This window comes from Phoca vitulina, unplaced genomic scaffold (assembly GCF_004348235.1).
Source record: "Phoca vitulina isolate PV1807 unplaced genomic scaffold, GSC_HSeal_1.0 scaffold7, whole genome shotgun sequence".
Lineage (NCBI taxonomy): Eukaryota > Metazoa > Chordata > Mammalia > Carnivora > Phocidae > Phoca > Phoca vitulina.
In genome coordinates, this window is record NW_022589710.1 from 25,010,180 (window position 1) to 25,072,144 (window position 61,965).

The 61,965-nt window shown below is 40.4% G+C and overlaps 1 pseudogene; it reads right to left on the reverse strand.

Annotated features, from left to right (window-relative positions):
- Nucleotides 1-40,177: 40,177 nt before the first annotated feature.
- LOC116632683 lies at nucleotides 40,178-57,780 on the reverse strand (annotated as a pseudogene).
- Between the last annotated feature and the right edge of the window lie 4,185 nt (nucleotides 57,781-61,965).

A 61,965-nucleotide genomic window follows, 5' to 3' on the forward strand; every position in this document is an offset into this window, starting at 1 on the left:
GCCCATGCCCGGAAGCATGAGGATTCAGAGCCCTGTAATTTTATCACTCCTGGGGTGACTGCAGCTGTTCTCATTTGTGTAAAGTGCTTTATTATCCTCTAAAACTTACTCAACTATGCACCCAAATGATGTTTTTTTAAAGAACATTTTATTTAGTTATTTGAGAGAGTGGGCACGCACAAGTTGGGGAGGGGGGAGTGGTTGAGGAAGAAGGAGAAGCTGACTCCCTGCTGAGCAGGGAGCTCTACACACCCCAATCCTAGGACCCATCCTTTTCTTTTTCACACAATAGTAAATAAATATGTGCATTATGAGACCTGCAAAAGGAAATATAATTATTGACATAATGGAAAGCACAATAGAACTCACAATTAACAAACATTGGGAAAATACTATGTGAAACGCTATGACAACAAAATTTAAAGCCTAAAGGAAATGAATACATTTTCAGTCAAAAATATTTTAACTTAATTAATCCTTCAAATCTAGCATCGATATAGCATTAGATTTCTTTACTGGTATCCAACTAAATATTCTCAGAATTGGATACCTTTATATTTTTATGGAAAATGCACTTTTGGCTCTTTGTCAGTAGGTCAAGGTTGATTTTTTCCTCATACAGAGCACTGAATAGTCAAGGATATTAAATCGAGCTCTTAAATTAATGGATTCCATGTAAGTTATACAGTCTTAATTTTGTACTTGTAAATAGCACTACATAGGTTCTCTACCTATAATACTCCAAGAAGTAAGATAGCACAGGTGTTTAAAAGGAACATTTTTAGGGGCGCCTGGGTGGCTCAGTTGGTTAAGCGACTGCCTTCGGCTCAGGTCATGATCCTGGAGTCCCGGGATCGAGTCCCGCATCGGGCTCCCTGCTCAGCAGGGAGTCTGCTTCTCCCTCTGACCCTCCCCCCTCTCATGTGCTCTCTCTCTCCTCTCATCCTCTCTCTCAGATAAATAAATAAAATCTTTAAAAAAAAAAAAAAAAAAAAGGAACATTTTTAAACAATCAGTTAATTTACTGTGTAAAATTGCTGTAAAGGATAATGTACACAGATTTTTGTTCAAATATTCTATTGTAAACTTGTTAAGACTGTTATGTTTCTATTGCTTTTGTATGGAATGACATTGCAAAAGTTTCTTCAAAAAAGGATGTTCAAATGCTCTCAAAGTAGAAAGCTTCAGTAGACCAACTTCCAGAAAACAAATTTGAAAGGTAATTTCAAATTAATCATTGAAAAAGATAGGATGGTTGCATGGATGAGTTCTAGATAACTTTTAAAAAAACAAGTAATTTTAGGGGCGCCTGTGTGGCACAGTCGGTTAAGCATCTGCCTTCTGTTCAGGTCATAATTCTGGAGTCCCTGGATGGAGCCCCGTGGCCCTGTGTTAGGATCCCTGCATGGGAAAGTCTGCTTCTCCCTCTCCCTCTGCTTCTCCTGCCCCCGGCTCAGGTTCTCTCTCACTCGCTCACTCTGTCTCTCAAATAAATAAAATCTTAAAAAAAAAAAAAACAAGTAATTTTAATGTTATTGAAATAATTTAAATTAAAGAAAAATATAGAATGTTCCCCAGTCTGCTTTATAAAGCCATCATAACTTTAATAATTTTTTTTAAAGTAGTCCCCACACCCAGCATGGAGCCCAATGTGGGGCTTGAACTCATGACCCTGAGATGAAGACTTGAGCTGAGATCAAGAGCTGAAGGCTTAACCTACTGAGCCTCCCAGGTAACTCAATAAAATCTGATAATATAGTTAACAGAAAATGCAATAAATAAAAAAACTATAGGCCAAAATCACCTAAGTAATAGATGCAAAAGTGCTAAATAGGATATTAGCAAACAGATTTCAGCATTGTATCAAAAGATTAATAAACTATGACCAAGTAGGCATTTTCTTAGGAATCTAATGTCGGTAAAACTATCAACACCATTTATTACATGAAAAATCAAAAGGGCACAATTCTGTCTTTGGGCCATATGGGAATAATCCTCCTTCCATAAAAACCAGGATTAACTGTAGGAAACAGCTATTGTCAGACACTGGATAATATGCAGTGTAGCCCTGTCATTCCTGAGAGAAGGCAAAAAAGTGAGTCCTACCTTCAGCCAGGCTTTCTACCAGATGGTAATTTCTAGACTGCGGTACAGGGAAGAGGAACCCAAACAAAGCCCACCAATCTCTTTGAGTTGAGGACACAGACTGGATTTGGGGAAGGTCAAGGAAGCTAGAATTTGCAAAGAGGAAAGAGTGAGACAGAGAAAGAGTTCCAGCATAGGGATTTGCTTGGGTCTCTGATTGAATATAATGTGGGCACGTATAGGGTGAACCTCCACCACCAGGTTGGGCAATAATAACTTCCAAAGAAAGAGCGATTACTGGAATTGTAATACAAACAATTTTCAGAGTACACACAGGACCAGAAGTCATTCATATTCCCGTCAGTCAGGATGAAGAGAACTCATTGGATATACAAAAATCAGTTGTATCTATAAATACTAGCAGTGCACAATTAGCAATTGATATTAAAAACTGTACCATTTACAACATCATCTAAAAACGTGAAATTGAATTAACAAAATATGTGCAAGATCTATACATTGAGAGCTATAAAACATTCCAGAGAGAAATTAAAGGCAACTTTAACAAATGGTGAGATAAGCCATGTTCATAGATTAGTAGACTCAATATTGTGTAAGACAGCAATTTCCCTCAAATTGATCTATAGATTCAATGCAGTTCCAATTAAAATTTTCAGAAGACTTTTTTGGGGGGAGGTGTAGAAATTGACAAGCTGATTTTAAAATCTACTTGAAGATGCAAAGAAGCAAGAATAGCCAAAAGTATTTTGAGAAATATCCTACTTGAAAAATTTATATTGTTTTAAGACTTACTATAGAACTACAGTAATCAACATGTTGTGTCTGTGGCTTAAGAACAGACATAAATCAAGGAAACAAAGAATCTAGAAACAGACTCGTGTACCTATGGCTAATTAATTGTAGGTAAAGCTTCTATAGAAGCTGTATGGAAACATGTATTAAAGTCAAAATAACCATTTAAAAAAGTTGAAAAGTTCAACTCACCAATTCCATTATCAGGAAGCTATGTTATAAAAAGGATCAATATGTAAGAGTATGTGTAGAAAGACTGTAATGGGAAAAACTTAGTACACTTGACCCCTTGTTGCTTCTGTCTCCCCTGCTGCTGTGACCTATAGGTTAGAAACTTCTGTTTAGCCTTGTACATATGCATGTTAATCATCGAAGGAATTTTGCTTACAGCTAAGATTTGCAAAAACTGCTCTTTACCCGAAACCTATCTCCCCAAGGAGATAAGGAAGAATGTACAAAAATAACAATGCTATGTTTAAGATTTACAGTAAGGACATGACCAGATTCCTGTTTGCAAAGATCAACTGGCCAAGGACAAAGAAGTTACATGACTTTCCCTGGACCCTTGCAGGCACCTGAATGCCTATAGATGTCAGTTACTTTTGACTCCAACCGCCTGTCACTTCCTCCTCTTCCTAACACAAAAAGCTTGCATTTCATGCTGAGTTAAGGCGGTACTTTAGAACAATAGTCTGCAATCTCCTTGGTTTGCCAGATTTCCAAATAAAGTTGCTTTCGTACCCCTACATCTTGCCTCCTGACTTACTGGCCTGTCGTGCAGTGAATGGAACCAGCTTGGACTCAGTTACAAGATCTTCATATTGTCCCCAAAGTAGGAAAAAAAACCTTCACTGATACAATTATATTGTATCCATACCATGGAATATGAAGACATTAAAAAAGAATTGAACTGGTTAGCATTTACTTGATTTACAGGGATTTCCGTTAAGTATTGCTGCTTCAGAAAAGGGAGATACACGGGCGTGTACACAAGATGATTTTGTTTTTGGTAGGTTGACAATGACCCCTGCTCAAAATACCTATGTAAAGATGTTTGCATATGATTATATAAACATGTAGAAACTCATTAAAGCATGTCCATCAATTGTAAACCATGCTTACCAGGGGAGGTCAGGGATGGATTGTAGGTGGAGATGCAGGGAAAGTACGGAAGTCATTAAAAATGTACCAATTCTATTTTCCTAGCACACAGGATATCCCACTTATATAAACAAAGTTTATGAGTGTCTTATGTATTTTATATGCACACATGTACATTTTTAAAGAAAAATTACCTAGATATATAGATACTGACATATATGGTTATCCCAATATCCTTTAAAATGAAAAAGAGCAAATTGTAGGCTAATGTGCACTTAGGATTCTCTTTTGTTAAAGACCAACCAACCAACCTTCCCACACACCACTAGGTATAAATGTATTCACTTGAATATATATGTATGAACAAGGAGAAAGGGTCAGAATACCATATCATCAGCACTGCTTCTGAGTTGGGGCTGGGGAAGAAGCAAAGAGAGAAATGATTGGCTTAGACTTTAAACCTCTATGTACTAGATTATTTCATTTTTATAACAAGCATATGTTACAAATGTGTTATAATTTGAAAAACATCTACTAGATAATTTTTAGAAGAATTATGAACGAATTTCTGAAGGAGTGTGAGCACTTCTCCTGGGATTCCCTTTCTCTGATCTAATCTTCATTGTCACATACCAGAATTCGGAAAGCACCCCTTACGTTCCTGATCTTGTATTTTGGAATTCTACTTTCGATATGCTATTATGGTGTTAACCCGACTTTACACCACTTACTCTGTCTCTGTCAGAAATCACACCTGCTTTCCCCTTAAACCTCCCAATACAGTTCCAATGCCATTGTTTTCTATAATGTTCTCTGGAGCTGTCTTCCTGGTGAATTTCCCTACATTCTGTAAGTTTTCAAATATTTTTTCCCCTGACTTTATGAAGAAGATAGCTTGCTAGAAAAATAAAGTTGCTGGCAGAATCCTTTTTCTTTACGTGTTCAATGAACAGTACCCTAGGCTCGAGAAGATGTTTAAGTCTCAGAGGCAGAGGTCATTCATATCATAATTTCTTTTTTTCAAAGAAGAAATCAAAAGAAATTTTATTTTATTTAAAAAAAATTTTTATTAGTGTCAGGGGTAGAATTTAGTGATTCATCAGTTGCATATAACACCCAGTGCTCATTACATCAAGTGCCCTCCTTAATGCCCATCACCCAATTACCCCATCCCCCCACCCATCTCCCCTCCAGCAACCCTCAGTTTGTTTCCTAAAGTTCAATGTCTCTTATGGTTTGCCTCCCTCTCAATTTTCATCTTATTTTATTTTCCCTTCCCTTCCCCTATGATCCTCTGCCTTGTTCCTTAAATTCCACATATCAGTGAGATCATATGATACTTGTCTTTCTCTAACTGACTTGTATTGCTTAGCATAACACCCTCTAGTTCCATCCATGTCATTGCAAATGGCAAGATTTCATTCTTGATGGCTGAGTAATATTCCTTTGTATATATATATACACCACATCTTCTTTATCCATTCATCTGTCAGTGGACATCTTGGCTCTTTCCATAGTTTGGGTATTGTGGACATTGCTGCTATAAACATCGGGGTGCATGTGCCCTTTCGGATCACTGTGTTTGTATCCTTTGGATAAATACCGAGTAGTGCAATTGCTGGGTTGTAGGGTAGCTCCACTTTTAACTTTTTGAGGAACCTCCATACTGTTTTCCAGAGTGGCTATACCAGTTTGCATTCCCACCACAATTTCTTTTAAATTTAGCTGTTCCTACTTTTGGTCATGCTAGAAGACACTGACTATAAGAATTCTTCTCTTCATGGTTTTGAAATTTGAAGATGGAAAGACTGAGTACATTAGTTAGGGGGGGGGGTGGCTAAGCATAAAGAGTGAGAAGTGTACTAGAGGCCAAATTAGCCAATATGGTTATACAGAAGCTAAAGTTTCGAGGAACTTGTCTGGTGTGGTAGATATTGCCAATGCATAGCAATACGTAGGTATCTCATCCTTCCCGTGCACGTGGGAGAATATGCATCCCAACCCTTTGTTGTTGGGAAAACTTTGTGACCAGTTCTGGCCTAAGAAATGTGTATAGAAGTGATGTGTGTTACTTCCAGATGGAGTCAGTGAAAAGCTCCTGCACAATGTTATGGAAAATGTGTTGAGATTTTGCTGAACCATAAGATCAAAGCTGCCCAGATTACTGAATCACCACATGGGAAAACAGTTATCAGAATTGTTTCACTGCCTGGAGAACAATGGGGGAGAAATTAACTTTTGTCACATTAAGTCAGAGATGTGAGAGTGGTATGTTATTGTAACATAGCATGGCCTAACCTGACTGATACAGTATAGTAAAGGGAGATGAGTGGAAGACACAGGCAGAGACCAGTCATGGTCATGGGTATGGCCCTTGAAAGAGACAAAGCAGCTACACTGCTTATTTCATTACAGTTCCCATTAGACCTGGCATTACTTTGGTTTCTTTATTACTCTGTGTGCTCACAAACCTAATAGTATCTTTTTAATATATTTAACTTTTCTTGGGTAGCTAAAGGGTGCCTTTTTCCCTGGCATTCAAAAGACCAAAATCAAATTATTCAGTTAGTCACATTTTAATTACTTACATATTCAGATCTTCACTGTGGCAGATGCTGCTGGTGCTCTTAGCATGTACCTCTTTGTGCTGAAGGCTGCTTTGTGCGACAATCTGTGAGTTTTTGAAGGCTTTTTCTAGCTGAGGGAGCATGCTCAGCCAGGACACAGGGCAAACCAGAGATGCTGGAGAGTCAATGCCCCTGGAAACAGCCCCAACAAATGATGGTGGGTAGGCGAAGGTTTTGGCATTTAAATACCTACATTCCTAACATCTCTTGGTTGGGATCATTTTGAGGCATGTTCCACCTTGTCTCCCAGAGTCCCCAGGGGGATCAGCTCAAGATGTCCAACATGGCTTGATAACTTCTTGTCTTTCATTATTCACTTCCTTAATTGTGTTCCTTGAGATCATCCCCCAAATAAAGTACTTACACTTAAATTCATGTCTCTGGGTATGTTTCTCAGAGGAATCCAAACCAAGATAACTATTTTGTATGCATAAGTAGGCCAGGAAGGGGAGCTTCATCTCATGAAATTGTCATTTATTCCTCCATCTTTAGTGATGCTCTGCTCATTCTGCCTTTTATACCACCTAATTTCAGCTCCAGAATTTTCACTTGGTTCTTTTTTTTTTTTTTCACTTGGTTCTTTTTAGTTTCTACCTCTTTGTTTATATTTTCATTTTGTTCATGCGTCATTTTTTTTTGTTTTGTTTCATTTAGTTATCTGTGTTTTAAGCACATTGAACTTCTTTAAGACACTTATTTTGGTAGCGCTTGGGTGGCGCGGTTGGTTAAGCATCCAACTCTTGATCTCAGTTCAGGTTTTGATCTCAGGGTCTCTGTTCAAGCCCCACATTGGGCTTCACACTGGGCATGGAGCCTAGTTATAAAAAAAAAAAAAAGGCACCTATTTTGAATTCTTTGTCAAGTAATTCACAGATCCATTTCTTTATGGTCAATTTCTGGAGCTTTCTGTTGTTGTTGTTCCTCTGATTGGGCCATGTTTCCCTGAAAACAGCCACCTCTTCAAGTCTTTATGGTAAGTTCCATACAGAGGAAGACCTTCCCCAGTCAGACTAGCCAGAGATTCTGGGGACCTCTGAAACTTCTTTAGGGGATGTGTCTTTTCTGTTGTGCACATAATTTCCCAATTAGAAAGGTTTGCTGGCTTATTTTTTAGGAGCATATATTCTCTTGCTCCTTCTGGTGTCTGTTTGTGGTACTGCAGGTTCTCTGGGCCTACAACAAGCCCCACAACTCTCTTGTTCTCTGGCCCCCTCAAAGTTTGCTGGTTCCATCATCACTCCAAATCAGGCAAGACAGAATCCAGTCCCTTGGGCAGCTGGAATGTTTCATGCACAGTCCACTCTTCTCTCTATTCTAAGGGAGAAGCCGTGAGTTAGGCTTTTTCTCCCCTAGGCTGTGTCAGCTGAGGGGAGGGGCAACTGCAGACAGAATGCTGGAGGGGAGAAGGGTGGGGGATGGGGTACCTGGGTGACGGACATTAAGGAGGACAGGTGATGTAATGAGCACTACGTGTTACATAAAACAGATGAATCATTGAATTCTACCTCTGAAACTAATAATACACTATATGTTAATTAATTGAATTTAAATTAAAAAAAAAAGAATTCAATGGCTTTCCTAGACTCTTAACTATAGAGAACAAACTGATGGTTACTGGAGGGGAGGTCGGTGGAGGGATGGGTTAAACAGGTGATGGATATTAAGGAGGGCACTTGCTGTGATGAGCACCGGGTGTTGTATGTAAGTGATGAATCACTAAATTCTACACCTGAAACTAATATTGCACTGTATGTTAACTAGCTGGATTTTAAACAAAAACCTGGGAAAAAGCCTTATATCTACTGAAACAACATGTTACTTGAAAGAAGGTTTAGACACAGTGTAGTTTCAATGAGTAAAGCATACAGCCATTCCCATATGATTCTACACATACGTTTACGAAGACTTGTATCTTTTTTTAAAAATTTTTTATTAACATATACTGTACTATTTGTTTCAGGGGTACAGGTCTGTGATTCATCAGTCTTACACAATTCACAGTGCTCACCATAGCACATACCCTCCCCAATGTCCATCGCCCAGCCACGCCATCCCTCCCACCCCCCTCCACTCCAGCAATCCTCAGTTTGTTTCCTGAGATTAAGAGTGTATCTTATTGAAAGAAGAAGTTAGCTAGAGGATGCATTACATGCAGTGTAGTTGCAATGAGTTCACCACACATTCTCATATGCTTCCACACATATATTTAGAAACACTTATATCCTAATGAGAGAAGATATTAGTTGAAGTATGCTTTGTACACGTGTAGTTTCAGTGAATTAAGCATACAGCTATTCCCGTTGATTCTACACATACGTTTACAAATATATGTATCTTTTTTTCAGATTTTATTTATTTATTTGAGAGACAGGGTGCCAAAGTGGGGGGGGGGAGCGCAGAGGGAGAAGCAGACTCCCCGCTGAGCAGGGAGCCTGATTCTGGGCTCAATCCCTGGACCCTGAGATCATGACCTGAGCTGAAGGCAGCCGCTTAACTGACTGAGCCACCCAGGCACCCCCAAATACTGTAACCTAATGAAATAAGATGTTAGTTGAAGGATGCATTACATACAGTGTAGTTTCAATGGGTTAATCATAAGACATTCCAATATGCATCTATACTTCTGTTTAGAAACCCTTATATCTTAATGAGAGAATACGTTAGTTGCGGGATGCATAATACACAGTGTACTTTCAGTGAGTTAAGCCTACAGCTATTCCTTTATGCTTCTACACATAACTTTACAAACACTGGTAGCATAATGAAAGAAGATGGTAATTGAAAGACGCATTATACAGAAAGAAGCATTGTTTCAGTGAATTAAGCATGTGGTTATCTGCTCCGCTCCCCGCCCCCTCCCCGAAGGAATGCAATGGCTTTTCGTACCCATTTTAACGCAGCTGTTCTTGGCTTTGCACTCGCCTGGGGTATCATGACTTAACCAGCTTCTGGAGTTCTCATAAAGGCATTTTGGTCCATATATTGCTGTTAAGTCAGTGTCTTTGTGTAGGAACTACGGCTGGAGCTTCCAATTCTGTTATCTTTCTGACATTATTCTTATCTTCTATTTTTTTTTAAAGATTTTATTTATTTATTTGACAGAGACACAGCGAGAGAGGGAACACAAGCAGGGGGAGTGGGAGAGGGAGAAGCAGGCTTCTGGCATAGCAGGGAGCCCGACATGGGACTCGACCCCAGGACCCTGGGATCATGACCTGAGCCGAAGGCAGACACTTAACGACTGAGCCACCCAGGCGCCCTGTCACAAAAGTCTTAAAATATAAATGTTTGACCAAAGAGAACCAATTAAATAAATTGTATACTAAAAAAGAAAAGAAAAGAAAAGAAAATGCTAGAGAAAGTAACGCCGTACCTTTCGCATACCAGGTTTCTAAAAACACAACATTCTTTACATTCTCAGATCAAGGTGCACCTAACTATATCTTTCATTAATTAATTCCTTTTTTATTTTTATGACTATATAAGTGGCTTTAAGAATATGTGGCTTAACTTCAGTAGGTCCAAGAACACCATGAAAATGTGACTTTACATGGATTGGGAAAACAAACCATTTATTGGCTTTGTAGCTTTTTGCTGGCCCAGCAAAACAACTACACTGAGAGAAATGGAGACGATGCTCAGAATGAGAGTGGGATGAATCAGGGATTCTCTCCCCTGTGCCTGTGGGAATACCAGTGGGTTCATCTGTTTTCAATGACAGGATCAACCAATTTAGTTCAACAAAAATGAAAGCAGACTAGTTGAACCAGACTTTTTCCACGGGTGCAGCTCAAGTTAGAAATAAGTCGCTTAAGGGCTTGTTGCCTTTATTCAATATAGATAAAACTCCTATACTGATAATTCCATATAATTTTATGAAAATTCAATCCAATAAAATGTGTGCCAAAAGCTATGCTAGATGCCAGGAATACAAAAGTGAATAAAAAACTTAATTCTACTTTTAGATTCAGAATAAGATTTGCAAGTGACAAAGATGATATAGTGAAAATTTGCCTTGTATGTATCACTTGACTTTTGAGAATAGTTTAGTTATGCCATCAAAAGTGGCTACTCTTAGGCCCATGGCTGGATAGGCCTTTGAGTAGCGGAGCTTGGCTCAACCTCAAAAATTAAAATCTCCCGGGCGCCTGGATGGCTCAGTCAGTTAATCGTCTGTCTTTAGCTCAAGTCATGATCCCGGGGTCCTGGATTCGAGTTCCACGTTGGCTCCCTGCTTAGCAAGAAGTTTGCTTCTTCCTTTCCCTCTGCCCCTCCCCCTATTCATGCTCTCTCTCTCTCTCTCAAATAAATAAATATAATCTTAAAAAAAAATTTAAATCTCCAACCACCACCATACCCTAGATGGCCAGTCCAACCTCTGGCCCAAGAGAAAGGAAAAGTTCCTTTCTCATCCTCATTGTAAGACCCACCCGTATTCCTGTTCAAAGATCACTGGCAATGGGATGTCCTTTTCTGACCCCAGAGTTTGACAGGGGAAACATCCATTCCCTTTAGGAGTAAATCTGTATCAATCACAGCTTCTGGCCCCAGGTCTAGACAGTCCAAATAGTTGATAGTACCTTTCCTAAAGTCTGGCCTATTCAGTTTTTTAAAAGTACTAGAATAAATAATACTTTTCAAAGACAGTAGAGTCTAGGGCTAAACTTAGGTAAACATTTTCTTCTATAAGGGCACAAATAGAGTCAACACATTATTAAAACGAAGACTAAACATCTCAATTGGAAGTATGTGCATTCCAGTTAATGTTGACAAGGCAGAGTTTTCTGTCAAACAGTAGGTACATATTTGCTTCATTTGGAGATCTTAAGACAGACAGAAAGAAAGAAGTTCCATTGATGTTACCACTGCTAAAGACAAAAGAAGCTTCCCCCCTTTTTAAAAAAGATATATTTATTTATTTTAGAGAGAGAGAGAACACGCACACACATGATAGTGGGGAGGGGCTGAGGGAGACAGAAAGAGTCTTAAGCAGACTCTGTGCTGAGCCCGACACAGGGCTTGATCTCAAGACCCTGAGATCACGAACTGAGCTGAAAACCAAGAGTAGGACGCTTAACCTACCGCACCACCCAGGTGCCCCAAGAAGCTTTCCCTTTTAAGTGACAGTTGCCTCATTCAAGTTCTCACCATCACCTGTGGCAGGGGATGGTGAAGCCTCCCATCCTGAGTATCTGCAGCTTGTCAATGACTGCATTTTCTGAGGGTGGATACCCGAGTCACATTTTGGTATCTTCTTTGTCTCTTAATATGTTAATGAGTATCTACCACATGCTTATGGGGAGCATTGCATTATATTTGCTGCTTTTAATGTCATTTTTAACCTCTGCTTTTATTCCTTTGGTTACTGTCCTAGGGAATTCTGTGATTGAGCTAGTCATAATTGCATGCTCGAGTGGGTTCTTTCCCATGTACAATATAATAGATCTGCCTGTGAAAGCATGAGAAGATTTTACCAGGTCCTGCAAGAGATGTCGCAGATGTTCATGGAAGCTGTCACATCCAGCAATATCAATCCAAATTCCTCCATGAATCAGTAAAAAAAAATTCAGAGGATTGCAACATTATCAGCTTCTGTCTTCTCTCATCAGTATAGCCTAAAAGAATTTTAAAAATAAAACATACTGACTGGTCGATAAAATCGATTGACAAATCACAATGTGATGAAAGGAGAGACTGCCAGTAAAGTCAGGTTAGACACAAAATCAGTGATGTGGGTACCTGCTGAATCAAAGACTATGGGTGTGCACTTGCAAACCAAATTTACCCACGAATAGCAAAGCTAGCCTACAGAGTGAGGTCGCCTGAACCGGCAGAAAAGCTTCTTGGGGATGGAAGGATGCAATACAAAGGAAATGAAGTGTGGCCCTGTCTTCCACCTCTAATGATTTACCATGAGCTGTGAACACAGAGAGGCTAAGCTGAATAAATCTACTGATTTATCATTACTTAAGAAAAGCAGAAAACAATTTAGTTTTCTGTTGGGTCCAGCAATTCAGTGAGCAAAAATACATATGCAATGAAGTTTCCATTATACCATGTATAATAACCACAAGGCAGTCTTCTTTTCTCCTCTGCTGGACAATGGGGAGGTGTCACCCTACCAGATGCTAAGAGAACACGTCCCTGTGGCCATTCTGTGCTGATGGAGATGCTGAGAAACAGTTTTCTGCAAGTCTTGCGTACATAACCATTCACAACAGAGAATTTCACTTCAATTCAAAGGAAGTTATCATGCTCTTATTCTTTTTGAAGACGAAATCAACTATAAAAGAAATCTAAAAAAATCACAGGGCACATGGTTCACTGAGTTGGTTAAGTGTCTGACGCTTGATTTCAGCTCAGGCCATGATCTCAGGGTCGTGAGATCAAGCCCACATTGGGCTCTACACTGAGCGTGGAGCCTGCTTAAGATTCTCTCTCTCCCTCTCCCTCCGTCCCTCCCTCCCCCCACCACGTACGTACTCTCTCTAAAAATAAATAAGTAAATAAATAAATATTTAAAAAGAAGTCCCAAAAAATCAAACTTTTGTCTATTTTTGTTTTGTTAAGGCTACTTCTCCAAAGATTTTAATGTGTATTTTTTTGGGTCAGTTCTAGATTTGGGGAGGTTTTGATTGACAATCTAATGATATACTCTCAACAGCTGTGCTGCAGGAACTCCCCAGAAAGAGTTAATACTACCTTTCCTAAAGTCTGGCCTATTCAGTTTTTTAAAAGTGGGACCCAAGTCCCCCCTCCTCTCAGCCTCTCTGCTCAGGATTTCTTGAATCTGTTGTACAGTGTGATCAGCTGTATTGCACAGGGAAATAGGTAAGAGATAGATAATTGAGAAGAGGAGGGTGTAGTGGGCTTTGGGCACCAGAGAGTGGAGGGGAGGGCCCAGCAAGAGGAACAAGGGGGACAGAATAGAAAATACAGCTGCAGGGCAGGTAACATTATGGACGTAAGATAAATGAATGGAGAAATTTCCTGCCACAGTTGGGGTAGAGAGACAAAGATGGGACAGCTCACTGCTGCTGGCAAGGAATGGCAGGGGATAGAGTGTGCACACTGAGAACAAAACTCAGAAGGAAGGCTGTATCAGTTTTATATTTTGGTGTTCTGTACCTGGCTGGTTCAATCTCAGCCTTACTTCCATTAATTGATAAAAGCTTGGGGAAAGCATTAAAATATGCAGTTGATGCTATTGTACTTGCTTCTAAAATCCTAGAACCCAGAGGTCCAAAGAGGCTCTATTCCTGCTTGCTGGTGTGATGCAAGGCAACACGACACATTTGTACTGACTATGGAGAATGCCTTGTGGGTAAATATTTTGCGTGATCTGTTTTATATACCTTTTTGTGAAACTGTAGGTTAGGGGATATAGTATTAGATTTAGCGAGGTCTTCCCTTCCCTTATCAGAAGTTTTGATTGCTAAAGAAGCCATATATACTAAAAATAATTTAAATGTCAAAATTCAGAATGGTTTTTTGAAATTTAATGTGTCTGGGGGCACCTGGGTGGCTCAGTCGGTTGATCATCCAACTCTTGATTTTGGCTCAGGTCATGATCTCAGGGTCCTGGGATCATCCCCACATTGGGCTCTGTGCTCACTGGAAAGTCTGCTTCTCCCTCTCCTTCTGCCCCTCCCCCCCACTCATGTTCTCTCTCTCTCTCTCTCTCTCTCAAATAAATAAATAACTCTTTAAAAAAAAAGGAAATTTAATGTGTCTGACCTGAAACAATAATTATCACATAACTGTTCTACAAGTCAAGACATTTACCTGAGAACCTACATTTAAGAGGCTTTCTCAGAAAATTGATTAGAAGCAAGCTGCTTCCTTATTAGTATTAATCATTTAATAAACTATTTGTCTAACCATAATCACTGATAGTTCTATAAGTTTAAATTTATTTCATTTGTTGGTGTAGACTCTTTTCACCACCTTTATTGCAGGACGGACTTTACTTACATTTTTCCACAATTCTTATCTACATTTTGAAGATCAAGTCCACCTATAGCTTGCAATGCCATCTGCATGGGAATTAAGGGCCCCTTAGGAGTGAGAAGCCACCAGGGCAGTGTGATCCAGGAATAAATATTTTGTGAGTATTTGCAGTAAAGACAAGTGATAGTATGAAAGTACTGATCTCATCCATCTGTATCCAGTTAAAATTCCAGTATAAAAGTAGTAATAGTAGTAACAATAATACTTGATGAAGTGCTAAGTGCCAGGTACCATGAAGGTACTATGCTAACCAGTAATGTATAATGTCTCATTTAATCCTTACAAGCACCCCATGAGGTAGGGATTGTCATCTCCATTTACAGTTGAGAAAACTGAAGTTCAGAAAGTTATCTGCCTGAGATTTCACAGTTACTAAATGGAAGAGTTGAGATTGTAACGTAAGTTGGACTGATTTCAAATCTACTTGTATTGGTCTGCTTGGGCTGCCATAACAAAATACACAGACTGAGTGGCTTAAACAACAAGAATTTATTTCCTCACAGTTCTAGAGGCTGGAAGTTCAAGATCAAAGTGTCAGTTAGGGTTGGCTTCCTCATTCCCTCCATCTTCAAGTGGTCTTCCCTCTGTGCCTGTCTGTGTCCTAATCTCCTCTTCTTATAAGGACATGAGTCATATTGGTTAAGGCCCGCTCCAATGACTTCATTTAATTACTTCTTTAGAGACCCTATCTCCCAAAACAGCCACATTCTGAGTTACTGGAGGCTAAGACTCCAACACATGAATTTGGTGGGGACACAATTCAGCCCCTAAGTCTTTAAGCCATGAAGTCTGTGTATTGTCTATAAGAGGAAATATTAAGCCACTAGACATTTCCACTCTGGTATGAATTAGCTTTTCCCCAACTAATTTCCTCGGGGAAAATTTGACGATGAAATTGATGGAGAAAGTTGAGGCACTGGGTCCTTCAGGAAATAAAGAAAACCCACCAAAAATGGGAATAAGAAAGGGGACCCGGGGATGTGGGAAAGTTGGCATCTCCCAATTTGTTTTTAGGGGGAGGGCCAGACTTAAATAGAAGTAAATTAAACACAAGCCTCACTTTCTATTTTTACTTCTATATTTCATCTTTTTAGCTTCTTCACATTTTTGTTCTGAAGGTATTATTGTTATTCATCCAAGCCAGCAGGCTCCTCAGCTATTGGAAAAGCACCTTAATAATCTCATTGTCACTTCTAAAATGGTATCAAAAAAAGTATTAATCTGCTGGACTCTCTATATTGAAATTAACAAGTCAGGAAATGACAGATATTGGCGAGGAGGCGGAGAAAGGGGAACCAGGCGGAGAAAGGGGAACCCTCCTACACTGTTGGTGGGAATGTAAGCTGGTGCAGCCACTCTGGAAAACAGTATGGAGGCTCCTCAAAAAGTTGAAAAAAGAGCTACCCTATGACCCAGCAATTGCACTACTGGGTATTTACCCCAAAGATACAAATGTAGTGATCTGAAGGGGCATGTGCACCCCAATGTTTATAGCAGCAATGTCCACAATAGCCAAACTATGGAAAGAGCCTAGATGTCCATCAACAGATGAATGAATAAAGAAGATGTGGTATATATATACAGTGGAATATTATGCAGCCATCAAAATGAAATCTTGCCATTTGCAGTGACGTAGATGGAACTAGAGGGTATTATGCTAAACAAAATAAGTCAATCAGAGAAAGACAAGTATCATATGATCTCACTGATATGAGGAATTTGAGAAACAAGACAGAGGATCATAGGGGAAGGGAGGGGAAAAGATGAAACCAGAGAGGGAGACAAACCATAAGAGACTCTTAATCTCAGGAAACAAACTAAGGGTTGCTGGAGTGGAGGGGGGTGGGAGGGATGGGATGGCTGGGTGGTGGACACTGGGGAGGGTAGGTACTATGGTGAGTGCTGTGAATTGTGTAAGACTGATGGATCACAGACCTGTACCCCTGAAACAAATAATACATTATATGTTAATAAAAAAATTTAAAAAATAAGTTATTGAAAATTATAGTCCTCTGTTGATATTGATTGGAATCCAGAAATTATTAGGAGGTGTTTAGAATATTTAATGAGAATTCAAAGGGAGCCAATCATGAGGGATGATTTTTTTCCAATTTCCGTCAGAGCTATTACATCTAAAGGAATATACCAGAGAGTAAATCAGAGCACTGCTCACAACCTGCCTTCTGATAGTCCTGATTTTATAACCTCTTGGGAGCCAGACCAAATGGGAGGAGGCAGGGCCTTCCTCTCTACTCTCAATTATCAAGAACAGGTTCTCCCATTACTATTCTTTCTCCCACATTAATGGGTTTGTTCATGGATAATATATTGCTGAATATACCACTTGTCCAGAAGCAAAATTAACTACCAATCTCCTTTTGGACATCACGCTCAATATTAATAATCCTTTCTGACAGCCCGTTAAGAGTTTCCTGAATCAGGAAGGGCTAATAGGCTTCCATTTGCACACCAACACTGAATGATTGATTGTTAGTGAGAGGGTGGTGTTACATGAAGGTTGTGAAGCCATTTTTTTTTTTTTTAGAGAAAGAATGGTATAATCAATTAGTGAGGTCTCCCAGGCGAGAGGGACCAGTGGCACAAGGATAAATTATCTTCTATCATTAATAAATTCAGAGCTACACTTTATTGAGAGCTTACCTTGTGGCAGGCCCTGGGCACAGCCCAGTACATTCATCATCTTAGTGAATTTTCACAACTCTGCAGGAGAGGTGCTTTAAATGCCCTTTGCTAGGATAAAGAAATTCAGGCCTAGTGGGATTCAAGAATTAGCCCAAGATCACCCAGCTGCTAAGAGCTGGCACAGGAATTTGTACCCTGGCAGTCATGACTTAGACTCCCTGAAACAGTGCCCCAAGTGTGTGGATGAGGATTTGAGCTGAGGCTACAGCACAAACAGAGCTACAGTGCCCTCATCACCATGAGACTACAGGGCACCGCCAACGGGCAGGGAGCGCCACTGCCTTGGATGTACCCTCAGGAGGGCCTTTCTGGCATGGAGATGGGGGCTGGGGCTGGGAGTGAGGTCTGTGGGCAGGAGGACCTGTCTCCCCGTGGTTAAGTCCACACATGTTTATTAAGCACCTGCAGTGTGCCAAGCAACTGGGAATGTGGCAGAGTTGCCTGCCCTCCAGGAGCTTATGCCCAAGTTAGGGAGACAGGTAACAAACACATAAGCAAATAAGATATCTTCAGGCCCAGATAAATGTTGTGGAGATGCTTTAACAGGCTTACTGGGTGGGATGGAGCAGGGGACTACTTTAGCCAGGGATGAAGGTCTCTTGAGAAAGAACCTGAAAGATGGAAAAGAGACAGCTGTGGGGGAATCTGGGGACATGCACCACAGACAGAAGGAGCAACAAAATGCGAAGACCCTGACATATAAAGAAGTTGTTGGGTTTGAAGGGAAAAGGCTCAGTTATTTGCCATTACCCTGTTCGAGACTAAAGACATGGCCATACCACAGGATTGTCTGGGGTTCCCCTGCACAAAACCACTTCGTGGGGAAGACAGAGGCAAGTGATGTGTCCTCTCTTTTCTCTCTTCGCTCCTCTACCCTCTGAATTCTGTCTCAGTTCATATAAATCAGTGAGGTCACACATGCCCAAGCCTTCAGCTTTGAGAAGGATTGAATTCATTTGCTTGGAGAAGAGTGTGAATTACAGCATGTCTTATAGCAAGTGTGTATTGATAATATAATGGTCACACATTATAGTAGAGAGAATACCTTAATTAACACAATTTAGAGAGTTTATCTTTGTAAAGTGGAGAATAGGTTAGAAAATTCAAGGAAAGGGAGGTCATTTTCACTAGTCCTGCTATATAGAACACATATTTCCCACTAAATGGACTCTCTTTCTTCTAACTACATGATCCTTTGGAACAGCTGTAGAGGGACAGACACCTCAAATGAAGGGATTTAGTGGAATGATGAGGCTTTTTTTTTTTTTGAGTTTTTTTCCCACATTGATTTGATTTACATTATCATTTTAAAGTAAAAGAACATATATGTATTTCATAATTATTATAAATAGGACTCCTATTGGCTAAAAGCCTGAAATAGCCTTTGCAAAATGGGTTACCCAAGCTTCCTCTAAGACAAAACCTTTGGCAGTGCTGTCCCACATGCTCATGCTTACTTAAGAACATTTATCAGGCTCTAACTATGTACCTAACCATATATCCAAATTCTATGGGAGATAAAATGGCGGGCAGAGAAGTCATTGTTTCCACCCTTGAAAAAACTTGCATTTAGTTGGGGTTAGATAAGTATTTGAAAGAGCTAAGGGTCAAATATAGAGCAATTCAAAAAAAATGATAGTATCTAGAATTGTCTAGTACATTAGTTTGTAGATCATCTTCATGTACCTTTCTTTGTTTCAGCCTCACATCCATCTTTTGAGATAATTACTAATATTATTCCCATTTCACAGATGAGAAAAGTGAAGCTAAGAGAGGTCAAATACTCAAGACTCAGGTATGGGGCAGAGGCAGGAACTGCAGTAGTTAAGACCTCTGGGGTCAGAGAGATTGAGCTGTTCATTTTGGCTTCAACTCTCATTAGTTTTGTGAACTTGGGCAAGTTCCTTATCCTCCTAAGGCTCAGTCTCCCCATTTGTAAGGATAACAATAGTATTCAGTTCCTACAGGTATTGTATTAAGTGAGAAATGTACTGAAGGTGTTTAGCACAGGGCTGGGACCACAGTATGCACTCCATGAATGAAGCCCTTGCTATGAGGAAGTGGCAGAGCGAAGGCTGAATCCCAGCATCTCTAGCCTCTCAGCGCTAGGTCCTGCATGAGGTGTGGACTCCAGTGTCTTGCTGCTTAGGTTCAAAACATGGCCCTGCTACTTAGTTACAGGGGTGACCATGGGCAAGATACCTAACTGCTCCGTGTCTCTGTTTCCTCATTTGTGACATGGGGTAAACACAGGGGCTGCCTCACAGGCTGATGTGAAGATAAAGTGATTAGTTACATATACATACTTTGAACAGTACTTGGCACAGGGTAAGCTCCCTAGAAGAATTCACCATAAAGGCTGAAAGATGGAGGTGGGGAGAGTTTAGCTAGGAAACAGCACTTGTCACTTACATCCTGATGGGACAAACACCAGCACATCCTGCTGATCACCCACGTCGCGCAGCTGGGGGAGGCGTTGAGGCATGGTGGCTAGATTTGCAAACCTACCTCCACTGTCTCTCTTGCACCTGTCAAAACTACAGGGGATGCTGAGCAACACATGAAATACCTAATTTGCAATAAAGTAATTTTTTTCCCCAAATACATCTGTCCACACCTGAAGGTGGCAAAACACACTTGAGAATTTGCAATCGCGCATAGAGGGTATGAACTTGTCAGCTTGTTCTGTCAACAGGCTTGATGTCTGAGCATTGTTGTCCTCGCAGAGCTGCTGTTATCTGCCAGGCTTGATTGCTTCCCTCTCAAGTGGGAATTGGAAGGTTCTCTAATGGAGAAGAAAGCTTTACCAAGCCCCAGACTACCATAACAGTGCTTACATTGTTCCTGAGAGTAGGTTATCTTTCATTAGAAGATGAAAGAGTGAATGTATTTTAAATTTAATTCCTTATAGCTGAGAGCATGAACATACCTGTCTCACTGGTCAGTTTTCCTTGGAAGGCTGTTTTGTGTGACTTTGAGTTGGGAGGGATTGGCTAAAGTGTTTTCTGGCTGATATGATTTCTCTTTTATATCTACGTATTTTATCTAAAAATTGTCATTTTTATTTATACATACTAAAGTTGGGAAGACTAATCTTATTTGTGTTTTACATTTATTTTTTATTTAGAATAAGTTGGAAAGGGTGGAAACCAAAGCCAATTTATTAAAGTGCTTTTTGATCAGTAAAAAAAAAAAAAAAAAAAAAAAAGAAAAGCCATAGCTCTTGACTTTGTAAAGTGGGAGGTTCGGTCTCCGCACTCGCAGCTGCGTTTGACTACATGGCCCTGAGGCCCTTCCCCTTTGTGTCATTCCCCCACCTTCACTTTTCATTCCTTCTCCCCTTCCAAGGCTGTCTAATGGGGGGGGCAGGAGTCAGGTCAGCTTTGTTTGCCACTCAGTATTTGTCAGATTAAGTTACTGTTTGTCGCACATTTATCGGGTGCTTACATACAGGACTTTGTTTAGTCCTTAACAACCCTCTGAGAATTTGAATATGGGCCTGCTTGATGATGGTATTTAAATCCTGCTGCGGGCAAAGAGCTTGCCTGTCTTGCCTGGAAGTTATGGAAGCTTCCGGTTGTGTAATAAGGGACTGTTGTTTAATTGTGTTACTTACATTCTGGTCACCTAAAAGGGGTCAAAGGTAAGCGAGTTGTAGATTAAATTAAAAAGAGGAGAAAACAATCCTAGATCCAGAAATTATATCAGATGAATCTCGGTGGTTTCTCCTAAATATCATTCAAATAGGTTATATTAAAATCTGGGTAGTAAGAGGAGACAAATCACTGGCTTGGGGCCAGACCCATGTGGGATCAAATGCTAACTCCATACGTGACCTTGGGCACGTTATCTCATCCATTAGAGAACCTTAATTTCCTCAACTACAAATCAGAGATGATAATAGCTACATTACAAAGTGGTGAGAAGGATTAAATAAGCTAACATATGTAACACCTGGCTCAGGTTACCATAACCTAGTTTATATTTCCCTTTCTTTGAATTACACCTCTCTCTCTCTCTTTTTAAAAGATTTTTATTTTTAAGTAATCTCTACACCCCACGTGGGGCTCAAACCCACAACCCCAAGATCAAGCATCACACGCTCCACTGACTGAGCAAGCCAGGTGCCCCTGAAGCATACTTCTCTTTAATGGACATAGAAGGGGACCTTTTCCAACAACCTGAAGAACCACAACATGAATGTGATTTTATTATTTAAAAAAACAACATTCCTTTGCCATGACCTGCCCAGATGGGTAAAAAACAAACAAACAAACAAACAAAAACTACTTAAAATATGAAAACAAAGGAGACTAGGAGACTAGTGAGGCCCCCCCCCAAAAAAATGTATTTTTAATGGTGGCATTCCACCATTGAGTAAGAGTGATGTGGGGGCTGCCATTACAGCCTTCTCAATTAATTTTTTGGAATACCATTGCCAAATCGTAAAAAGAGATTAAGGTCAATTAATAGAGTTTTCAGCTTCTTAGAGGAAGCTCCATTGGTATACGACATAATTGCCAGAAGTGAATGTCCCTTTTGAGTATTGGCAATGGCCTCAGGAGATGCAGGTTGGACTTAGAAAAAGCAATGTGATTAGGTCATTTTGCTCTGGAAGGTTCTGGTTTCCTGTCCAACTGGTGATACCCAGTTCCAAGGTTGACTATCTTAAAAAATAAATGATGCAGATGTGAGTAGCTTCCTGTAGTTTTTTGATGTAAGAAGGGCATATGCACGAGCCATTCATTGGTAACCTACATACCATAAAAAGTCACTTAGGAATATTGCTTTTTCCATAGACTGGCTTTGGGAATAGTTATTTTGAAAACAGTGCTCTTAAAAGTTATTCAATTGTAGGTAAAAGAGTAAGTGAAAATGTCAGCTGATGTCCTGGTGGAAACAGAATCAAACTTTAAAACAAAGATATGTTTAATGAGGATTCAAGAACTATATTTCTTTCTTTAGAGTTACTGTTTATCACTTCCTCTTGGCAACTTCTGCCATGTCAATTTTAGTAATGACATATGGATAAATTATCAAGTTTCATCCATTAGGTAAATGTGATTTATCCTTTAGTTTTTTAAACCAAATGGCTTGGTGGTTTCCACAGAGGGAGATGTATTGCTCGTGTTAAATGACTAATGGTACAATTTGTTTTACATCCCAAAAAAGGAGAGTAATTGACTTGAGAGCTTGCTTGCAAAGGATTTTTGAAGACGCATTTCATCTTCTGAGAATGGGGCACCTGAAGCATGAACAAAGGTCCTAATCAATCTTCCTCTGTTTTGAAAAACTGAAGACTGTTTAAGGAAAAAAAACAAAACAAAACAGAATTCAAGGAAAAGACAGATTTTAGAAAAGGTGCTGAGCAGGAAAAAAAAAAACCAAACCTGATGGATTTAAAAGTCTGTTTTCCATAGGCTTTTAAAAGTATAAAAGTGGGTTAAATCAATTTGTGTTATGCAGCATTGTAGAAAATGCTTAAAGTTTTTTCAGTATCAAAATAAAAGCATATTCATCTCTATCCGAAAGGCTCCTGCTTTTTAAAAATCTTTTCTTACCGTGGGTGATTGGTTGTGGGTATACCTCATTCTCTTGTATTTGAAACCAGTTCTGTGTCACCTGAGGTCCTAAGCTACTGATGAAACTGGGGTAGGGTGGGAGAAAAAAGAAACCCCTAAACTGGTGACTTTAGGAACTCCTCTTCAAAGGTTTTTTTCTTTACTTGGTTCATAATCATTATCCTCTTGATGGCCACACTATTGGTCTAAAAAAGACTAATGGAGGGGTGCCTGGCTGGCTCAGTCAGTGGAGCATGCAACTCTTGATCACGTGGTTGTGTGTTTGAGCCCTACATTAGGCTTAGAGCCTACTTAAAAAAAATTTCAGAAAGGAAAAAAAAATTAAAAAGACTAATGGAAGTTGATTTAAGAAGACTGAAACAGCTAAATTCTAAAAGAAAAAATCCAGGTTTGTAGAAGACACAATAATTAAACCACCATAAGGATAGCAGAGTATCCTGAACTCAATGGTAGATTATATTTTTAGAATATTTTTTAAGATAGTGAATGCTAATTAAGAAGCATGAGTAGCTTGGGAAAAGCTACATATTTTTGAAAGAATAAATTGGGAGGTGTATCAGCTCTTGCTGTATAACAAACAACTCCAAATTGTAGTAGTTTAAAACAACAATCACTTATTATTTCTCATAAATCTACATGTTGATTGGGTGGTTCTGCTGATCTTCACTGGTTTAGCCAGTGCATGATTTTAGCTGGGGCTTACTCACTGGCCTGACAATTAAGTGGCAATTTGCTGGTCTACGATGGTTTCAGCTGGGATGGCTGGACTCCACTCCACATAACTTATTCTCAGCAGTTTAGTTGAGGCACGTTTTTTGGCAGTCACAGTGGTCCACCAGAAATGTGTAAACAGAGGAAGCAGAAATGTGCAAACTCTTGTTTCAAGTCTGCGTGTGTATATGTCTCAGATTTGCTTTTTTTCCTATTGACGTAAACAGGTTACATGGCCAAGTCCAGATTTAAATTGGGTCAGAACCACAGAGTTATAAGGCAGAGAGCATGCATATGGAGTGGCCACTGATTGGGACCATTAACACCATTAATACAATCAACCTACCACTTGAGGGTAGTAAAAGTGAGTGAAAATTGATATCGTGGGTAAGACCCTAGGCTACTAAAGAAACCATCACTAAAATATGGAATAACCTGAGGTTTCCTGAAGGAGGAGAAGGAAGGGAAGGAAGACCATTTCAGGTGGGAGAAAGCTATATTGTGGGAATAAATAATATTTAATGGAGATACAATAATTTATATGTTACTAATTCCCAATTGATAGACATGTAAGTTGTTCTACCTTTTCTCTATTTCAATTAATGGTGATCTATCTAGAATCTATGTATCAGTCTATCTTTATAACATATAAAGATAAATGGTGTATTCACACACACACACCACATGCAAATACACTTAAAATATATATCCTTTAAAATGGATTTATTAATTCAAGTAGCTTTAGAAGTTATTATGGATATTGTCAAATTGCCATCTAAACAGGCCATAGTATATTCCTACCCACAGTGTATGAGACTGACTGTTTTCCCCAAGTTTACACTGGATATTATCAAAAAACTTCTAAATCTTTGCTGATCTAATAGGTGAGAAATAGTATCTCGTGATTCTTATTAACTGTTTTGGTTGAATGGAGACGAAGCTACACTATTTTCACAGACACGGGCCATCTGTATTGCTTGTAAATTATCAGTTCGTCTCTTCACCACATTTTTTTTTTTAAAGAATTAAGCCTAACTTTTGTGATACTTTGGTATCTGAAAATTAAAATTCTCAGTTTTAATTTTCAATGTGGTTTATTTGAACTTTTGACCTTTATGTACTTTTATGCTTTGCATTCTTTCCATACTACTATTTTTCTTCTTTACTCCTAAAAATTGGTTGGTTTTTTCCTATGTAAATGTCTTTATTTTGTTCCTTTTAATTTTTAATTCTCTTGTTTTATAACTAAGTACTTGGTTTTAACCTCTCCTTAACCTGCTACTAAACTTTTGTTCTCTGAGTCACAGCACCACAGGGTAGGACGGAAGGTACCTCTGCTACTGCCCTGTGGTACCCTGACCCCCTTCATCGATCTCTCACCCTTTCACCTCCACCTTGGGTTCCTCAGAGAACTAAATAGCCACATTTGCCCAGCACAACTCCTATTTTCTCTTGGACAGATGGTGCTCTTGTTTTACTGAAATGGCGATAGTCTCAATTACTTGCACCACCCAGAAACTATTTCCAAAAATTACTTCTGAGGAGGAGTCGTACTGGAAAGTTTGTGAAGGGGAAGGAGGATCTCTGCTTTGTACTTGCACTTAGCTGTACTGCTTGGGATGTTTCCATAACCATGCAATACTTTTGTAAAATACACAAAGGAAAAACTAGTAAGTCTTGTGTTCCTCCATATTTATACGCAATGGTTATAGGACAAACTGTGTCACTAGCACACCAAAGGGGACATGGGAAGTCAATACTCTGACACTGGGGAGAAACCTCTTGATAGATAACCTGGGATGTAGCACTACAGAATGTCTGTACCCAGGAGGTGGACAGACCCTAAAGTGACCCACAATGATACCTGTATTCTGGTATTCACGCCCTATAAATCCCCCCACCCCTGCTTTGAGTGTGATTGAGACTTAGGACCTACTAATAATCAATAGAATATGGCAAAGGTGATAGGATGTCACTCCCACAGTCATGTTACATTAGATAAGACCCCTCGCTGATAATTCTCTTGCTCTCCTGCTGGCTTTGTAAAAGCCAGTAAACTTTGCCTTTTCCTTCACGGTCCATCCTGCACCCCTGTCCCTGAACCACATGGCCTACAGTTTCAGGTTGCTGCTCTGGCTGCCAGTGACCCGTTTTCTGGCACAGGAGATGTGCCTATGTTGTGTATCTGTTAATTTGGCTTTGCGTTTATAAGAATTTTTCTTGTATTTGATAAGCCTTTTCTAGGAGTTGCAGTGGGTTTTTTTTTTCAGGTTTCTTAAGTCTACTGTATTGCTAAAATTGGATCAATCAGAAGTAGATTTTTCTAAAGATCTAAGTGGGTCATATTCCCTATCTTTAGGTGCCTTAATGTTTTGTTTGGTAATAACCACTTATATGCCTCAAGGAGTCAGAAAGCACCCTGCAGTCACCTTGCTAACTTAGCATCTCTATGCTCCTACATTTGACCACAGATCACAAGACCGGATGCCACCTGATGAAGTCCCACTGCTTCCTACCCTCAGATACAAGTCCATATATGAGCACATGCTCCACATACACACGTCTTCCTCCCCTATCCAGAGCTTCTGAGGGGACACCAATAGGCCAGAAACCAGGGAGTAACCTGCAGCCATAAGGAACTATATATACTTCATTCCCTGAGAATGCCGTGTTCTCTTGGATCTTCTTTGAACTTACTGTTTCCTACTTGGCTATCTGCCTTTCTCCCTCTTGGCAAACTCCTGTTCATCCCTCAGAACCCAGCTCAGTGATCCTTTCTGCAAAGTTTCTCCTGCCCTTTTATTGCCTTGCACATCCTTCTATTACTGGATTCATCATACTACACTTTTGCACATAAATGTCTATCGTTCTCACTAAGCTATGAGCTCTTTGTATCTCTAATGCTTGGTACCTTGCCTGGTTTATAGCAGGCATGCAACAAGTGGTTACTGGCTTTAAATTATCAGGGTTTCAGTGTGACATCAAGGAAATGTATTGACCGTTGACTCATGGGGTTAGCTCTGCTGGCAATCTTCCCCCCTGCACTTTGAAACTTGGGAAAGTAACACAGAGGTTGTATCTTCCCAAAGGCATTCAAAGGAGACACTTGGTGGGAATGTAAAATGGTACAGCCAGTGTCATGCCAGTGTGCATTGCCCCACTGTGCAAACTGTGGAGAACAGTTTGGTGGCTCCTCACAGAGGTAAGCAGAATTACCATATTCCACTTCTGGGTATATACCCCAAAGAACTGAAAGCAGGGACTCAAACAGATACTTGGCATCCATGTTCATAACAGCATTATTCACAACAGCCAAAAGGTAGAAACAAACCAAATGTCCATTGACAGTGGAAGAGATCAACAAAATACACATACGATGTGTTTATGTTGTAAATACATAAAATGGAATATCATTCAGCCTTTAAAAGGAGCGAAATTCTGACACATGCAACAACATGGAAGAATCTTGAAAACATTACACTAACTGAAAGCCAGCCATAGAAGGGCAAATATTGTATGACTTATATAAGGTACCTAGAATAAGCAAATTGATTGAGACAGAAAGTAGAAGAGTGGTTGCTAGGGGCTGAGGAGAGGGAGTAATGGGGAATTATTTTTTTAAAGATTTATTTATTTATTTGAGAGAGAGAGAGAGTGTGCACCTAAGCAGGGGGAGAGGCAAGGGGACAGGGAGAGAATCCTCAAGCAGACTCCCCGCTGAGCATGGAGCCTGACACGACCCTGAGATCATGACCTGAGCCGAAATCAAGAGCCAGCCACCTAAACAACTGAGCCACACAGGTGCCCCTGGGGAGTTATTTTTTTAATGGGTACAGAGTTTCTGTTTGGGATGATGAAAAAGTTCTGGAAATGGATAGTGCTGATGGTCGATCACACAACATTGTGAGTGTACCTAATGCCATTGAACTGTACGCTTAAAATGGTGAAAACGGTAAATTTTAAGTTACGTATATTTCACCACAATAAAAAAAAAGTAACTTGATCTCCCCTGGGGTGTGGGAAGGGTAAAATTTATCTAGAGAATGGACCCACATCTCAGGGTCTGGCCTCTTGTCCCAGGGAAAGAGTTGACATCTGCAATGAGAGCCTGATTTGCCTCTGCAAGTTACTTAAAGGAATAAGGAGAAAAAGAACTATTCTCTTGTTGCTTTTTCTGAAATGAATTCAGATTCAAAGAACATTCCCCTGCACTATCTGGAATAGTTCTTAATATTTCCAAATAATAGTGTATAGTGACCAAATCAGATATTTGTTTTTTTTTTGTTTTGAAGTAGGCTCCACACCCAACGTGGGGCTTGAACTCACGACCCTGAGATTGAGTCAAAGCTCTACCGACCGAGTCAGCCAGGCGCCCCGTGACCAAATCAGTTTTACTATTAGATCAATCATTCTGCAGCTGGAGACTGGCAAATGTAGCTGGAAATTTCAGCCAACCAGACTAAACCTGCCTCAGCGATTGGCTTATGCTCCATTTCCTGCTCAAGCCGGGAAGAAAGGCCCGAGCCTTCTTTACTGCCGACTAACTTAAAGACCCAGGTCGGACGGTTCATCACACTTGCCCCTCCAGAATTTCACCAGATAATCTTAATGCAAACTGACTGAGGGACTTGGAAAACAGACAGTCTCTGTTTTCATTCCGATGTGGTAAACACAGACAACATGGGATTGCATCACACACTCTTGAGACAGACCTGCATCTGGAAACCTTTTCTGGTCCTTTTGCCGCTGCCATGGCAACTGCTAGAGCTTTTGCCTCTGGCTTGGCCCTTCCTCCAGCACTTGACCGCTGAAGCGTGACTTCTCTTCAGTGCTCTGGAAAGCCCAGTTTCAAAGACTGTGTTACAGTCTCTGAATATCATAAGTGGAATGGTGCCTTCTTCGTGCCGCTCACAGCAAAGTTGTTATTTGGGGTCTGATGTCCTCTCTGTGTGGGTGCTGCTCAGACGATCTGAGCTGCTCCCTGACGGCTGGGCGCTTATGTGACCTGGAGGTGGGATGGGGCCTGCTCCTCTTTCATGGTATGACCCCTACAGTGGAGAGATAACTATAGTCATGGTGGTAAGTAGCAACGAGGTCAACTCCTTGCAGCCTGGTGTCATAGGACAGACAGGCTTGTTTGGGGGCCAGATCTCAAGGGGTGGTGCCATTATAATCTTTCAGGATAGAAGCAACAGCCAACACGGAGAAATATCAGCAACAATTTAGAAAATGTTGCTTTCTACTTCGAATCACAGTAACATGATTTTGTAGGTTAGTGGATTAAATAGAATACACAGTCTTAACAAATCGATTAAAAATCTTTTTAACCTTTGTTTTAATACAAGACATTTATAGGTCACTGTGATATGTGACTTGCACGATTTTCAATGCTGGAGGACTACTGTTCACTAATGTTTTGTATAAAGGGAAATGATTTTGTGAAAAATTAGGAATAAATCTTTATATTTAAAATAACTCCTTTCTGGATGGACCCGAAGAGTATTATGCTAAGTAAAGTAAGTCAGACAGTGAAAGACTAATGCCATGTGATTTCACTTATATGTGGAATCTAAAAAACAAAACGAATGAACAAAATGGAAATAGACTCATAAACACAGAAAACAAACTTGTGGCTGCCAGAGGGGAAGGGGCAGGGGTGGGAGAAATAGGTGAAGGGGATGAAGAGGTACAAAGTTCCAGTTATAAAATAAATAAGTCATGGGATGTAAAGTACAGCATAGGGAATATAGTCAATAATATGGTAATAACTTTGTATGGCGATAGATAGTAACTATACTTCATTTCATGAGCATTTTGTAATGTATATAAATGTGGAATCACGATGTTATACATGAAACTAATATAATATTGTATGCCAACTAGCCAACTATACTTTGACTAAAAATAAAATTTTAGAAACGACTTTCTTCAGATTTTAATTATTTACTTAATTAAAATTCATAGATGTACTCAAAAGGCACTGGATCTAGGGATGGTCAGATCTTAATGCAGTGAGAAGAAATCAGTTTTCTGCATAAGGGCTTAGGAATTTATAATTCATGGCCTTTATCACTTTGCTATGCTTCATAATTTTGCATTGCTTATCACAGTGTATTAACGAATATTCATTAAATCCCTGTGGACAAAATCCTGTGAGTTAAAAGACTGATATCATCACTGTCTTACCTACTTTGTCAGAGGAGAGAAATGAAGATGGATTGAGTTTACTCTTTCCTTCCTAGAAGAATTTGGCCAGAATAATAATTCACTTGCTTGCTTCTGTCTGGAAAATGTGTGAGGAGGTGAAAAAGATGTTGGAGGGGAAGAAGAAAGCATCTATATTTTAAGCTTTTACTTGTGTTCCACACACTGGCGATTTGAAGGCAAGGTTCCTGGCTTTGTCTTGATTTTAGATAATGCTGCTTCTGCGGGTGACTGTGTAAATGAATTCATCATGTTTAACACATCCTAACTCACGTGCCTCTTCTGTTTTCTTCACACCACATTGCAGATCTGCTTGTTTGTGTTCTCTCAGTCTCTCTGAGGCATTCCGCTCAGATGGCTTAACACCAGTGAGTCCTTCCATTAAAATGGTGGAGGGTGCAGCATGGAAGCTGATACCAGGCCTCAGGGAAATGCGCAGCAGGGAGAACCCCTGAGCACATGTTCCCAGCACAGTGGTCACTTCACCTGCTACACAATGGACCTTCTGTTAGGTGACCCCTGGGAGAGAGGGCTAATGCCTGACAAAGCAGTTGCCAGCATGAACCATCAGTTTATCAAACCCTCTAAGGTCACCACCACTCTTCCTGGAGTCAACTTTTCATTGTTGCTGTTGAATAAGAAGCCTTTACTAAACACTTGGTTACATTCTGTATGTGAGTAGGATAGCCCTGTTTTGAAACCAGAGTTCAATATTACACTTTTCTTACAAGATTCATTTACACAGAAAGGATATGTACCGATGCATATGTATGTGTGGCGGGAAAAATTTACTATTTTGAGGCTTTACGGAGAAATTAAAGAGGCACAGGAAAAAGGAGGAAGACAGATCTCTTTTGAGAGAGTGGAGAGATGGAAGTCAGGCCTGTCAGAGATGGCAGGTGACTTCAGAAACAGTGATTTCTGAAATACACACACACACACACACCCCCCAAAAATTCACATGGTTCAAAAATCAAAAATTGAAATCTCCCTCCAACCCCCACACCCAGTTCGTCCAGACCACCTCTCCCACTTTCCTTGCCCTAGTAACAACTGTTATTATTTTTTCAGGGAGTTTCTAGAATTTCTTTGTGCATATACAAGCAAAGGTGAATAAATCTATGTATTTATTTGTTCATTCAACAAATTACCAACTCTTTAGGCAAAAAACAAACACAGATTCCTGTCCTCAAAAAGATTACACACTAGCTGGAAGAGACAGACAATAATCAATAGACATAATAAATGTGAAAACAACATATTCCATTAAATTAATGGGGTTAAGGAAGAAGAAAACAGTAAGGAAGAGGAATCAGTATGGGAGGTGGGTTGCTATTTTCAACATGGTAGTCAGAGGGGCCCTCCTTGAGGAGGTGATATTTAAGCAATGACTTCCATTGAGAAACCCTCATGGGGGAGAACAGTTCAAGCCCATTCATGAGAAAAATGATTTCACCTGTGTCCTGTGTGTACACAGGTGGCATTCATTCTCAATTACAGGGGAATGGCCGGCACTCTACGTCACAGAAATGGATACACACATTTCCCCCGCCAAGCAATCCTCCCCAAAAAACCACCTCTCTTTCTTGGCATCTCACCCGTGTCCGGAAGGGAGACTCACGCATTTTATGTTCCTGATGTACAACTTTCGTCCTCTAGGAAGAACCCAGAAGAAACTGCTGCAATTCAGCTGCGGTGACCACATCTATGAGGTAAAGAGACAAAGCAGGAGCAGCTCAGTTCCTTTGCTTCCCCGCAGTGGTCAACAGTGCGTGGGGAGCGTAATACAAAGTCCTCTCGTTTCCTGAGCACTTACCATCCATCGGGCGCACTGTTAAAGCACATCATCTCACTGGACCTTTCTAACAACGTTTAGTTGTTGTGGGATAAGTATTTCTATTCTGCTTTTATAGGTTACTTTTGTTAATTTTATAGATAAAAATTGTAGACTCGGGTTATGGAAACTGGCCAAGGTCACACAGACCCTAAGTAGCTAACTCTGAAGCCTGAGGTTCTGGAGTGAAATAGACTCACTGTAGTCCTTGCTTTGCAAAATAAATACCAGGCAGGTGAGTCACTTGCCTTCTGTCCTTCAAGTTTAGAACAGCTTGGTAGTGGCTCTGGGTAGTCCAGGTAAATATGTATGTTACCTCCCGAAAGGCCATTCTGTGATTACGTACAGAATGCAAGGTACTTGGCACTTGGCTCAATATTTTCCCCCTTCTATTATAAAATACCATATCAAACCCATCCTTGTGAGGCCATCAAAGGTCCTCATTGGCTGTCATATCTCTAAGCCTACCTGTAGATTGCTGGGCAGTTTTAAAATTAATTACAGGGTTCCCACATAGAACTCACAGAGTCATCATTTTGTTACTATGATAAAATAGTACAGTTGTCATTTAAAAGTTAACAGTTTTAACAACACATAACCTCCACAATACACGCATAGCTTCCATAACATTATTTGTCAGGTTTTTAAGTTCCTTGGCTTGTTGCCAACAGAGTTTATAGGCGAAGAAACAAGTTTTTAATAAAGTAGATCCTATTTACAATAATGTTTACATTAAAATTATATCTCTGAGCTTCCTGTCTCTATCTAAATTCTAAGTACTCATTGGAGGTCAGACACAAAACATCTTTGTGGGATAAAACCCACTCCCAGGCCAATGTCAGGTGCCTTATTTGAGTCGTTGAAGCTAGACTGTCAATTCTATAATTAAAACATCAATATTTGGTCCTTCAAAAATGTGGTCATTTTAATTTTCTGCTGTCATTCTCTTTGATTCTTAGAAAGCAAGATTTAAAATAAATTTAGTTTGTAACCCAGGTAAAGAGTTGATACAAACACTTCTTTCTGTTGTTGAAGACTTATTTTAGTTATTGAAATGTCAGCCTTGGAAGTACTACATTTTGTAGAAATGAAACTGAGAAACTTCTCAGGATACTTTTATGTGTGACTGATTTATCAATCATATGCATGTGTGATTTCAAAAACATAACTTTAAGAGATCTATTTATTATTTCTCACTGTGCCACATATTCATTGTTCACTGTAAGATGCTTCAACCATAAGTGATGCTCACATAGGAACAATTTAGTGGGGAGGACAGAGATAGAAAATGAGTTTCTGACATTCTGGTACTTTTTTTTTTTAAAGATTTTATTTATTTATTTGACAAAGAGAGAGACAGCGAGAGAGGGAACACAAGCAGGGGGAGTGGGAGAGGGAGAAGCAGGCTTCCTGCCGAGCAGGGAGCCCCATGTGGGGCTCGATCCCAGGATCCCAGGATCATGACCTGAGCCGAAGGCAGACGCTTAACAACTGAGCCACCCAGGCGCCCTCTGGTATGTTTATAAAATTACTTGGAAGCAATGCTGAGAAATATTCCCTAAGTAGTTGCCAGCTTTCAGCCTGCATTTTGCAGTGAACTCTAATTTGATGTCCAAAGACACCTCCCTACAGGAGGAAAACATAAAAATCATAAGTATAGATGTATGTGACACTTCCTGGAAATTCTTACCAGCTGCCAAATAGTCCTATCCTGTAATGCAGAAAATAAAACAACAGAAATCACCTTGTGGGGCTGGCTGCAAAGGCAAAAAATGTCCTGTCTGTCTTATTATTGTCCTCATCATTATGATCATTGAGCCTCAGTTTAGGAAAACTGTTTTCGCTTGGCTTTAGGTGTGTGTTTGGTCACTGGCACATGGTAGATGTTTGATACCCACTTTTTGAGTGAATGAATGAATGAGAGGTCTATGTTTCTGACTGAAATGTGGAAAGAGTTGGAGGATCTTAAAGCATGTCAGAGCTGTTGCCCGAGGCAGCATTGCCACATGCATGCTAAAGAGAATCTTTCAGAGTTCATCTTCCCCCAAGTTGTTTCCTGCATGAATCATCTGAAAGTTCTCTTAGACACAGTGGGGCTCCCAAATGCCTATGATGTAAAGCCTCTGCAGTGTGTGAACGTGTAGGAAGTGTTTTTAAGATTTTCTTTCCCAATCATCTTGCTTTTTGGCAGATGACACAATTGAGGTACAATATGTAGGTGGACATTTTCTAAATTATAAAATAAAGGAGGCCAGTGGGTGACTGCAGAGGCAATGACATTAACAAAGGAGAGAAGGTAAGGTTTGAGAGTCAGAGAAGGCAAGAATTCTTTCACAATTAATAAAGAACCATGAAACGTGATACTAATAGAAAGGCTAAAGCAACCATAAACATACACCCAGCATGCTGCAAGAAGTGCTAGAAAGGCAAAGATCATTTTATTTTTGAACCCAAACTTTTATTTTGGTTGCTCTTCCACTAACCTAACTCCTATTTTCAGATTTCACACACACACACACACACACACACACACACACAGCTATATACAAAAGTATAACATGAGCATATGTGATTTATAAAACAAAATTAGACCATGAAGTACCTTCTAAATATAAAATGGAAACTGGACAATGTCCTCTTTGTGGAGGATTCCATATGGTAACATCGGGTAGTTCAATCCCAAGTCACTGAACCAGGGTGCACGCCACTGTGAATTTAGCAGCAACGGTGTTTCAATCCTCAGCCTTGAGGACGACATCAACAGGACCAACTCATTCTCTCCGTGTAAAAAGACCAAGAGGAGAAGTCAGGCTGGCACCCGAAGATTGTATGAGCATGGAGTTAGCACGCAGGAAGTGAGATTAGCCGATGGTATTCTGCAGGGGGGCAGCGTGTGTGGCCAACACAGATGCCTTTGGGGTCCGGGCAGGTGAGAGAGCTGAGTGAAGGTGACTGATTGGGGAGTGAAGCTTTTACTCAGGACTAGCTGACTTTTGCCACTTCTGACATTCTCATGTGGGCTTTTTTAAGAAAAGCAATAAATGGAGAATCTTACAAAAAAAAAAACCTTAAGAAAAATGTTTCTAGTTAGTTTGAAATTTAAAAAAACCTACAGGATCCAGACAAATCTGTCTGTGAGCCATGTTAGGTGTGTGTGACCTCTGCCTTGGGTTTCCATAGCCTGATGCATTTGGCTCACAGGAAGACTCGAGTAACTCAGAGTCACTGGCTAAGGTTCTCTGTCCTCTGAACGGTACTTAGACATGCACAGCCAACGCTTACCCTAGTGACACTCGCTTTTCTGTATTTCTGTGACCCCCTCCCACACACCTTTGGATGAACACATTCTTTAGGTACCATATTATATTCATTTTTCCTAGCCCAGTCTTGCTGACCTGACAGCTGCTTGGTCTCTAAGCAGATCTGCGCTGTCAGCTCTGATCACCATGTATTGATTGTGTGGTTTAGCGCTCAAGTCAATCTTTATTTCCTGTATTTGCAAGTTCCAAAGGGACAGAGCATTGTATCTCGATGAACGGACAACACTGCCCTCTAAAACATACGTCATTTTGTCGAAGTCCTACTTCCTTTTTAGTTTGGCCCATTTGACTTGGGATAAACTATTTTTCCTACCACTTGATAAAAACAATGGTCTCCCTGGTGGCTTGTTTAAAATAGAACCCATCAAACGGACCATCTGTATGATATCTGTATTAGAGTTCTGTAAAGAGAGAGCAATATTTGAGAACTGTTTAGGATGAAATAAGCTGCAGAAATGGTTATTAATTTTTTTCTCTATTCACAGCTGGCTCATTAGATATGTTATTTTTAAAATCAGCAGCACGGTCATAGAAACATTTTCTTCTCAATTTGCCCTGCCAAGTAGGCATATGGCGCTGATGCCAGTGTGATAAAATTGAGGCAGTGAGGCCTTAAAAAACAACCCATATTATTATGTTTTCCTTTGGGTGCTAACTTGAGATTGAGCAGCTGTTCAACAAGTGTGGGAGGTGTTTCAAAGACAGATTTTGGGTCTGGGCCTGAAACTCTGCAGAATATGGAAGGTTCTGTCCTATAAGGTGCACCAGTCTGGGTGTCAGCCCCCAGACAGTACATTCACTGCAATTTAGCTTGTGCTTCATGGTCTCCAGACCTCCAGAGAGAAGTTAAAACATGTTTTATTTTGCCAGTCTGGTGTGAAAGAAGCATTGGGATATTTGGTATTCACCTGGGTCTGAAGTTTGGGTTTTACTTAAATAATCATCCCATGTAGACAGAATTTTCACAACAGTTCATTGAAAAGAGAGGAAGCTGCTCATGCAATCAACATACAGATCTTATGGGTCCATGTTTCATTTGCTTGTGAACTACCCATCCAAATCATGATAATAAAAGCAATTTTTTGTTATGGAAAATTTCAAATATGCACAAAAGTTGAGAGAATGGGGGTGCCTGGGTGGCTCAGTTGGTTAAGCATCTGCCTTTGGCTCAGGTCATGATCCCAGAGTCCTGGGATTGAGCCCCACATTGGGCTCCCTGCTCAGTGGGGAGTCTGTTTCTCCCTCTCCCTCTGCCCTTTCCCCTGCTCCTGCTCACTCTCTGTCAAATAAATAAAATAAAATCTTTTAAAAAATTAATTAAAAAAAGTTGAGGGATGGGGTGCTTGGGTGGCTCAGCCAGTTAAGCGTCTGCTTCTGGCCCAGGTCATGATCTCAGGGTCCTGGGATAGAGCCCCATGTCAGGCTCCCTGCTGAGCAGGGAGCTCACTTCTCCCTCTCCCTCTGCCTGCCGCTCCCCCTGCTTGTGCTCTCTCTCTCTCTGTGTCAAATAAATAAATAAAATCTTTAAAAAAAAGTTGAGGGAATAATATAATGAACCCACATGTACTCTGAAACCAGTCTCACCAATTAGCAACATTGGCCAATTTGTTTCATTTATATCCCTACCTGCCATTTCTACCCTCAATGGATTAAAGTAAATCTCAAATATTATCTAAAATATTCCAGTATGTATCTTTAAATAATAAGGACTCTTTTTCTAAAACACACAGTAGTATTACCACATCTTTAATTAAACAATAATCCCAAATGTCATCAAAGATCTAGTCAATGTTCTAATTTTCCTGATTATCTCAGAGATATTTTATAATTGGCTTGTTCAGGATCCAAACAAGGTCTACATATTATATTTGTTATTGTGTCTCCTAAGTATCTTTCTCTCTTTTAAAACATGTGGGTTTTTTTTTTTTTTGGAGTAAAATAAAGATATAGAAAACTACACAAAAGGAAATATGGCAATGAATTTTCATAAATGTGAACACCTTCGTAACTACAACCCGGGTGAAAATATAAACCTTTGCCTTCCACTTCAGGAGCCCCTTTCCATGAGACTCATCCCAATGATGAACACTGTCTTCCCCAATTCCTTTAAAGTAATTGCTGCTTTGCAAATAGTTTCATCCCCCAGTGTGATAAAATGTTTCTAGACATTATAATTTAGCTTTCCCATTAAAAAAAAAAAAGATGTCTTTTAAGTTTTAATCTAATCATCTCTTTTTCTTACTTTTGGGTCCTTTGACTGGCGGAGTTTCCCATAGCTTGAATTTTGCTGATTACAAACTCACGGTATAGTTCAACATGTTCCTCTGTCCTATTTCCTGCGAATTGGCCTCTGGATCCAGGGACTGGATCAGTCTCACGTTTGATCCTTTAGGCAAGAGCGTAGGAGGTCTTGGGCAGTTGTATAGGAGGCACATCTGGTTGTCTCCCTCAGAGTGCTGTTAACAGCCACTGACGATTACTGCCTATACCTAGTAGTTCATTTCCTTTACAAAATGGACATATCCTAATTTTAATAATTTCTATTTCATTTGTTAAATACTACTAATAAAGAGATACTTCCCCTAATCTCTTATTTGGCCACCCAGTGGTATAGTTTATATAGGAAAGCAGGATCTTTGTTTTTATTTATTTATTTATTTTAAATATTTATTTATTTATTTTAGAGAGAGACAGAGAGAGTGAGCGGGGCAGAGTGAGAGAATCTCAAGCAGACTCCCAGTGGAGCACGGAGCCTGGTGGGGGCACAATCTCAGGACCCATGAGATCATGACCGAGCTGAAATGACCCATGAGATCATGACCTGAGCTGAAATGACGCTCAACAGACTGAGCCACTGAGGCGCCCCTCTTTGTTTTTATTTAAATCGTTTTTCAAGATAATGAATTGATTCCTATCACATTCTGAAGGTGATCAATTCTTTATATAGATATATATAAATATACATACATAAATACATATATACGTATATACATATTATATATGCACACACACATATATACATATCATTATGACCTCATAGATGTAAACATATTTAATTTGTTTCAATCCATCAAAATTACTATTATCATGATTGAAGCTCCACTTGTCTCATCTTTGACCAGTGAAAACTTCTTTATGTTGTCTCCTGAAATTTTTTGAGGTGACCCTAGCAGTCTAATAATTTCCTTGGTATTTGGTAGACAAGATATTTCAGGCTTATCTTGTCATTTTCTGCCACAGACCTGGAATCAGCCATTTTTTTCTAGAAACTCCAGTTTCTTTTAGTGAAAAATATTCTTTCAAGACAACAGTTTGGGCACTAGAGATGCTTATTTTTACTAGGTTGGTCATTATTTCTATTCTCTGTCTCTGTCTCTATTTATATTTACATATGCATATAACTTTTATATGCTACATATAATACATAAAAATATATACCTTATTAATCATTTAAAAATAAGTTATAGCGGCACCTGGGTGGCTCAGTCAGTTAAGCAGGTGCCTTCAGCTCAGGTTATGATTTCAGGGTCATGGGATCAAGTCCCGCATTGGGCTCCATGGGGAGTCTGCTTCTCCTGCTCCCTCTGCTCATCCTCCTGGCTTGTGCTCTCTCACTCTCTCTCTCTCTCTTACTCTCTCAAAATGAATAAATAAAATCTTAAAAAAATAAAAAATAAAAATAAGTTGCAAATATCATGACACTCCGCTCCAAATGACACTCTCAGTAACATTCCACCCCTGTTATCATTTACAAAAATTTAACATTGACTTGATAATATCATCTAACATACAGTCCATATTCAAGTTTCCATTTACTCTCCAAATGGCATTTACATATATTTTAAAAATCCAAGATGAAATCCAGATTTATGCATCCTGTATGACTGTTAATGTCTCTTTAGTCCTCTTTAACATAGAATAGTTTCCTGACATTGACATTTTGAAATCTGAGCTGTTGTCTTGTAGAATGTACCATAATTCTGTGTTGGTCCTATGATTAGATTCAAGTTAAACATTTTGGCAAGAATACTACAGAGATGATACTATTTTCTTTTGTAGCTTATGAGAAAGAGGTGTAGAATGTTAATTGTTCTGTTATTACTGAGAAAGTTTGATGACTTGGTTAAGGTGTGTCTGTCAGATATCTTCACTGTAAACATCTTTTCCCTCTTTTTAATTAAAAAAGAGTCTTGTGGGGTGATAATTTGAATAACATAACTATCTTCTTCTCCAACAAACTTTCACTGAATGGTATTAGCATCCTCTGTTTATCCTTGCTTGAATCAATTATTAAATAAGGGTTGCAAAATGGTGATTTCTCATTAAACCATTTCTTCTATACTTATTATTTTCTCCTATATATATTATTTTTCTGTAAAGGAAATCTTTTCCTCTTTTCTCTTTTTCTGTCCCTCTCTCCGAGTTTCACCAAGGGAATTATGGATATTTAAGTTTATATTATTCAGTGTGGCCAGTGGCAGAGACTTTGAGCTGGCTCCTTCAGAGAAATGTCTGGTCCACTTTAACTTTCTTGTCACAATCAGAAGGACACTTTGTAAAGTATACAGAAATGCATAATATAAGGTCACACATCATATATCAATATTGGGCAAGGTGACCAGTATCCTATTGAAATGAACCAAACTTGCACCCTCCTGAACCATGTCCATTCTTAGTGGGAGTCAAGCCAGTGAAGAGCATTTTCATCTTCTCAAATTCAAACTCTATACCCATTAAACACTAACTCCTCATTCTCCTCTCCCCCAGTCCCTGGTAAATACCATTCCACTTCCGTGTCTATGAATTTGACTACTTTAGATACTTCAATAAGTGGAATCATATAATATTTGTGTTATTGTTCTTAGTTTTTAACAGATCACAACCCTATTTTATTATTTAAAAATATTTTGTTGCAAAAGGAAAAAAAATGCAAGGCAGTATAAAAGATTGACAGCATCATCAAATTTATTACACAGTTTTCAACTTATCAGAAAGACGAATCACTGACAACATGGGGAACAAGGCCCTTTTTTCCCTTGTTTGCTGTCAGGAATTAAAACTAAAAATTGTATAATTGAGTAAAAACAAAACAAAAAATGGGGAGAGAAAATTCCCCAGGTAAATGGTTTTTCTCACATTCTATATTTTTTTCCTTAAACTATCACCTTACTTGGTTGTCTCTGCATTTTAAAAAGGCATGAGATGCTTGCAGTGGATATCAGGGGGAAAAGGAGGGACTCCAAAGCTTGAGGAGGGAGGTGGTGGGGATGGAATTGGGGGTGGGGGCAGATCCAACAGGTGAAGGGCTGCAACTGAAGTGGGGCAGCATATGTGGGGCCTACCTCCCAGGTAGATGAGGGTACAAGGTTCTGAGGGTGTGGTCTATCTATCAGCAGAAGCACTAGAATCTCAGGAGTGGTTCCATGGAGATATCCCCCTTCTTGAGACTCAGATACACATTTCTGAGACTATACCTCAAACTGTGACAGGTTCTACCAGGTGGTTGGCCTCACGTCCACTTTTTCTCCATTAAGAACTTTCCTTGGGGGCACCTGGGTGGGTCAGTTGGTTAAGCGACTGCCTTCAGCTCAGGTCATTATCCTGGAGTCCCGGGATCGAGTCCCACATCGGGCTCCCTGCTCAGCAGGGAGTCTGCTTCTCCCTCTGACCCTCTTCCCTCTCGTGCTCTCTATCTCTCATTCTCTCTCTCTCAAATAAATAAATAAAATCTTAAAAAAAAAAAAAGAACTTTCCTTGGGAGGAGTTCCAACAATTTGTGAACAGAGTTTTCAGAAGCTTTTACCACCTCAGCATACCCTTGAGATTGGCCATTTGCTCCATTCTCTGCAAATTTCAACTCTATCACATCATAGATTCCTACGAAGTGAATGACCTGGATCTGCTGCTGGTCTGTGGTCCACCAGGAGAAGTTGCCCACATAGTTCACCTATTTCGTAGGCCACTGTAGGTATGCAGAATTGCAGGGGTCTTTTTGCTGGGCTTGGAGATGGCTCCTGGCAAACAGTAGGAGGTGACTCCGTGTTGCTGCTCCTGTCATCTGAGGGCTGTGAGGTGGCCATCAACACATCATCATACAGGTCAATCTGATCTGTATTGCTGAACTCCAGGTTCTGATTGAACTCTTTGTCAGCATAAATATCAATCAAGTTCATTCCTTCTGATATGGCTCTAAAAGGAAGATTGAGAGCCTAGAGAGTGGCTTATTTCACTTAGCATAATGTTCTCAAGGTTCATGCACATGGTAGCATGAAAAAGGATTTCCTTCTTTTTTTAAGGCCGAATAATAACCCATTGTATGTATACACATGTGTTTTTCCATTCATTAGTCAATGGACATGTGGATTGCTTTCACCTCTTGGCTACTGTGAATGGTACTGCTATGCACATGGTTGTGCAGATATTTCTTTTTTTTTTTTTTAAGATTTTATTTATTTATTTGACAGAGAGAGACACAGCGAGAGAGGGAACATAAGCAGGGGGAAGGGGAGAGGGAGAAGCAGGCTTCCCGCCGAGCAGGGAGCCTGGTGCGGGGCTAGATCCCAGGACCCTGGGATCATGCCCTGAGCCGAAGGCAGACGCTTAACGACTGAGCCACCCAGGCGCCCCTGTGCAGATATTTCTTCAAGACCCTGCTTTCAGTTCCTTTGGCTATATACCCAGAAGTGGGATTGCTGGAGCCTTTCCTTCCTTCTTAAGGCTGCATAATATTCCATTGATTGTATATACCACATTTTGTTTATCCATTCATCCCTCCATAGACATTTGGGTTGTTTCCATATTTTGGCTATTGTGAATAATGCTACCATGAATGTGGGTGTACAGATCTGTTTCTGGGTTCCTTCTTGATGAATGCCTGCAGCTCCCTGTTCATTTGTTCATTCATTATGCCTACTATGTGCCAGGAACAGTTGTAGGCATTAGGATACCTCAGTGATCAAATCAGATAAAAGCACCTGCCCTATTAGAGCTTAAATTTCAAGGAGGGAAGGCATTCCATAAAAAAGAAATATAATAAATAATGTATTAAGTGAGATTATGATACATGCCTTGGGGAAAAATAGGGCAGAGTTAGAGTGATAAAATGAGATGGATGGGTTGCAATTTTAAATGGGATGCTCAGGATAGGCCTCACTGAGAAGTGACATTTGGGCAGAAATTGACAGAGCTTAGGGAGGAAAGCCCAGAAAATAAGTTCTAGTCAGCCGTCAGGGAGAAATGATAAGAGCATCAGTTTAAGTGATTTCTTAACCAAAATTAGAAATGTGTAAAGAATTGAGTTTTTAGGATTATGTCAGTGGTAATCTTTTCTCTGGTGGACATCATTTAGTGCAATTATATATAGAATACAGTTGTGGCAGAGACATTTCTCTGTATTCACCGGACTCTTTCATTTCCCTCCTGGGCTCACAGGAAGACTACTTTTCCCAGACCCATGTCTAGGTGGGACCATGTGACTAGTTCTGGGTGAAAGAATGCAGATAGAAGTCATGTAGGCCTCCAGGTCTCCACCTCCCAGGTGGTCCTCCACCCTCCCTCATCCTTCTCTCTCTCTCCCTCTGCACTCGGGTTTGATGGAGGCAAAGGATCTAGTGGAGGACTCCAAGGCTCAGGGGACAGAGGAGCCACAATATGAAAGAAGCTGGGGCCCCTGAGTCCCTGCCAAATTGATGGCATTATGAGATGAGCAAGAATTAAACCTTTTGTGTGAGTGTAAGCCATTGAGATTTGGGGTGGTTTGTTACAGCAATTAGCCAATTCTAACATGTCTCCTATCCTAACAGAGCTGAAGCCAGCTGGAAGTTATTTCTTTTCTAGTTATGTGTAAAGCAAACATCCCTACATTGAGTCCCAGGTAGACAGCTCCCTGGACAGATGGTGTTGCTGCTTTTCTTGCACAACTTTCTGCTGCTCCCACCTGAGGTTTGCTGGGGGTGAGAGAACAAGGCCTTCCCTACCTTGAATAAGACTCTAGATTCATAGACTTTAGATGCTATGAATGTTTTGCCCCTCTGTGCAGGACTTCCCATGCACGACACCACAAAAGGTGCTTCCGCCAATGGCAGGGCCTTCTGGGTAAAACTGTATCCAAAATAATCTTAAATACATCGACTCCTAGCTTCCCGACTTTACCTCAGAAGTAAAGCGTTGCCTGGTATCTTCCAGTCATTTCCTGTTCTTTTTCATCCCACTCAGATGGAACGATCACTGTCCCCTCTTTGTAGTTTATTCTAAAATGTCTTTCAGGTGTTTTGGGGGGCTTTTGTTTGTTTGTTTTTGGTCCCTGGGAAAGTAAAACACTTTTCTCCATGGGTCTTAGCTTTAAATCATTGGCATACCTCAGGTTTTGACTAAAGAAGTTATTTTAATGAATTTTAACTCTATTCTTGATTTGATGGTTTTGGGGAATGGGTTGATTATCCAAGGCTCTAAAATGTCTGTCAGTTTTCCTGAGTTCCCTCTAGCTCACTAATGTCTTGTCGCAGACAGCTGGAGTGCCCTGAGCCACACTCCTGGCCTGCCTGATTTCAGTAGTCATACGAACAATTCCACGTGTATGGACATCCTACCTCAAGTGTACGCATGGTGTCTCTCTGCTTTTCTTAGTGCTTTCTCAGAAGCTGTGGAAGTTGGCTCAATTGGTATGTGGGTTTAGGGGAACCCAAGGCAAGACAGTTGGAAATGGAAGTGCTGGAAAAGGCAGACCCTCAGGATGGGACACTGAAACTGGTGAGATGAAAGCAAGGACCCCCATGCCAGTGGTGTGTGCCATGGAGAGAACCTCTGGTGAGCTCATCCTCATAAATGCTAAGAATCTCACTAGTGGAGGACTGGCATGAGGTTTAGGTAGAAGGGGAAAGCACTGACTTCCACAGTACTTATGAGGGTAAGTATGAGGATGGTGGAGTCGACTGACTTTTATTATCTGCTCTAAAAACCTGGAAGAAAGAGAATGGTCTAACTATCAATTCAGGGCATGCTGTGAAGCCCAGAAAGTGTTCATGGCAGCATTACAGAGCTGCTTATCAACTGGTGGGTGACAGATGTGCTAGTAAGGAGACTGCTCGTCATTGACAGGTTTCCTTTTGGTGAGATCAGAGCCCTTATAAGGAAGGTATAGGATGTTGAGGCAGGGGATGGCATATTTCGTGGATGTACCTGAGAATTCTGAAGCCCTAGATTCTTCAGAGTGGGAAGAAACATTCCCCTCCATCTTGCTAGAGAAGAGCAGCCCCCGTTTGCCAACAGATGACACGAAGCCTTTACCTGAGGAGGAAGTCAGATGATGCTCATCATTTTCCGGGTCTACCCACACCTTCCACCATCGCCATCAGATGAAAAATTAGGGTCAGCTCTTGGCATAGCCCAAGCAGTCCCTGCTGCGGGAGCAGACAGCACACTTCTGGAAGAACTGCAGGATCTTACTAATATGTCCTGGGAGGAACCTAGAGATGTGTGTGGGGGTAGATCTTGAGGGTGCTGGGTAGAGGGAGTGGAACACGAAGTTCTGTAGGGAAGCATTTATTGACCTGGAAGCACCTTCCCATGATGCAGGATTTAACTTCCTGGTTAAGGACCCTTAATACATTGCTAGCTGGGTTCTTGGGTGGTTGATATGACAATAGCTTATAATAAATGAGGCAGAAATGCCACAACTGCTTGGGCCAAGTATGGAGAGAAGAGCCAGAAGGGCATGTTCGAACTGGTTTACAGAAGGACACCAGAGAACCTAACCAATGACTGCATTGCCCAGGAAGAGGGACCCTTCACTAAGACAAGAAGGAACACACTAATGAGAGTGGCAGTGGGTGCACTGAGTCAATGGTGGCTGTCCTCCACAGGCTGGAGACCATGGCTCTCCACCCCTCAGACCTCAGGATGGGACATGGGAGCTGGTTAGTGGACCGTCCCTGTAAACGGCCCACGTCTCACCTCAGGCATGCGCCAGGGGATCGCTCTGCTTTCTGCTTTAGGACTTCCTCCAAAGTCTTTTTGGTCCACATAGATGTGATCCAGAAGTGTGGGGGAAATTAATGCCTTAGGGGACAGACTTCAAGGAACGAGGAAGAAGTTAGGGAGTGAATCCCCCAGCCTCCCTGTCCTTTAGTGGGATAACGCTGAGACACATTCTCCATGGTTCCTTTGAGGGTCTGTAGTGGGACCGAGTGTCCGATGACCACAGCAGTAAAAAGTCTCCCTGTTTTGGCCTCTTTTTTGCTCAGAAAGTCACCATGTGTTATTCTTTCTCCTGTTCTGTCTCCCTGTCTCAGCAGCCTCATTCCTGCTCCCAATTCAACTACCACACCCCAGTTCTTATCTCACACTTTGCTTTTAGGGGAGCTCAAACTAAGGCTCTTCTGCGCTAGAATTTCAAGTTCCTAAAGTTCATATCTGGGTAACATAGTATGCTGGGCACAGTTAGCCTATTAAAATATCCTCATTTGGAAAACATATCCTAGCTTAGCATTAGCTGATTCTTGGTACTACTGGCATTCTCAAAATTGTAGTACATTTCACTCTCTTTACCTCAAGTCCATTTAGGAGGAGGCAATATTTTTCCTACAAATATTACCCAAGCCCCACAGAAAGTTCTTGATAGCAAAGCTGAGACAATATAGGGAAAGCAAGATGGACTTAACTCCTGTAAAGTCGCTGGTCTGAGGCAAGGGTTAAAATCTCCATAGGCTTAGAGACAAATACCTCCTGGGAAAGAGAACAAATGACAGATAACAGCCACCAGGGAGTAATGGTTGTCTCGGCAAAATAAGAAGTAACAATTCAAAGCCTGCTTGCACAAGTATTTCTATTTTCCAGGAGCCCTAAAGAACATCGACCACAAAGGCATCCTGTGACTCTCTTGTGTCCACTAAAAAGTAACAGCCACAAGATAATGACCGTGGGACTGAAGGACGCTTCCCCACCCACAGCCCCTCACCCTTTGGAAAAGTGCCTTTACAAGCCTAGCAAGCTACCCCTTCAGGGAGTGACATTTCTCTTTCTCATCGGCTCCCTGTATATAAGCTATCTCTAATAAACCCCACCTGCTTTCTTTGTCTCACGTTCATTTCCATGACATTGAGACTCAAGAACCTGGTCTTGGGGGTCCAGTAACAAAGCCAGATAAAGCTCACAATATGAGTGAGCAAATAGCCGGAACCACTATATTTCATACAGAGCAAGTGTTATTAAAAGCAGTAAGGGGACCTAATTAGGTCTAGTGCAATTGAAAGTAATTGCATCTTCTCATGTAAGCACTTCAGTGTGTCCGCGCTGAGCCTTAGTTCTCCATGCTAACTCCCATCACTTATTTGCACAGCCATTTGCTAAGTCCCGCTTTGCCTGAATTATGTTCATCTGTTAGAGTTTGTATCTGACTTACTTTTGATCTGTACATCAGATGTCTCTGTTTCCACCTTTATCAGGAAAAAAATCTTTCCTGATTTACATCTCAGATCTTGAAATATTCTCTCTCTGTAGACCCAAGCCTTACCACTTCATTTGAAAGCCTCCAGAATCTCATTTTGTCTACATTATCTTCTCTCTTAGGAGTGCAAGATCGCACTGGCTCCAGGCTCTCCAAACTCAGAACTCCTCTGAGCTCTCCTTTCCTGCCACCCCCGGATAGGCCATCAGCGCCAGGCAGGCAGTGAGATTCAGACTGGTTGTTTAGATGTTCCTTGTCCTCACGGCTGTGGTTTTCCACTAGAAATTCCTTGATGTTGAAAATAACATCTTTGTAATTCAGTTCCTAGCACAAGGTCATGCACAAAGAAACACTTAATATAATCTTTTTTGTTGTTGTTGTTTAGTGGGGAGAGAGAAAGAGAATCTTAAGCAGGCTCCCTGAGATCATGACCCGATGCAGGGCTTGATCTCACAACCCTGAGATCATGACCTGAGTGGAAACCAAGAGCCAGTCACTTAATCCACTGAGCCACAAGGGTGTCCCTTGATATAGTCTTTTATAAATGAAGACTGAGGGGCACCTGGGTGGCTCAGTTGGTAAGCATCCGGCTCTTGGTTTTGGCTCAGGTCATGATCTCATGGGTCCTGGGATCAAGCCCCAGGTCTGGCTCTGTGCTCAGCATGGAGTCTTATTCAAGACGCCCTCCCTCTGCCCCTCCCCTACTCTCGAGCTCTGTCTCCTTCTCTCTCTCTCTCTCTCTCTAAAATAAATAAATAAATAAATCTTCAAAAACATAAATAAAGACTGAGCCAGATTTAAATTTACAGAACGTGAAAGAAAAATTTTAAATGTGACATTTTAATATAATCTAACAAGTGAACAATATTTTGCCTTGGGTTAGTATTAGAAGGTTGGTGAGCAGGTTCACCTAGCTATAATATACTTCTTAATACTTAGAAGCCCAAAGTAATTTAAAAACACAAGAAAATACTAAGTTATATGAGTTGGAGAAAGGAGAGTAACAGAATCATGAATGACAGAGATTATCTAATTCAACTCCCTGATTTTACACCTGTGTACTCAGAGGTAAAGAGACTTGCTTAGGGCACTAAGGTAGTTAGTGGAATAGTGAGTCTTCTGATTGGTAGGACTGTATTCCTCTACCGTGTTGTGTGGTTGTAGGGAATAAGCCTGTTGGTTTTTCTCAGCTGTAGGCTTATCAGGAAGTCAGGAAGGACTTTTAGGGATCTAGATAAAGGGGGGAAACTCTTCAAATGCAGACTAAAGTTTTACGAACAAAGATATTCATTATAGACTGTTTATAATAGCCAACAAATTAGAAATTATCTGAATCCCAACAATAAGGAAAGAGTTAAGTAAATAGTAGGATAGTGGAATAACAGGATAACGCACAATGAAATACTATGCAGCCATTAGGAGTATTCTAGAAAAAAAGTTTAATACCATGAGGGAAAAGCAGGATACTAAATTTATATATAGTATTATCTCATCTGGGTAGACATAAATATAAGGCATAAAAAAGAGACAAAAGCATACTGAAATGATAACTGGTTATCATGTATCTTTGGGTGCTGAAACTAGGTGGTGATTTTTATTTTTTTAAAGATTGTATTTATTTATTTATTTATTTGAGAGTGAGAGCAAGTGCAAGTGGGCAAAGGGGCAGAGGGGGAGGAACAGGGACAGGGAGAGAATCTCAAGCAGGTTCCACACTGAGCGTGGAGCCCCATGTGGGGCTCAATCTCATGACCCTGAGATCATGACCTGAGCTGAAACCAAGAGTCTGATGCTTAACTGACTGAGCCATCCAGGCGCCCCTGATTTTTATTTTTTTAAAAAATAATGTTCTAACGGTGCCTGGCTGGCTCGGCCAGTAGAGCATGGTACTCTTGATCTCAGGGTCATGAGTTCAAGCCTCATTCTGGGCATAGAGCTTACTTAAAAATAAATAAACAAACAAATAAATAAAGTTCTAAACCTTTCATAATGATTTTTCTAACAGGAAACACTTTTAAGCAGAAACAATATGATGATCTAAAATGTATTAATCAAAACCTATCAATTTTTACATGAGAGTTTCAATATCTCTGCATCAATCTTTGAATAAGAGAGGGTGTGTATCAGGAGAAGCCAGACTTTTCATTATAGTAATGTGCTGCTGTGGATATTTTCGACATGCCAAATATAAAGGAAGTAACATCAGAAAATATCAACTCGTTTTATAGCTAATTTGTGAAACTGACAAGAAAACTAGTAAACTTTCAGATTTTGTTTGTTTACTCTAGGTCCAACATTTTTTTCCTTATTTATTTATTTTAAAGATTTTATTTATTTATTTGAGAGAGAGGGAGAACGGGCATGAGTGGGGGGAGGGGGGTGAGTGAGAGGGAGAAGCAGATGCCGCCCCCCACCCCGAGCAGGGAGCCCAATGTGGGACTCGATTCCAAGACCCTGAGATCATGACCTGAGCCCAAGGTAGATGCTTAACCAACCGAGCCACCCGGATGCCCCTCTTTCCCCATTATTTAAAATTCATTCATAAACATCTTGATTTTATCTTGTGTGATAGTATGAAAATCATTGTCTTTGTGAGTTCAGGTCCTCTGAGAAGCAGATTCCAAGATGGGGTTGGATGTGCAAGAGAGGGTAATGGCTGTGAAGGATGAGGAGGGGAGGGCAGGACTAGGCAGGAAGAGCCTTCAGATGGAAACAAAGGTCCAACTCCTGTGGAAGCAGACAGGAAGGTGAGGTTGGGTAGTAAGAGTCTCGGATTGTAGTACAGTTCCAAGAGACATTCAGCCAGGCCGACGGGGAGTTCTTGAGCCAAACTACCCATCGAAGGAGTCTTGAGTTTCACACGAATAGGGACACATTTGTACCTCACCATGCTCAGTTACTGCCTGGGGGCAGCCTGTGGGAATTGTGACGTTGGTGCCTGGGCAGTGGTATATTCAGAGAGGTGGCTATTAGGGCCAGAGTCAATTATGGTCATCACAGCTGGGTATCTGGCCAGCACAAGTTCGGGGCCACCACAGTCATTAAGATGCACATTACAAGAAGATGGCTGGCTGGCTGGTTCCCTAAGTCTTTGAAACACAGAATGAGTGAACTTGACATATTCTTTTTTTTTTAAATTTTAATATTTTATTTAAACCTAAATACCTAAAATATTATTTCAATGTATGTAATCAATATAAACCTTATTTATGAGATATTTTACACTTTTTTTTTCATATTGTCTTTGAATCAGGTGTGGATTTTACACTCACAGCACATCTCAATTCATACTAGCCACATTTCAAGTGCTCAGTAATCACTTGAGGCTGGTGGCTACAGTATTAGACAACACAGAAGCACTACACTGCACACTTAAGGAAATATAAGCTGGAATGAGGAGGTCTGGGCTCTAGGACCCTCTTTGGTTAACATGGTTCCGACATATTCTTGAAGTTTATCACTATCTGCAGGAATGCTGTGAGGCAACGCCTCAAGTAACTTGGAGTGAAGCACATCTGAATTTGTGGGCTGATAATGCATATCACTTTCTAATTGCCCCACACATTGCAGAAATAGTTATCGTGTGCATATTTAACTTCTCCAGATGAACTTTGGCTGGGGATACACAGCTCATCTATTCTGCTGTACTTTGGTTTTGTTTTTGCTAATTCTTTATTTCAGGTAAATATAATGAAGATAATAATATATTGCAAATGAGATACCAATTCAGAACATTTCACAGTATTTCCTTTGGAAGTATTGGCTAAACAGAGATTATAATTACTGGAAAGCAGAAATGTAAAGCTGTCATACAAATTGAAGTGTTTCTACTTCAGCTGAAGCAATCAACAAAACCAGTTGTTTATTGTTACGCAGTCCAAATTGCCTACTGGCTAACTGGGTTTCTTCAAATTTAATTGACTAGATGTTGAACTGCTGTGATAACATACACCAGCATACCCAACTTTTAAGGTGGCAAGAGTGCTGAAAAGTCACTATAGCTAATATTAATGAGTAAAACTCCTTTCAATTATTTTACACTTTGAAACAAAAACACCATTCAATTGTAAAATGGTCAAAATAGCCAGTAAGCTTGGATAATATAGGCGTTTATTAATTTTTAAAATTACCTTGCTGTAACTAAGGAGGGACTCAGATTTTTGTCTCTGGAATCTTCTTTTTCAGTGTGCCTTTGTGTTACCGGGGCAGAGTAAACCCTGTATGGCCCGCTCACGGTAGGAGTTCAATGACTACCTCTTTTTTTTTTTTAATTGAAGTATAGTTGATGCCTAATGTTACATTAGTTTCAGGTGTACAACATAGTGATTCTACAACCCTATACTTTATGCTGTGTTCATCACAAGTGTAGCTACCATCTGTCACCATACAACGCTATTACGATACCACTGACTATATTCCCTACTACGTACTTTTCATCCCTGTGATTTACATACTCCATAACTGGAAGCCTGTACCTCCAGCTCAGCCATTTTGCCTATCTCCCACCCCCCTCCCCTCTGGCAACCACCAGTTTGTTCTCTTTATTTATGGGTCTATTTCTGCTTGTTTTGTTTGTTCATTTTTTTCTTTTTTAGATTCAACATATAAGTCAAATCATATGGTATTTGTCTTTCTCTGACTTATTTTACTGAGCATAATACCCTCTAAGTCCCTCCATGTTGTTACAAAGGGAAAGATCTCATTCTTTCTTATGGCTGAGTAATACTCCACTGTATATATATACCACATCTTCTTTATCATTCATCTATAGATCAAAACTTGCATTGCTTCCATGTCTTGGCTATTGTAAATAATGCTGTAATAAACATAGGGGTGCATATATCTTTTTGAAATAGTGTTTTAGTTTTCTTTGACAAATACCCAATAGTGGAATTACTGGATCATAGGGGATTTCTATTTTTAATTTTTTTGAGGAACCTCCATACTATTTTCCACAGTGGCTGCACCAAATTACATTCCCACCAATAATGCACAAGGGTTCCTTTTTCTCCACATCCTCACCAACACTTGTAGTTTCTTGTATTTTTGATACTAGCCATTTTATCTGGTATAAGGTGATATCTCATTGTGGTTTTGATTTGCATAACTTTGATGATTAGTGATGTTGAACATCTCACGTGTCTGTTGGCCCTCTGTATGTCTTCTTTGGAGAAATGTTTATTCAGGTCCTCTGCCCATTTTTAATCTACTTATTTGGGGGTTTTTTTGGTGTTGAGTTGTGTAAGTTCTTTATATATTTTGGATATTAACCTCTTATTGGCTATATCATTTGCAAATATCTTCTTCCATTCAGTAGGCTGCCTTTTTGTTTTGTTGATGGTTTCCTTTGCCACGCAAACAATTTTTATTCTGGTATAGTCCTGACAGTTTATTTTTACTTGTTTCTTTTGCCTGAGGAGACACACCTAGATAAGTGTTGTTAAGGCCAATGTCAAAGAGATTACTGCCTATGTTTTATCTAGGAGTTTTATGGTTTCAGGTCTCACATTCAAGTCTTTAATCCATGCTGAGTTTATTGTTGTGTATGGTGTAAGAAAGTGTCCTTTTTTTTTTTTTTTTAAATTATTGTGGTAAGAACACTTAACATGAGATCTACTCTCTTAAATTTTTAATGACTATAGGCACAATGTTGTACAGCGGATCTCTAGAGCTTATTTGTTTTGCTTAACTGCAAATTTATGCCTGTTAATTAGTAATTCCCAGTGCCTGGCAACCACCATTCTACTCTTTGAGTCCATGAATTTGACTATTTTAGATAACTAATATAAGTGGAATCATGCAGTATTTGTCTTCCATGATTGGCTTATTTCACTTAGCATATTGCCCTCTAGGTTCATCCATGTTGTTGCGTATTGCAGAATTTCCTTCTTTTTAAAGGCTGAATAATATTCCATTGTAGGTATATACCACATTTTCTTTATCCTTTCATCCACTGAATGCCATTTAAGTTGTTTCCACATTTTGTGAATAGTGCAGCAATGAACATGGAAGTGCTAGTATCTCTTCAAGATTCTGATTTCAATTCTTTTGAATAAATATGCAGAAGTGAGGAATCTTCATACTGTTTTCCATAGTGGCCACACTATTTTGCAGTTTGACAAAACTGTCCGTTTCCCATTGTGTATTCTTGGCACTCTTGTTGAAGATCAGTTAATCATACATGCATGGATTTATTTTTGGGCTCTCTATTCTGTCTCATTGATCTATAGGTCTATCTTTACGCCAGTATCATATTGTTTTGGTTACAGTTGCTTTGTAATATATTTTGAAATAAAAAAGTATGGTGCCTCTGGTTTTGTTCTTCTTTCTCAAGACTGATTTGCACATTCATGGTCTTTTGTGGTTCCATATGAATTGCAGAATTATTTTTTCTATTTATGTAAAAAATTCCAGTGGAGTTGTGATAAGGACTGCATTGAATCTGTAGATCATTTTGGATAGCCATGATATTTTAACAATATTAAGTCTTCCAATCCATGAACACGGATGTCTTTCCATTTGTGTCTTCTTTAATTTCTTCCATTAATTCTTTGTAGTTTCAGCATGCAGGTCTTTCACCTCCTTGGTTAAACTTATTCCTAAGTATTTTATTCTTTTTGGTGCTATTATAAATTGAATTTTTTCAGTTTCCCTTTCAGATTGTTTTTGCTCATGTATAGAAACACAAGTGAATTTTGTATGTTGATTTTGTATCCTGCAACATTACTGAAAGAGTTTATTAGTTCTAACAGTTTTCTTGTGGAGTCTGTAGGGTTTTCTATATATAGTAAGATCATGTTATCTGCAAACAGGGATACTATTACTTCTTCCTTCCCGATTTGGATGTGTTTTTATTCGTTTTCTTGCCTAATTGCTCTGGCTAGGACTTTCCAATATACTGTGTTGAATGAAAGTGGCAAAAGTGGGCATCCTTGCCTTGTTCCTGACATTAGAGGAGAAGTTTTTAGTTTTTTACCATTGAGTATGCTGTTAGCTGTGGGCTTTTAATATTTGGCCTTTATTACAGTGACTATACCTCTTGAAGAGAAAGAATAGATCAGACCCTTTCAGTCTGTGATTCATTCTCAGAGTGTGGCTCCTGGACCTAGCAGCAGCAGCATGCACCCAGGGAGTTGTTAGAAGTGCAAATCCTCAGGCCCACCCCAGACTTACTGAATCTGAAACTTTGGGAGTAGAGTCAGCAATTTGTGTTCCAACAATTCATCCAGGTGATTTTGATGCATGCTAGGAGGAAGTCTGGCTAACACCATTTCCCACGTATATTCTTCAGAAAGTATTCTGTGGCATATTAACAAGTGTTATGCAACAGAATTCTTTATTTTGAATACATTTGGGAAATTCTGAGCTAAAAAAGCTAGGTAGAACTCATGCACCATACTCACAGAGGCCCCCTACAGGTCATTTCTCCTGATCTATCACTATTTACAGGAACCTGCTTATGTCCCACAAATAGCATATTCCATGTCCTTTCTCCTAAGAGCCTAGTTTCCCACACCTCTCAGCCATTCAGAGAGAGTTCTCCTTCTATCATTCCAAAGCCCACCTTTCTTTTATCCACCCCAGTGTGACTGACAGCGGGGAAACACAGTGTAGTCTGATGCCCCACCCACTCTACTGCAGGGCAATCACAGTATAATTAATGAGCAACATATTAACTAAAAAGTAGGTTATTCAGTCCTAAATAACTACTCTTTTGGGACACAGTCCAATATATATTTAGAAAAAAGGCATTTTTTTCTGCAAGGACACAGTCTTGCTAAAGACATAGCCAATTCCTATTTCTAAACTGAATGAAAACATCTCAGGCTGAGGCATCTATATTTGTGCTATTTCAGTGGTTCAGTGCTCCCAAAATTAATGTGGAGTTATTTGCTTTACATCAATGCAGAACCTAGCAAAGGCTTGCCCACAGAATAGATTCCAGTTTCCATTTTAAAATGCAGAAATTGGTTATGGGCCCCCAGATAGCAGCTTTTCCATTTCAGCAACTTAGAATTCAAACTCTCCCTCCAGCAACAGGAAGAAATTCAGGCAGCTTAAATATACTGGTTTTTCCCTGATATAGGACTTCCATGAGAGAGTCCAAATTACTTTTTCACTTAAGAAAAAAAAATTAATATATTCTAATGTTTTCAAATTTTAGTTTAGTTTCACTGTCAGTTCAACGTTGTAAGCCAAACAACAGGAGGAGAGCATGTAGAAAAAAGGATTATCCCAGACTCTAAAAAAAAAATACTGCATACTTGTCTGCCTTCCTTGGATCAAGATATAACCCTATATAATCAAGTACAAACCTCTAATGGCTGTGTAGGAAAGAAGTCTTCCAAAGCCCAGACCCTATAGAAAGTAGATAAAATCTGGGTGAGATAGAACTTGGGAATGAACTCAAGAATGACTTCAGATTTAAAACCTCTTAAAGGAAAACACCAAGTTATGCCAAGTTGCTTGTGCCCAGGCCTAATGAGAACAATTCAGTTCCAAAGGAGAAGGGGCATTGATTTAAGGACTGTTGGCCTGGGGAACAAGAGATGACGTGTCATCCCTTTATGTCCTGTAATAAGAGCGTGTCATCCCAGCCTTTCCTCTAGCTCCTCTGACTCAAATTCATGCATTGTTAAAAACTTATTAAAATGCACTGAATCAGAGCACTGCAGACAACAAAAATAGAGACAGTTTTTGACGCCAAGCCAAATAATTTTGGCTCTTCTTCCCAACGTTCATGTAAACAAACTGTCAGACACCCGTACATACGAATGGAAAATTATTCACAAAGGGGGCTGTTGACTGAGGTTCTCAGAACAGTTATAACCGCAGGGAATTAATTCACTGACATGTTGTCTGCAGAGAGCTGTTCCTTCCCTTGGTGTCATGTCACATTAACAGGTATTTCATCTCATGGTGTCCACAACTAAACACAAAACTCTCATGTAAATTACAGTAATTAAAACCCAGGTCTTTCTAAGTGGAAACAGTAAGTCATTCCCCTGTGCTTCTGCTTCTTTCTTCATGAAAAAAAGAAGAAAGATGCAGAATAATTGTCCTGAAAGTTTGGAGGTCAGATCTTAGAAAATAATCATCAATAAAGCAGTCACATCTATTAAAAAAGGGGTGAAGGAAAAAAAGGGGGTGTGGAGCACCAAAAACTCATCTGGGAGCCTGAAGAAACTGAATCTAGGGAGATGACAGCATTACAAACATAGCTGGATTTTATTTTTTTTATTTTTTAAGATTTTTTTTTATTTATTCATTTGAGACACAGAGATACAGAGAGAGAGAGAGAGAGAGAGAGCATGAGCAGGGAGAGAGGCAGAAGGAAGAGGGAGAAGCAGGCGCCTTGCTGAGCCAGGAGCCTGATGTGGGGCTCGATCCCAGGACCCTGGGATCATGACCTGAGCCGAAGGCAGATGCTTAACCATCTGAGCCACCCAGGCGCCCCCATGGCTGGATTTTAAATGTGCTCAATAAATACATGCTAAAGGTTTTGTTTTGACTGGATGACGGTTATAGATTGTAATCCATCCTTGAAGCAAATCAAAAAATCAAAGTTTTAGTTGTAGTAGAGATTGTCAGATGCTCCCCAACATCTATCCTCCCATCTTCTATAGTATAGGATTTGTAGCTGACTACAGGCCCACCAGTTTGCCTACATATCCCAGGCCCCCAATAAGCCAGCTGTGACCTAGGATAAACTACTGTTAAAAGGGATGCAGACAGGGCGCCTGGGTGGCTCAGTTGGTTAAGCGACTGCCTTCAGCTCAGGTCATGATCCTGGAGTCCCTGGATCGAGTCCCGCATCGGGCTCCCTGCTCGGCAGGGAGTCTGCTTCTCCCTCTGACCCTCCCCCCTCTCATGTGCTTGCTCTCTCTCATTCTCTCTCTCTCAAATAAATAAATAAAAAATCTTTAAAAAAAAAAAAAAAAAGGGATGCAGACAGAACTGGTCCGCGCATCTCCCAGCCTGTCCCCTGAAGAGAAGAAGCATGCCCTCCACTTCCACTTCCCCTTGTCCACGGGCTGAAACGTGGATGAGGATGTAGGTAGGGTTGAGGGCGACACCTTAGTGATGAGGACCAGTAAGACGGAATCCAGGGTCCAGAGACTGGTGCTGTCAAAGCAGCCCCTGACTACTCACATATAATTAGAGAAATAAACTATCTTGTTTAAGTTATATTGTTTAGATTACCTGTCATAGAAATTGAATGTATATTCTATTGTTGCAAGGCAACATAAATGTTTAAAATGAAGGATGTAGAACTTTTAATCCTCTCCAACAAGCGCTGGTAAATGGCAGCCCCAGGCCAAATCTGGCCTGCTGCTTGTTTTTGTAAACGTTTTATTGAAACACAGCCCTGTTCACTCATGTATATATTGTCTCTGGCTGCTTCCACACTATAATGTCAAAACTGAGGAGCTGTGACAGAGACCGTATGGCCTCCTGAGCCTAAAATATGTATTGTCTGGCCCATAACAGAAAAAATGTCCATGCTATAGAGGGACAGAAAAAGAAAACCTGGTTATCCAGTACAAGTCAGGAAAGATGGAGAAACAACAGCAAATAGCAAATCAAGAAAAAGAGAATTTAAAATAAAAAGTCAGGAATATGACTAAATGGGTTGGTGGTTAAAATAAATGTGAGTGGGCTGAAGTCCTCCACTACACATGTTGACATTCATCAGGTAAGACAATGAGTCAATCTGGAGTTGTCAGGAAATCTGGGGCATTTGGATAAAGAATTTCAGAGGAGCAACAACAGAAGGGATTCGGTGTTGGTAGAATTTTCCCAGGAGAAGAGGAACTTTACTTTCAAGAAATTCTGTGTGAAAAATTCCAGGTAGCTGTTAGTAAGCTGACTAAGAGAATCAGTAATCATTTCAGCTGAAGAGAAAAAGACGGGGAGAAAGCCAGCCTTGCTTCTTCAGTGTTCCAACAGCCCTTGGTGAAACAGTCTCAGGGCTGAGCGGCTATAGGAGAGGTAGAAGTGACGCAGAAGTCATTTCTACCAAAAACACATGCCAAGTCGATCGATGGGATTAAGGGCTGGGAAATCATCTAATTAGTATATACCATCTGCTGAATTTATTCCTTTACATTTAATAAAAAAAATTGTATACTTAAGTATCCTAAAGAGCTCTTACACTGGAGAAATGCTGAGAAGGAGCCATGATTCCAGTGATGGGTAAAGGACAAACTCTCGTCCTCTGGGGTTACCCAAGGGCGGAAATGGTGAGGAAGCCTTCTGCCTTGGAGCTTCTCTGGGCTTCTTCTGTGTTTGTGCTGCCTGAAGGAGCATGGTAGGCATTCTTGTCACTGACTGTGGCCTCGGTCATGCCTTCTTTCAGGCGGGCACTGGGCTGGACTTCCTCCTAAAGCCAGCACCTGCTATGATGTCATCTCCCCAGCCTCAACCCTTTCTACCAGAAAAGATTACACAGATCCCCCAATTATCTACAGAGCCAAATAAGGGGATGCTGACATGAGTGGAGCAGCTGCTGGGACAGGCATGGTGGGGGGGATGGAGATGCAGAGAGGGCACCTTGGCTCCCCTCTCGTGCCTCCTTAGAACTAGGAGTCTTCCAAATTTGTGATTCAGTAACACTTTAAATCCAGTGTCAGGGTGAATTTTTCTGGGATGTTAGAGGTTATAATTTGAAGAACTGCCCTTATTATTAGTTCAATTCAATAAGTATATCCTAAAGGTCACCTGTATGTAAGTATTTTGTAAAGTATTGAGGATGCTAAGATGGATAAAATGTGTCCCCTGCCTTTGATGAACTTATATTTAATAGAGGGAAGGGGAGCTTATCACTAAACTCCTCTGATATAAATATTCAAACCTAGTTTTCATTGGTTTAAAGTGCTATTTTTGTGTCTAAAATGATGCCCTGTGGGAAAAAAATCAGGGCAACTAGGGCATGGCTGTGAACACCTGGGACTTTATAACAGTTCTAGTACTAAGTAAAGGTTCTGTTTCTTTTATTCACCCACCCACCCCCCAACCTAATTCCAAGCTAGTTCCCACTTAACTCAGAACAAAACCTTCATTTAAAAAGCACCTTCACTGTGGATCTCCTTTACATGATGTAAACGGCCTCTTTTAGAATTTAAATCTGCACAGCTGGACAAGCAAGGGGGCGATGCAGGTTGCCAAAGAAACTGCTGTTGGTGCTAGGAGTCTTTATACTTTGCTCCTAAAAATAAGATGTAAAATGTACCGAGGGTGTGATTAGCGAAGCACAGAAGGGAATTTCTAAAAGGAGAGCCAAGCCTCCCGCCCCCGCAGGCACGGGGGTGTTCTTCATCGCTGGAGGACAGGACAGAAATCCGGGAGCAGATGCTCAACACGGCTCCTCCCTCAAAAGGTGCAGGGAAAGACAAATGGGAAAAGTGGCTTTTGAAGAAGAACAGTCTTGGATCAAGCATAATTCACATAGATTTCAAGGTTGGGATGTCCTGAAATTACCCAGGGAGGAAATAGACTGTTCTTCCTAACCTACAAAAAAGCGAGAGAAACTTGGCCAAGAATCTGGATCAGAACATTGTAGCCTGGTGTCTTTCCCAGTACGGGAGGCTGTCTTCTGTCAGGTGGTCCCTCCAGTCAGTTTGGACATGTTCAGTAACCTTTATTTCCTTAGCAAACATCTAAAAACTGGACTTCTCCCTCTAAATATTGTTGGAGTCTGCCCGTCTGTAAGGTCCACTCACTTGCTTTTCTTTACCCTCTGGAGCAACCAAGGAAAGTCAATTGCCACCTTATTTTTTTGGTCCTAACATGATAATTCTTCACTTACTACCAAAATGGAACAATTAACCCAAGTGTCTACTCGCACTCAGGGAGGCTCAACAAGCTGAAATTTCATAGATCTCTGGCTTCCATGCAAAATGAAATGCCATTAAAACTGTATTGTTTCATGATCACATGCAGAGAATGTGTATGTGTTTTCAAGCACATTCAGCAACCACCCTGTGCCAGGCACTGTGCTAAGTGCATACATTATTTCATTTTATCCAGTTCCATGGGGAATTTATTATCCCCATTATATAGAGGAAGTTCAGTTCAGTGTGAATGGCAGCATCCTCATGGGCGTGTGCACACAGGAGAGTGGCAAGGGCGTAGACTCCAGAGTCAGAGTGGGGGTGAGCTTGAACACCAGTTCCTCCACTTGCTAAATTTGTGAACTTGGATAAGTTATGTAACCTCTCTAAACTTCAGGTTTCTAGTCTCTAAAAACTGGGTTAATAAAATGTCACGAGTTAGTAAAAGGCAAGAAAAGCACATGCTTAAAATGTCAAATGTATAGTGGGTGCTCGATAAATCCTAGTTTTCCTTCCCCTCCCTTGCAATCGTAGAGGCCCCCACCAGGGTTGTATGGTGGAGCTGTCACTCAAAAGTCACCTTAGATCCATGTACAATCAAGCCTGGAGAAGCTACCTGTAGAGATATTAAATAGTCTGAGCAAATGAACCATTAAATGACTAAATCCTTTGCAGGCAGAATATAGTGAAATGATATGAGCTGTTAACATAAAAGAATTTACCTCTTCCAAGAAGGTAATACAGAAATCTCACTGACTGTTAAAAATGGAAGGAAAAAATAAATATGCACATGCCATAGAAGCAGAGGTTGAAATAGTCTTTGTGCTATTCTGTGTTGTGACTTCTCCTCCTTCTATCTTTCCCAGGCTTCACTGTGCCTCACCTCTTCTTCATATCCCTAGAGGGACAGGCGACTAGTCCCTGGGCTCAAAGACCTTTGGTCCTTTTGCCCTCAGTCTTCCTACCTGGTTGGACCCCACAGACAGTCTTTTCAGTGAGACTTAGACTCCTTCTCTCATGATCACTGCCCTTTGCCCCAACTCTAGAGACAATGCCACCTACCTCCCCTTCCCCTGCTTGCTCATTTCAGTGTGAAAAGAGGATAATGAAAGCCTGGGATAGAAAGGACCCCTCTTGACCTTCAAGGGCATCTAATAATTATAAATTCTCAGGAATGATAATATTGTTTAGGGCCTCATTTTTTTATATAAGTGTGAAACTTGTTTAAATAAGAGACACATGTGTTTTGAAACTCATTATAGGTCTATGGCAGACAGACCTGGGTTTAAATCCTAATTCTGACACTCTGAGTGTAGGCATGGGTCATCTGTTTAATCTGTCTGGGCCTCAGTCTCTTCATATGACAACAACAACAAAAGAACCTAATAGTAGCTAAAACATGTATAATACATACTTTAAGCCAGGTACTATTCTAAGCTCTCTATAAAATGTATGCATTTAATCCTTGTAATAACTATAGTCCATAGGGTAAAAGCCAGAGTTGCTGTGAGGAAGAGTCCATTGATGCAGAGCCTTAAAGAATAAAGACATCATGATGGTTAATTTTACTTCAATGGGCTCAAGGACGCCCAGATAGCTGGTAAACGTTTCTGGGTGTGTCTGTGAGGGTATTTTGGGAAGTGATTAGCATTTGAATCAGCAGTCTGAGTAAAGAAAATCTGCCCTCACTAATGGGAGTGGCATCATCCAATCTGTTGAGAGCCCAAATAGACTGAAAAGATGAAGGAAGGGCAAATTCTCTTTCTCTTCTTGAGCTGGGATGTCCATCTTCTCTTTTTTTTGAGAGAGAGAGAGTGCAGGAGCAAGGCGGGGAGTGACAACGGGAGAGGGAGAGAGAGAATCTCAAGCAGGCTCCACACCCAGCGTGGAGCCCGATGTGGGGCTCAGTCTCACGACCCAGAGATCATGACCTGAACTGAAATCAAGATCGGACGCTTAACTGATTGAGCCACCCAGGCACCCCTGGGATGTCCATCTTTTGCCCCAGACATCAGAACCCCGATTCTCAAGGCTTTGGACTTAGACTGAATTGGACTTACATCAGTGCACTCCCTCACCCCATTCTCAGGCCTTTGGACTTGGACTGAATTACTGAAAACTGGTTCTCCAGTTTGCAGATGGCATATTATGGCATCTCTCAGCCTCCATAATCGCATGAGCCAATTCCCATAATAAATCTCCTCTTATATATCTATACATATCCTATTGGCTGTTTCTCTGGAGAACTCTGACCAACAAAGACATTGATTTCTCTCACAACAATGCAATGATGGTAGATGGGCTGTTCTCCACAGAGTCACCCATGAACCCAGGCTAACAAGATGGTTCCGCTCTCCTCCACATCAAGCTCTACCATTATCATTCATCACCTGTAATCACCATTTACAAACAGCTGGGAAGAAAGGGAAGACACAGTATAAGTCCAGGACAAGGAATTTCTTTTTAACCAAGTAAAGCCAGGGCTGTACATATTGCTTCTGCTCTCATTCCACTGGTTAACACTTTGTCATATAGCTGCACTGAGTTAGTTCTAAGGGAGGTTAAAAATATAATCTTTTATTTTATTTTATTTTTTTATTTTTTATTTTTTATTTTTTTTAAGATTTTATTTATTTATTTGACAGAGAGAGTGAGAGAGGGAACACAAGCAGGGGGAGTGGGAGAGGGAGAAGCAGGCT